Source organism: Panicum hallii, chromosome 6, assembly GCF_002211085.1.
Source record: "Panicum hallii strain FIL2 chromosome 6, PHallii_v3.1, whole genome shotgun sequence".
Lineage (NCBI taxonomy): Eukaryota > Viridiplantae > Streptophyta > Magnoliopsida > Poales > Poaceae > Panicum > Panicum hallii.
The window spans coordinates 37153408-37224718 of NC_038047.1; the positions used below are offsets into that span (position 1 = coordinate 37153408).

General features: G+C 44.7%; 4 protein-coding genes and 2 pseudogenes across 4 annotated transcripts; 2 read left to right on the forward strand and 4 right to left on the reverse strand.

Moving 5' to 3' along the window:
• Positions 1-762: 762 nt before the first annotated feature.
• LOC112896297 lies at positions 763-2551 on the reverse strand. The gene is made up of 4 exons (XM_025964226.1): positions 2266-2551; positions 1855-1947; positions 1180-1469; positions 763-1095 (listed from the first exon to the last, which is right to left on the reverse strand). Exons 1-4 carry the CDS (start codon positions 2525-2527, stop codon positions 778-780), a joined length of 963 nt encoding a protein of 320 aa, XP_025820011.1. The 5' UTR covers positions 2528-2551; the 3' UTR covers positions 763-777.
• Positions 2552-3208: 657 nt separating this feature from the next.
• On the forward strand, positions 3209-5650 carry LOC112898270. Its single transcript, XM_025966625.1, has 2 exons — positions 3209-4454; positions 5207-5650. Exons 1-2 carry the CDS (start codon positions 3209-3211, stop codon positions 5344-5346), a joined length of 1386 nt encoding a protein of 461 aa, XP_025822410.1. The 3' UTR covers positions 5347-5650.
• Positions 5651-10784: 5134 nt separating this feature from the next.
• LOC112896191 lies at positions 10785-12236 on the reverse strand (annotated as a pseudogene).
• A 5276-nt stretch (positions 12237-17512) lies between these two features.
• Positions 17513-18403, reverse strand: LOC112898271 (probable mediator of RNA polymerase II transcription subunit 26c). Its single transcript, XM_025966626.1, has 2 exons — positions 17783-18403; positions 17513-17725 (listed from the first exon to the last, which is right to left on the reverse strand). The coding sequence occupies exons 1-2, from the start codon at positions 18401-18403 to the stop codon at positions 17513-17515; spliced, it is 834 nt and encodes a 277-aa protein (XP_025822411.1).
• A 4014-nt stretch (positions 18404-22417) lies between these two features.
• On the reverse strand, positions 22418-23607 carry LOC112896186 (annotated as a pseudogene).
• Positions 23608-68423: 44816 nt separating this feature from the next.
• LOC112898506 lies at positions 68424-71081 on the forward strand. The gene is made up of 3 exons (XM_025966843.1): positions 68424-68905; positions 69493-69770; positions 70699-71081. Exons 1-2 carry the CDS (start codon positions 68558-68560, stop codon positions 69736-69738), a joined length of 594 nt encoding a protein of 197 aa, XP_025822628.1. The 5' UTR covers positions 68424-68557; the 3' UTR covers positions 69739-69770; positions 70699-71081.
• Positions 71082-71311: the final 230 nt, after the last annotated feature.

A 71311-nucleotide genomic window follows, 5' to 3' on the forward strand; every position in this document is an offset into this window, starting at 1 on the left:
TCATGCAACTTGTAGAATAACCGTGGCATCATTCTGAAAATGTCATAACATTCCTCTGGATCATTCAGAGCATCCATCACCCAAGCCAACCCAGAATATGTTGGAGTTTTACGCTCTTTTTTGTCAATATAAGATGCATAGTACCAAGATAAAAATGATGCAGCAACATGGATAGTGTTTTGGTTCTCTCTTATTGCCTCCACGACTCTCAAATCATAATCTTCCGAGTCACTTGAGTCTCTTTCACTCTCAGGAGAAGACATCTGTACATTAGATACACAAAAGAAATAAGATAATCATGATTTTACTACAACATGAATAACCATTAATGAAACAAAAGTACACCAGGAAATTGGTAGAAAACAAGTCATGTGTTCATATGAAAATGGTACAATCACACCAGGAAATTGGTAGAAAACAAGTCATGTGTTCATGTGAAAATGGTACAACCACACCGGAAAATTGGCAAAGGTGCAGAGGAATATGCAAAGTGCATGCTCTCACACTACATGGATGAATCATTCCTAGTCATCCACATATGCTTCATGGAAAGCCATTGGAATCGTTCTTCCGGCGTCTCCAATGTCAGAAACATCTCCCTTTCAGCCCGCTTGACAAACACTTGAGAAGCTATGAAATGTTCTTTGGTCCCAGGAACAGCTCCACACTCCCTCACCAAAGCCATAACATCTTTGATTGAACAACCAGAACTTTCATCCTTCTTTGCCAAGGACTCACATGATGCAGTGCTCCTCGCACTCAAAGAAACAAGCTTGCTCAATTCTTTTTGTACCCAATGCCCTCCTGAAGTCTTTGGTTTTTACCCTTATCTTTCCGGTTAGCAGGAGCAGGACGCTTTCCCCTTGAAGGTTCAGGGGAGTACTCATCACAGTCATCACTTGCTTCATTATCATCACAATCTTCATCCCTATCATCCGCTTCATCAGGTTCAGCATCCTGTTGACTAGCCGGTGCAGCACCACTTGATGGAGCCCAATGGTCGTCTCCCGAGTTCCGAATATCTTCAAACATAATAGTCTTCAATTCTTCGAACTGAAGAGGTCCATCTTTGAACTTGTTAATTCCTGGGTAATCCTGCAAATATATAGAAACAAGTTTTAAAAATTTAGGATGCTTGAGAGATATGCAAAAAAGAAACAATGAACTCATAAAGACTACCTTATTCAGCTGCTTCCACCTACTGTCTGGTGCTGTGTAGGTTTTTTTCTCATTGTCCCATCCTAATCCGGTTTCCTTAACCAATCTTTTCCAATTAGCATACTCTCTCCTCATCTTGTCCCACTTATTTTTGAACTGCCGTCTAGAATAATCCAACCCGGTTTTGTCCTTAAATTTTTCCATCACATTCTTGTAGCCACTCTTGTTAAGATGAGTGCCACTGCGATTGTGTGCCGTCACTTGTTCAGCAAATAATTCACACACAAGTCTAGTGTTCTCGTCATTCCAATCTGCGTTGTCAGACATCTTGCTGTCCACAAAATAGTCCACAGAGCATACATGATATACATACATTGTTGTGAAACGTAGAAGTAACAAGCAGTGATCACACATTTTGTACAGACCAACTAAAATTTTTTTACAGAGTGAGGAGGACAACAATTTTTACACGTATTGACTACTAGCATGTTGTGAACAGGAGCAGTCCAAAAAATTGAAGAACAAATGCACATAGGACAACAATTTTTACACGTACTGACTACTAGCATATTGTGAACAGGAGCAGTCCAAAAAATTGAAGAACAAATGCACATAGGACAACAATTTTTACATGTACTAACTAGTAGCACGTTGTGAACAGGAGCAGTCCAAAAAATTGAAGAGTGTGACACAAACCTTGTTCAGTCCGGCAAATGGTGGTGCAGAAATAACCAAGCACAAGCCTTCTGAATGCTAGGCAGCACGTAGCAAGCAGGGAGGCCGTTCCACCTACAGATGTCAAAATCACCACATGTCAGAGTGAGGAGGACGTACGTGGCTGGGATCTGGAGGCAGAGCGCACGGGAGGAAGCAGAACTAGCCGGCGCGGACTACACGGCCAAGCAGCGCGGCCTCAACTTGAGGATAAAGGGGCGGCCAGGGAAGACCACAATCTCCACGGATATAGCACAAGAACTCGATTCACTGAACAGGCGACCGATTGACGACCCAAGGAAGCGATTTGGCAGCAAAAAGAGGCGTCTTGAGCAAGGGGCGCCTCTGCTCGGCTCTCCATGGCGGGCGAACAGCAGGGGGGCGGGGGCGTACCTGGAGGCAGCAAAACGGGGGCGCAGGGATGTCGCCGGCGACGGAGAACTGCAGCCTGGACGACCGGACGGCGGACGGCGGACGTGGGGGCGGGCTGCAGAGCTAACCCTAGGCCGGGAGCTCCATGTCTTGCGCGTGAGAGCTCGATGGGTTCTGTGTCGAGCCTGGGAGGGTGTCCGTGAGGGGAGAGAAGGGGGGGCACGGGAGTTTTGTCCAGTGGCATTTGCGGGTAAATTCGCCCGAACTTGGTGGGGAGGTCCATCCTTGGTTGGTTGAGAATCTGTTTAGGCCGCGCGAGGAGCCAATTTTTTTGGATTCTCCGATCCTTTCGTAAAATGAGGAATCCGAATCGGTGATCCTGGCCAGAATCCATTCCGGAAAACACCTGTTTGGTAGGGCTCCTCGGATTCTCGTGGAGAATCCGGAGCTGGGAGCCCTACCAAAGGGGCCCTTAATTAGCACTAGCTAGGATAAAGTAGCATTGCAATTCTATCTGCTAGTGCCCGAAGGTACACCATCACCAGCACCGTGTTGATTCCACTTGCCGGTCGCGGAAGATTCGCCGCGGCACTCGTGCATCTGGACAGGACAGGATCAACGGCTGATCAGATCGAGCACACGGCACGCGCCGCGCCACCATGGAGCCTTCCATTTCGCGGGCCGGCTCACGTGGGCCCCAGCGGCACGGACAGCTGGAGCCCGGTCACGTCCAGCGGGCCCCCTCCTCCGTGCTTTGCAAGCCAAGCAGTCGAACGGCACACACCACACGCCGCCCCGCCCGCCGCCGCCGTGCTCTGCTCCGCTGCCCGCCAGCCGGCCTACAAATATCCCCTCCCCCTTCTTCCCTTTTCCCCCTGCAGCCACACGATTCAAATTGGAGTTCGAGCCAACCCAACCACCTCGCCACCGTCCTCCCAAGTCCCAGCCCAACCCCCAACCAGACATGGCGTCCGAGGCGGCGGAGCCGTCGCGCGCCCGCGAGGAAGCGGCGGAGCGGGAGGCGTCCGAGGCGGTGGCGCGCCAGCCGCAGCGCTCGTGGGTGGCGCTCGCGTCCATCCCCGTCGTCGTCTACGGCGCCAACGACGCGCGGGCCGAGGCGATCGCCCCCGGCGCCGCCGACCTCCTGCTCGAGCTCCACGACCCGCCGCGCGCCTCCTACCTGGTCCTGCCCGAGCGCCTCGTCCCCGACCCGCGGTGGCGCGAGCCCAATAACTTCGCCTACATCATCGCCGCCGCCCGCGACCGCCTCCTCTTCATGGCCAGCCAGAGAGCCACCCAGGGCCGGGGCGTCCTCGACCCCGACTACTTCCTCTGCAACGTCAGCGACGGCACCGCGGCCCGCCTCCCCGCCGTGCCCGCCGACTTCCGCATCATGCTCTTCCCCCGCCGCACCATGGGCCTCATCGCCGACCCGCGCTGCCCCGGCCACTACATGATCGCGCAGCTCCACCCCGACGACGAGGCCGCCATGAAGCGCCACGACGCCCTCCTCTGCTACTCCACCGCCACCGGCCAGTGGTCCGTCAAGCAGCTCGCCTCCGCCCCCGACCACGAGCCCTGGGGCGCGCACGGCGTCATCGCCCACGGCGGCCTACTCTGGTGGGTCGACATCGCCTACGGCATGCTCTTCTGCGACCCGTTCGACGACCACCCGCGCCTGCGCCTCGTCCCGCTCCCGACCGGCTGCGAGATGCACGGCCTCGGCAACAACGTCCGCCCCACCATTCTCATGGACCAGCGCCGCCTCATCAGGCCAAGCCAGGGCATGCTGCGCTACGTCGAGATCCAGGGCCTCTCCTACGACCACGCCGACGTCGACGACCCGATCAGCCCCGCCGTCACGATGTGGACGCTCGTCGATCCGGAGGGCCCGCATCCCTGGAGGTTCGAGTGCGAGGCGTCCTTCGACGATATCTGGGCCCACGACAGCTACGTCGCCGCCGGTCTGCCTCAGGGGAAGGTGCCCAAGCTCGCCCTCGTCGACCCCAACAACCACGACGTCGTCTACTTCTTCCAGGACACGGCGCTCTTCGCCTTGGACGTGCGCGCGAGGCGGGTCCTTGCCTGCGAGGAATGCTTCGTGGACCGTGTTTTCCAGGATCCCCTATTCCAGTACTCCCGCTTCATCGATGCCTGGGAGCGGGAGCTGCCACCCACGGTTCGCGGCGACGGTCGTGCTTCATCAGACGGTATGTGTGCATCAGTTGTTCTAATTAACCGATCAATGCAACTTGCCTTGCCTCTGGTTTGTCAATCGATCGATTGCTGTTATAGCGTGCATGGCTCTGAGCCTCTGAATCTGAAAAACTGATGATGTCTGTGGCATGCCCATGTGATTCATTCATCTGCACTAATCTGAATCCTTCCCACTGTTGATCAGTCCACCCGTCATATTGTTATGATCGTACATGCATGCTCTGCTTTCCTCTGTGTGTGTGTGTGTGTGGTAATTGGCTTCATTGCTCACTGACCCGATCACAAAAGGGATCCTCAAGTCCTCATGCAATGTGTGTGCTGTTTCGGTTCATTGCCTTTGGCTTAGCATTTTTGATAAAATTTTCAGTAAGTGGTAGATGTTAATTGGAAGCTGCAGATTTAAATCCCGAGCCAAATCATCATCCTGCGATAGTATCACTCTGTTATTAGATAGACTAATTGTAATTGCAGTATTGCATAGAGCTAGAGCCAGTCTGAAGATGACAAGTCAACAGCTAGCATATTGCAAGAACGTCTGAAGTTGCATTGCTGCTGCTTTGCCATTGGTGTTTCTCCATTTTGCCCAAATTCGATTAATACCTCTGATTTTAACATTGGGTCGGATTTTGAACATATTGCCCAGCATTATTGCCTTTTGTTTTCAGATGATGGAGTAGTAGAAACATTGCTAATTGCTTGCTGTCCTACCAGTTAGTTGATACTGTTGCTGGTTCTCTGAATGCAGGTGGAAGTGGGACGAAAGGGCCTGGACACGAGGAAGAATCGGACGCGGGGACAGGATCCGATGAGGAAATGGCATCTTTGCTGAGCCAATTGGAGGTCATCAGGTCAAGAGCCACCCGACCAGAAGCATTCGTTGACTGAGCTGCTGACCATGCTTGGGAAGGACATGGCACCACCAGCGGAACCATCTCTCGAGGCTGAGGCGGGTGACCAAGCTGATGAACCATAGATGCATAGCTTCCATAGGTAAGAGGCAATGCGGAGGGCTTTCAGATCTCGTATAGTTACGCGTTTCAGATGTGTAGAGTCTGCAGCTGACATCTCGTCTGAGTTGAGTAGTACATGAAAGTTGGGGAACCACCAGATCGATGGTACGAACAAGCTTGTGTAGCTCCATTACTGCTTTCTCCGTCCGGCATGCGTTTTTGTCTGAGAGAACATTTTATCTTCTGCTGCTACTAATACAAATGGAGTCCAATTCTGGTTTTCTTTTGGTGAATCCTTGAGACGGTCCTATCTTGTCCTGCTGCTATATGGTTGTTACATTTACTGACTAACCTCGTAGTACTGCAGTTTGGAAAGCAGTTATTCACTTATTCTTGAAGAAATAATGATTTTCTGTTTCTTCTATTATCAAGACCATCTTTTGTCATAGATAAAATTAATTAAAATAGTGAGCACCACAGCTTTGTCTTGGTCGGCACAAATCATAGTTGCAAGAGAATGTGTTTGGTGCTCTCTTGTGCAAAAAGGAGAGGAAAAACAGAGGCCTTACAAAAGAAAGAAGCGGACTCGGACTTTGAAGGCGGTGTAACATGTAGAGCAGCTCGTATTGTGCCTGTTGTATATATGAGTATATGACCAAACAATTCATCAACAGGTTCAGTTCGGTTGCCATTTCATGTGGCTTTTACAGTATCTACAGCCAGGAGCATCAATTAGTTAGAATCTGCTGCCAGGTGCTTTGTTTCTGGTAGAGCAAATCAGCAGTGTGTACGAGCAGCTTCAGCTTGTGCAATTGACGTGCCACACGGGCGGCGTCGCCTACGCTACCTACAATTAATGAAGTGTCGCCCACCCCCACGCCGCATCAACTGTTCACTTCAACCGTTCCCCATCCCCATCTCGTGCCGCGCTCGCTTTGACGCCGAGAATCTGAATTTACATTCGCTCGCTACCTATCTTCACGGTGATCGATCCAACTAGCTGCCCTCCACAGCTTCTGTGCTGGAGCCCTACTAATATTCATTTTCGTTTTCCTTTCCGTATAGCTCCGCTCACGCGCTTGGCCCACAAGGACGACGACACCGAGAGGCAGCCCGAGCCAGAGGCGAAGCTAGAAATTACGACCACCGGGGTCCTCATTATTTTTGGACGGGATCATCAACACTAAAAACAAAACAGTAATGAATAGTAGCTTTATATAGTAATCGTATCGTGCTATTGCAAAAACTTGGTCTTACATTTTATCTAAAAGATTCATTCCAACATATAATGATATGTCAGAAATCAAAGCATTTGAAATCGTAGGGTCTGATTGGTTAGGTGTCAAAATGTGGCCTACCAAGATATAGGCAAGATTATAAATTTTGGTATTCGTTTGGTTGATTTTAAAAAATTGGCATGACTCAAATTAGCAACGTTCAGCACGCCCATATTTTAGCTATTTATGCCAACCCTCTATTCTTGTACTTGTATTTTGGCATCGAACTAACTGATGGTCAAAATTTTGGCTATCATATCTTGGCACCCAGCCAATTACTATTCTTGCCCACGTTTTGGCAAATAAATTTAGCATGCCTATGATTTGGTAGAGAAAATTTAGAACCTAACCAATCAGGTTCGTAATGACAAATAATTATCTGAACTATGATTGTCGAATTGAATTTCGGGACGCAACATGATTTTATATTCTGGCGGTCAAACAAGTAATCCTTATTAGGTAGTGAGCAGACTATGGAGTAAAACTCGAATTCGAAGAGCATCACAAAGTGCACAAATTAACTCCCATTTCCATAAAACGGGATTAGCAATCCAATAGATGCATCTTGCCAGCATATTGGACATCATATTTATTGTAGTTTGTATATGTGATATTTATAGACATTAATTAACTAGAGATACCATTGGAGATAGATGATCGCGGTAGACCAACCCACTCTGTTTCCTTTGCTAAGCAAGTTGAACTTATTTTCGCAAAGAAAAAAAAGAAGGTTGAACTTCTTCTTTTTTTGGCGAACAAGCAAGCTGTCTTCCTCAAACTAAACTCTCCAACGTGTGCGAGCTCTTAGCCTTCGTACCACCGTACGGAGTACCTTCCGGTAACAACCTTAGCCATCCAATCAGCATGCATGTTCGTCCATTCATAGGCCAGTGATGATGTCATCCGTAACGATGGCACAGGTACTTGGTAGTCAAAAGGAACTTGGACGAATCCACGTACTCGTCTTCAGATGATCAAATCTTTGAACTAGATGAAATCTAAAGGACTCTCGGCATGTTTGGTTACCTGCCTCGGACGCCACGCCACGCCACACATCTCGCGCCGCAGGTGTGGCGGCCGAATCGGCCGCCGCCCCTTAGGCGCGGTGTGGCGCCGTCGGCAGGCAACCAAACAGAACCTCTGTTCCGAGTCTTTTGTTGTCAGCTTTGGGCCAACGAAAAGCTCCTTTAAGGAAGGATCCTTCAAAATTGATGTTGTTATTTATTCATTTATTTCCTATACAATTCCAATTTTATCTGCTGTACAAAAAATATCCAGTTCATTTCTCATTTTAAAAATTTTGTGTGGATTTTTTATATACACACCGCACTATTCAAAACCGGTGTAGTTACGTGCCACCCCATCTTGCTCTCCTTCCTCTCGACATCGAGATAATTTTGTGGTTTCCGAACCATGCCTACTCCTTGGGTGCGGAGAACCTGTAACGAGCTCATTAGGACAAATGCAGCTTGAGCAAAAGTGTTTACTCGCTCCGTACTAAATATAAAGCATCATCGAAGGATTCAAAATTTATACCAATTATAAGGTATCCTAAAGCTATAAAATTAGAAAAAGGACAACCAAACAAGGTACATGCGTCATTTTCTTATTTTATTAATCTGTTATAAACTATTAATTATAAAAATGTTAAGGTACCTATATTACAGGATAAAAGGAGTCAGTGGTGAGGCAGCATAGAGCGACGACCGCATCTATGGGGCCTAGGGGCAGTGATGGTAGGGATGGATCATTATTCAAAACTGTCCTAAGGTTTCTCCTCCAAATTGTAATACGGAATTGTCTCCAAAGATTTCAGTCAGAGCTGGCATATACCAAATTTGAAATAACATCTCTTAGTATAAGTTTGTATATGTAAGGTCAATGTCAGTGCACAGTTTTATGGTACAGTTATCAAGATTGAGAATTAGATAACTATGCCAGCTGAGTTTTATGGGGATGAAACTCTTCTCTCATTCTATAAAACTCCATCTATGAAACTCTCTCTTTATCTCTTCTTCTTGCTATGTTAGCAAAATTGATGATATGGTATAAAATTTAATGTTATGAAATTCTCTATAAAACCTCGTTGAATTGACATATTGAGGAGAAAGGTAGAGATAGAAAACAAAAGTGGAGCTAAGCCTGTCGATACATTTTTTACTCCACTAGCAAGTAATTAAGCCACTTGTTTTGACACAACTCAAGTAATGGTGTGTGGGACCCAGGAGCAGTGCATTCGAGCTATGAGATTGTTGCCACCAAAATTTGATAATTTTATGACCAATGTAATATATAGATAGAAGCTGGTGATTTGATATCAATAAAGACAGAATCGGTCAACAAAGCTTTATTAGTAAGGGCTCTATAAAAAGAAAATTAGAATTTGTGTATCTTAGTGTTTCATTTTATTTAGATATTTCTTATTAGGCAAGTTTTGTTTATATTAGGCAAGCTTTGTTTAGATATTTCTTGTTAGGCAAATTTTGTGTCAGTCTAGGGTATAAATATAAATCCTGGCCATTATAAAAGATATCTCTCGATCAATACAACACAATTTTCAGCACATCGTTACCCTCTTTTCCGAGGTTTTCATCATCGGTGGAACTTGGCACCTAACACGGGGTTACATCGTTTTAATCTCCGGCGACACGGTAAGTCCTAAGTTCTACCGGCCCTGACAATTATATCGGCCATATTAGCGTTGTTCAAGGCTACATCGTTTTGATCTTTTGATATAATCACAGTTATCTTGATCTTGTTTAGATCTATCGGCTTATATCTTTTGAATATGTTCCTTAGCTGCTAGTAGAAGACTAGTTTCTTTATTGTAAGCATTGGCTGATAGTTTCTTATCTTGGTCTTATTTGAGCATTTATTGCACGTGTATCTTGTCACAGCTAGATCCACCAGTTTATAGCCTTTAATTTATCGTCTTGCTGCCAATGTTGTCTCGGTTAGGTCCGATCCGATTGGTGGTGATGGTAGATTAATTGCTATCGGTTTGGTGGTTCTTTTTGTGATAAGATGGATGTTCAGTAATCGCTCTATCCTCATCGGACTGCTAGCCAAATAACTTTTATCGGGGAACTAGTTGATATTATTTTTACATCGGATTCACAGCCGATGTATGCTGTAATAATCGAGCTAGGATTTAATATTTGTATCAGTATTGGCAGTTGGTTCATATCATTATTTATCAGAACCTATATCAGATATATAGCCGATTATTTAAAATTCTATCGACAATGGTTGATTTACAACGGCTTGTCGACCGATCGACTCTTTTTATCTATCTTGTCAGTTACAGAACCAAACTAACTAACTGACACGTCTCGACATCAAGATTCAGAACCTGCATTGGAGTTAAGCGGATCTGCCAAGCCAGAGTGTTGCGCGCAAGGAATCATCATTGACCGACTGATTTTTTGCGGCAACAGATATGGAAAAGGTCCCGAGTGCTGCAAAGTGTTACCTTATACTAACTAGTAAAATTATTTGGAAAAAGTTTAATTCACTCCCTTCAAATATAGCTAAAGTCTGAATAACCCTCTAAGTATAACTTGATTCAATTTACCCCTAAACTATACCATTTAGTTCATATTATCCTATAATACAATTTATCTTTTTTTCTCCATACACAAGTTAAATTTTAATTTCAAATTTTGCAGGGTAGCAGTGGACATCACAATGCATATTAAAAAATTGTTATAATTTTTTCATCGTTATTTTTCATATAATTTTGAACTCCAATCATTAATTTATTATTAAATATCCTAACCTATCAAAATAATGATAAAAAATTATGATGCACTTTTTCTGACATGTGCTATGATATGTACTATCATCTTGTAAAATTTTATCTTAAAACTGCACCTATATATGGAGAAATAAAAAAGACAAATTGTATTAGGGGTGATTTGAACAAAGGGCATAGTTTGGAGGTAAAATGAACTAAACGAGAGTTACAGTTAGGGGAATAATTTAGACTTTTCCAAATTGTTTGGCAGTCTTCACTGGACTTTACCAACTTCCATCTACATTAATTAATTGGAGAGAGACCGACTAGAGAGTGGAGTCGAGCAGCCGCTCAATCAGCTCAGCTCTGCGCGTGCACCCCCGCGATGGCATCGGCGAAGCACTTGCGGAACCGCCCCATGCCATCCGGCGGCAGAGGGACGTTTAACGCCCACCTCCATCCCGCCGGCGCTGCGCAGGCTCTCCGCCACCGCCAGAGCACAGGTCCTCAACACGGACACGATGTCCACCTTGGCCGGCCGGCCGAACCCCAGGTCCAGCTCGTAGACCCGGAACCTCGGCGAGCGGGCCACGGACAGCATGCTCATCGCGCCGGCGACCTCCCTGACTCGGCCCGTCCACGCGTCCATGCTGCCCGCCCCGACGCCGCTCACCGCCTCGTCGATGCCTACCGCGACCGCGGCGCACGCGCTGAGCAGGCCGCCCGCGCCCGCGGGCCGCGAGCGCGTCCTTGGGACCCAGGGCGAGCGCGGGGCTAACGCAGCCGAGGTACATGTCGGGGAGCGGAGGGTTCATCCGGGGGCGGTGGTCGACGGGGAAGAGCAGGCAGGTCCGATCGTCGCCCGTCGTCGGTGCCGGTGCTCGCCGTGGGTGTGGACGTCGTCGCAGCCACTCTGGCTCGCTGGTAGCACGACCAGACGAAGCCCAAGGTGGCGACCAGCGAGGTGCACGTGCACCGCGGCGGCGCGTCGCCGCGACGCGCGGCCTCGGCGGCCACGGCGTCCTTGACGCGCTGGACGTCATACCTGGACAGAGCGAAGGTGGCGAGGAGCTGGTCGGCGGGCATCTCGACGAGCTCCATCTTATTGCTGGTCGACATGGCCCGGATGAAGGTGTCGTAAAGGCCCCTCGGGTCGGGGACGAGGCTCCGGTCTATGACAGGCGGCGGCGGCGCTTCGACGCGTGTGCACGCGGCGGCGCCCCAGATGTGAAGGAAGTGGGTGGAGGCGGAGCCGTCGACGGCGGCGTGGTGCACGGCGACGCCGATGGCGAGGCCACAGGGCGCGGGCAGGAGGAGCGTGGCCTGCAGCGCGAGCACGGCGCCGCCCGCCGGAAGCGCCGGCACGAGCGGGGCGATCCTGGCGACCTCCCGCGGGTCGTCGGTGGCGATGCCGTCGATACCGTCCGCGCCGCCGTCGTACTCGGCGACGGTGAAGGCGACGCCGTCGCCGGGGCGGTAGTGGAGCTCGTAGCGGTCGGGCGTGCCGGGGGTGAGCCGGAGGCGGTCGGCGAGCGGGTAGAAGGCGTGGACGGCCAGGGACAGTGATTCCTTGAGGTTGGAGAGGATGGCGGGGACGTCGGCGTCCGGGGCGAGGCGGTAGAGGAAGAGGCGCTCCACGGGAGGGAAGGGGAGCCAGAGGATGTCGAAGAAGGTGAGCGGCAGGGAGCACTCCGGCGGAGATGGTGGTAACGGAGACGGAGGCACGAGGGCGGTGTCGCGGAACCGGAGGCGAGGAGGTGGCGAGGTGGAGGCTCCTGCACGCCGCTCCTCCTGCGCGACGGCCATCGCCATGGCCGCCGCCAAGATGGACGGGCTTGCTTGAAACAACTTGTCTCGCCCGCCCACTCGATCACCTTAGCAGCTTCCTCTTGTCATGGCGTCCACCTTCTCGATGGATAGCTTGGCACCTTTGCTTGCGTCAGCAACCGAAACAACCTGCTTGATCCGGCACTGACTAGCGAGAAAAAGGAGCACACACCGTACGGTTGCTTCCGCGTTTGTTGATCGAGATGGAACTGATTTCTCCTGTCCACGTCTTAGCATTAAATTATCCGAAAAACAAAATAGTAAGATCCGTGCAGAATAAACACCACAGTTTCACAACAGTACTACTTTGGACTAAATGGGATCTGGATGAGTCTTCTGCATATCTGCACGGCAGTTGCAAGCCGAACCAAGCCGATAGGGACGAGGACAGATCAAGCAAGGGGACAGAGATAACAGCTCGTGGTAACATCTCATCTGCAGCGGCCAAGCGGAATCTCCTGTGGTGAGAATAAGTAGTTGTCAGTGGAATTTCATAATTGGCTATCAAAAGTTCCAGATCGACCACACATTTCTACAACATAACGTCAAGTGGTAAGGTAACAAGGATCAAAACCATGATTACACCCTCGAATGCAAAATGGTTGAAAGTTGGAACAATAGGCAAACCGCAAACAGAATCGGCTATGCAGGAGTTGCAAACCGCAAACAGTTGCGAGAGTGGCACATAAATACTTCTTCAGCGAATAATCTACTGGTTTGACAGGTCCTCCTGTATCAATAATGAGACAGCAAACAATCTAACCGTTCACCATGCTAGAGATGTCTAGTGATCGAAACAGAACATCCTTGCCGAAGAATTCAGTTATGCATTTCGTTACCATTTAGCGCATTTCTTGTCGACTTGTCGTAGTTAACGACTTCAAGTTTAGATGTCTATAACCAAAGTAGATAGTGATGAAGGAAAACAAGAAATGTGAAAAGTATTTACACTGGCTCCGCTCAAGGTCATGACGGAAACCATTTGCCACAGAAACAGCTCTTTTCAACGTAGTGAAAGTGAGTCACCTTGTTCATTGAATCTGTCTTATTATTAAGATTAAAAGTAGAAAGAAACATCTACGGGAGTATGGGACAGAGGAACCAACGTATATAGCCTTTGTAATGGTAACACAAGGACAGAAAATGCACGTTTGCAGTGATTCGTCATTTATTAGAGGACAAATAACCAAACCAAATTGAACTTGAATTTGACTAGGGTAACTAATTACAACAGAGAATTTCACACAAATTACTGATAAGTAAAGTGTTTATATCAAATACTAGTTCCATCTTAAGAAAAACAGTAGGAAAAGAAAGCAGTTCATTTATTGTTGTAACACCCAGTTTAAAGTGAGAGCATAACATAAACAACCACTAACCAATCAGTTGAATAACATTTTACTGGGACTACAAAGTGTGCGAAAATAACAACTGCTTACCAACTACCTAGCTAGTCACATTCAGTCTTACAAAACAATTGCAGAAATTGGACTAGATATAGGAAGATGTCATTCCATCAAAGTCAGCTGACTCTCATTTTAGTTTATTCGCCACAGGAAAGTGAGCCTTGGTCAACGAAACATCAAACTACTATGTTGCTATGTGATATAAACCAGACTTAGTGCATGTAAATCCAACTATGCTATTATGGAGAAATACATTAAGAGGTCGCAAGTGAAACCCACATGCATGATGATTGTTAACCAAATTACTGATAAGTGATAACTAGCAGAGCGACGTGGGCAAATATCCCAAATAGATCCAAGTCACAGCGATGTTTTATTTTAAACAGAACATTCTATATCTGACAGCCAATATGTGAGTGGGGCACATATATTTTCTGTTATTTAGAAGAAAAACTTAAAGAACAAGCCAATAACAAACACGACTGGAAATAAACTTTTGTTTACTGTTACAAAGGTACTTTAAGAACATCAGTTCATGGATTCAAGGTCTAGTAGATCATATCTAAAGCCAAACCACGCTATTAAACTTTCACATCAGAAGTCTAGACTAAATCCAAATAAGAGGTTGGTCGAGTATTTTCATTTTATGTATGTCAGTCGTTGGGAAAACCGGTGTTAGCTATACGTTCAGCCATTCCCAGGATCTCTGTTATTGGAAGGTAGTGAGAATGTTAGATAGCAACAGAGGCTTGTGCTGCTGGTCTGTAAACTGTTTTGCAAGCAAAACTTGGTCGGAAACTCTGCTCTCACTAATTTTTTTCATTGAACTCGCTGTGAAGTCCAGATTCATATGTATGGTTTACTTAGTAACAAGTTCATGTTGGGTCATTGTACCCTGTTCTGTTTATCGTACATCAACTGGCTGCTTTTATGTTCAGTACAAGAAACAAAAACTCAAGTTACACCATGTCTAAACAATTACACATTAACTTTGTCCTTTAGCTCTTTGCTACTTGTTTACCTGCATGTGGTGATATGACACAACCACAAAGCTTTTTGATCCAAGGCCTGAAGTTCCATGTAGAGTATATTCTGCCTAGTCAAAATGACGTGGTAGCATGTCAAATTAATTTCAATATTTGACCTTGTGAATTTATCCTGCAAAAATTGCTATTTCCACTCCAATTTGTTTAAAGTTGTCTTCACGTTGATATTATTAAGTTCTTAAAAAATAACATTAATTAAGATAGGATGAGAGTAGTCTATTCCGGTTGCTCCTTTTCCCCGGCCCCCTGGAGCATTTTCATGCGTATCCTGACAAATATTTGAAATACATGATGGCCTTAATACTTCGTGCAGATCCTTGAAAAGTTGCCCAAATGCTGCTTCAAATATAATGGTGATATTTTTGCAGAAACATGTAGATTTTTGTAGATCTTGTCACCCAATATGGTGAAATTTGAGCTAAGGTTTCTCCTCCACTTGGAAGAAAACAGATATTCGACTTGCGTTGACAGTTTATGAAGCACGATCTATGATACTAAAATACTTGTTTTGCTGTTACAACTGATATCTTTATGATAAGAATGATGCCTATTGGCCAGCAACTCCTGGATGTAATACTGACATTCTTTTGAATTTCAGCTTCTGCGATGCATGGCTTACTGGTGTGAAGGGATCAAATTTGGTTGTCGCAAGCACTACGGGAAACGGCTACTTTGCCGAGTGTCAAAAACACTCGGCAAAGCTCCAAAAACACTCGGCAAAGGCTTTACCGAGTGTTGCACTCGGCAAAGGACACACGGAAGAGAAAATGTCGGCAAAGGGGACTTTGCCGAGTGCATTTCGTCGGGATGTAATGATATCACATGGGGAAGCTGTGATAAAAATCTGACGAGATTTCGTGAAAGTTAAAACATACGATGCTTACAAATTGAAAGTTGTCCAAAGAGATGTATGATTTTATATGAAACCCGATTAGGTGTTAAGCATCGTAGATGTCAAACTTTCATAAAATCTTATACAAATTTTATCACAGTGTCCTCACATGATAACATGACCTCTCGACAAGTTTCATAATTTTCCGACCAAATTTGCCTTTTATACAATTTAAACACGACTTGAACACAATTTAGTCGCCATGTTTCGTGAATAGTAGGTTTGAAATTTGTGGTCTTTTCTTCGATAAGGCCTCAAAGCATGCTCATTAACATGAATAACAATTTTTCATTCGTTTTTTCCACTATTTGACCACGCAGTTCAAATTTGAGTTATTCAAGAAATTCAATAAAATGAAATAAATTGTTAAAATATAGCAAACACTTCGATAAATGAACCTATAAATGAACCTAAATTATATATCTTGTTGAGGAGAATGTAGGATGGCAATAGAAAAAATTTTAGACAAAATAAAGAAAAAAAATATGTATATTTTGCCGAGTGTCTTGCCTAGACACTCGGCAAAACGACTCTTTGCCGAGTGTCTTGGACTAGGCACTCGGCAAAGACTCATGCCGTTAACTACCGTCACGTCCTGGTATGCTTTTGCCGAGTGTCATCCTTTGCCGATTGCTCAACACTCGGCAAAAAATTCTTTGCCGAGTGTTTTATTGTGCCGAGTGGGCAAAGGATGAATTTACTGTGTGTTTTCCTTTGCCGAGAGCCTGATGTTTTGCGCTTGGCAAATCTCTGGACACTCGGCAAAGTCCTCGTTTCCGGTAGTGAAGGGTCAGGAGAAGCACAATGACAAAGCCAAGACAAATAAAAAACGTCTACTGATGACAAGCCCAACAGAATAGCAAATAAATACTGGAGCTTAAGATGAACCCATAATCTATGCTTATTTTGCTGCTTCTGCAGGGATTCTTCCTACTAGGTCTTTATTTTTAAATATGAACATCTATCAGTATCTTGGGTCTTACGTTATGACACCCTGCAGGCCTTTAGTGCCCTGTCTTGGTTTTCCCTTAATATTGGATCTCTCTTCATGATTTCTCCAGTGATGCTTTGCAAAACCTGCCTGTTTGAGCTAAGATTTCTCCTTCACTTTGAACAAACTAATGGACTTGGCCTTAACAGAGCACGATCTATGATAATCAACTAATTGTTTTGCTGTTACAATTGATATTTGCTGATAAGAATGGTGCCTAGTAAAATTTGAGCACCATCAAAACTAATGTTCCTGCATGTTTATCTTCTAATGGGTTTCATTTTGATCTGTATCTGGCATCTGGTCCCTTTCCAGTAGTGTCCCTTTACTGCATGTTGTGCACGTGGATAGAAATATTTCACCCTCAAAAGTACTGTTCCTTGTTTTGTTTCTACAATTGAGTGGGCAAGCAGAAATAAAAGAGATGTCATGCATGTTCTGTCATCTCAGGAATGCAGAATCTGAACTTGGAAGTTGGAACAGAGGCATCGACTCAGAGAAAACGTGGAATGCGGTGAGATCTAAAATTGCAGGATCTAATTGTGATATTGTCTTCGTTCAGGAAACCAGAAGAGAAGCTTTTGACATGAGTTACATGAGGAAGTTCTGGTTGCTTCAGTTTGATTCTTTTGTGCATTTCCATTCAATGCAGATTCTGGTATTACAGGTTTGAAAAACTCATGCTTTGCAGGACAGCAGATAGTGTTTCAGAATGCGTATGCGTAATCCATGGAATTTCAGAGCGCATGCAGGAGTATCCATTCACTTTACATTTACAGGACAAGCTGGGACTGGTCGCGATAGTAACTCCCAAGTCACTGACGACGATCACATTCACATCCGGAGAACTCAGCTTAGCTTACACAACATTAGCAGATGCAACTCTAAAGTAATGGTCAGAATCGTTAAATGCAGAACAACCCTGACTAAACCCTCATCCCAAGAGTGCTAGACTTCACGAAGCACCTCTCCGCCGCGCAGCGTGCCGGGTGCGCGTTCCGCTGCATTTGGCCCTTGTTCATCCCCGGCGGCGGCCGTGGTGGCTCGATCACCTGTATCGTGCGCCGCCGCTTCGCGTCCTCGGCCTCCTGGTACCGCTCGTGGAGCTTGCGCTTCGTGGCCTCCATCTTCTCCTCCTCCTCGGCGGCGCTGCTGACGACGGCGGGCGGCGTCTTCTTCGGCTGCGCCGGGACAACGGCTGGAGCTCCCATGTTCGCTGATGGCTTCGCGTTGCTTGTGCCGACGATCGGGGCCCCCTTCTTGGACTCCGCCGTGCTGATACGGCGGCAGCTGCTGGAGACGGTTGACTTCCTTGGACGAGGCGGCTCTTCCGGGATCTTCTTCGCGGTTGTGTTGGAGTCAGCCATGGGCGCTGTCTCGTCCCTGAGAGGCGGCGGCGGAGTAGATGAGAGTCCGTCCAGCACGTCCATGGCTGCCTTGGCCCTGGCAAGCTCGGCCTTGACGCCCGCCCTCCACCCGCGCACGACGTCGCGCGCGAGCTCACGGACCCGCTCCGACGGGTGGTCCTTCATCAGCGCGCCGACGGCGCCGACCAGATCGCCGGACGCCAGCTCGATCTTCTCGGGGGACACGGCCCGCAGCGTGGCGAGCGACCCCGCCATGGCCTCGTCCAGCAGCTCGCAGAAGCCCTCCACCTTCTCATCGTCGTCCGCGGCGTCGCAGAGCAGCTCGACGATCCGGGCCCTGGCGCTCCGGAACTCGTCGCGGGAGAGGACGCCGCCAGCGCCGGCGCCCTCGATGGCGGCGTCGATGAGCGGGAACGCCGCCAGGAAGGGCTTCGAGCGGCGGAGCGCCATGCCGCCGGCTAACGCGAGATCGAGTTGCTGTCTGGATGGATCTGATGGAAGAGACGGCAAGAAGGGAGCGAGATGGCGAGAAGGTGTCAGGGCGCTCCGATCCTCGCTGGATTTATGATGGCCGGCAGCTGTTGGAGCGCCGAGACCGAGACGCAGTCGAGGCGCGTAAGCTTGACGCTCGCGCCAGCTTTTTCTCCCGGCAAATTTCGTGTCGGTGAGGTGAATTTTTCTTTTTAGTCAGACGGGGAACCGTGCCATGTGGAATTGGAGTTTTAGAGAAAAAAATTTCTCAAGTAGAACTAGAGGAAATTCGGATTGGCAGAACCCCATCCCGTGTTCGTCGCCAATCCCACCCACTCCCCATTCCCCCCAGCTCAAGCACTTCCGCCTCCCCTGTTGTTTCACAGAGAGAGCTGAAGCAGAGAAGCTTCGAGAACCTAGGGTTTACCTGCTCGATCCCATATGGCCGTCGCCGACTCGGCCCCCCCCCCCCCCCCCCCCCGTCGCCGCGGCGTCGCTGGACCGCCGCCGCCGTCATGTGCCTGTGGCTCGCGGCCGCGGCCGCCACGGAAATTGGGCAATTCGCCTGCGGCGCCGGCGCTTGCTGCCCCGTGGTCGCCGCGGCGTCCAAGCTCAACGCTGCCGCCTTGCTCGCCTTCGTGTTCGTCAGCGGTCAGCCCTGCTGCTCATGATTCGCACGGGCGGCTCCTGCAACAGAAAGAGAAGAAGGTACACCCAAGATCAGTGCCTTTTGGATCCAATTTTACACGTGCGGCGCTGCAATTTATTTATTTTCAGTTTCTACTGGTATGTACAAATGCGCTGCTCTGCGTGATTCCAGTTCGTGATGAGCATGCCGTTTGCAATTGACCAATTGAACATGCTGGTGCTCATTGCGTTCAGGCCAGGCGCCTGCTCTGGCCGTCCTCCCGTCGAGTTCGGGTGGTCTGGGCCGTGCTGGCCCCCGTATCCGCAACCGCCGCCGGCGTCTTCTTTCTTTTCCCTTTCCCCGGGTCGTCGTCTCGTGGACTCGCACCGCACACCAGCCCTAACCCTAGCCGCATCCGCAACCGCCGCGTCCGTGGAGATGAAGGCCCTCACCGGCTTCTTGGAGTTGTCCCCCCCTCCGCCACCAGCAAAGCAGTCGTTGCTCTCGCGCCTCGCGCGGCTGTGGCGCCGGTGCTTCGTCCGGTTCGATCCCTACTCCATCCCCTTCGATCAGCCGCTGAGTAGGGAACAGATGGAGCTGCTTGCACGGTAACCCCTCGCTCCATCCGTTTTTCTTTTTCCTGTTTTCGATTCCGATTTCGATTGCGCATATTACAATTCAATGCCGTTCTATTCTATTTATTCAGACATAGACGGCCGGGCTACTTCAAGCGATTAGCTATGGATCGCGAGCTTACCATGGATTGCCTGCACCACTACAACCTTTAACCATCCGGTTCGTGATCTATCCTACCATAGATCCTACCCCGCATGTGCATAAAATGGATGAATGTGTGACAAACTGCAATTCTGAATCTGGTTTTATACCATAATAAAGTAGCAATATAGCAATAGAAAATAAAATGAATCTCTCTCTCTCTCTCTCTCTCTCACACACACACACACACAAAAAAAAAACTAATCCATTTGTTAATTTCTTCAGTATTCCATATTTGACACAAGTAGTGGCAGATTATCCTAAAAATAAAAATAATAGATACCAACATTTCAACGGCTACGCACGCGAAGTGTCAAATAATTTTTTGCCTAAACAGTGGGCCTTTCATTTTGGAAAATAGGAAAATGAGTCTACTATGTGCCTATGTCTCCTCTCCAGGTATATTGTGGTTAGTTAATTAGCTCCAGGCATGATTCGTGGTATGCATCCACGCACAACACAGGTTCCATTTACCCCTACACTGGGTAGGGCGGTCGATGCATCCATACCAATTAGAGGTCTGCAGCCTGTCTCCTGATTAAGGTTGCAGCAGATATACTGATTATGGTAGCACTGTGTATTGATTATGGGCGCAGCTTGTGCACTGATTAGGTGCCAAAGCATCTAAATTGATCAAGGCCCTAACTTGTGTTAGGATCACAAGTATAATGATTAACTTGTGTACTGATTAGGATCACAAGTATAATGATTAACCTGTGTACTGATTAGGATCACACGTATACCGATTAGGGTTCAACACCAATTTTGATTAGTGGTCGATGCAACCCATTAATCTAGTGTTTGGTACTGTTTTTGCCCTGCTACACTTGCCAATTTCCTTACCTCGTGAATGATTGGATTGGTCCGAGTCAGGGCAATGAGCCTGCTCCAGGCAAGGTGTACCGGAATCCCCATTTTCACAATGGCAGTTGCTGGAATCATGGGAACTTCGTGGCTCCTAAGAAGCGCTCTGGTTGGTTCTCATTCCTTCCTGCTCCAAGGACTCTCTTCTTCTTCGAGCTTGCTGATACAAATGATTTCGATGGCGTCGTCACATGCACCCCCCTAGGTATGCTCTACTTCTTTCTTGATGCATCTTCTCTCTTGTTTCTCTTATATACAACACACCTATCTCAGTATGTACTCGTTGGAAGAAGAACGTTACAATTGTGATCTGATCTGTTTACACTTTTTATATTATTATATAAACAAACCTCATTAGTACCTTTGCGGTTACATTCTAATGCTTTCTGTATAAATTAATTTTTGCTTGGCTTCCTTTTGCAAGACTTGCTACAGTCGCTTTGATGTTCCACATCCTGGCATACAGAAGATATTTGCGTGTGGACATAAGCATGTGAAGGAAGTCTGTGAAATGTGCTATCTTCATGTGGAAATGTGCTACAGTCGCTTGGTTACATTCTAATGATCCGGTTTCCATGTACTGAGTTAATTTGAAGCTATAAATTATCCAAGTTGCTATGTAACTTGGAAAACTGTTATGCTTTTGCTGGAGACGTGGAAAAATTTCAAACTTTTCTATGCCTGCACTTTTGTTTTGTGTGATACTAGGAAATATGCCCGAGAGGATTCTCCATTTTGTTAAGCCACTCCTGACCATGTCCTAAGATCATGAAATCTATACGACATGAATTGTGTCATGAAAATTTGATTGCTATCTATCCGCCTTCGTGTGATTGAGATGAGATTTTTTGTCGCGTCACCGCAGCGCAGGCGCAGGATCGCTTTCTCGACGGTTTTGGTTGGGCGGGCCGCAGGCGCAGGACGGTCAAGCGTGTGGCGCGAGCTTGGCAGGAACGGCGGTAGGCGCAGCGGCAGCACAGCCGTGCGCCGTGGGTGCCACAGGTGATGCTCTCTCTCGCCACATCTTGTGTAGCTTGTGGCTGCGAGTTTTTCTAGCGGATAACACGTGTGGTGGGACAGGCCTAGACAAGCCGTGCGTGCGCTAGGTGTTCCGGAAACCTGTTTCGTGAACGTTACCCGGATCTTAGATGGTCACAGGTCTGGTTCCGGTCGTGTTTGGCTCCCTTTTCTCAAATTTTCAACAACTCGTGCCTTCTGAATTCTAACATGATCGTGCTGACCAGTAAAATCCCAACAGAGCAAGGAAAACCCAGCTGAAACCAGTGGATGTCAAGGCAGGAAGTAGGTTGTTACCACTGGGGGTCTGAAAACCATTCGTAAAACGAAAAGGGAGTCACAGTTGCAGAAGATTTTTCCTTTGGTCCTTGGTAACTTACAGTGATACTGATACGCGACAGGTTTTACTAGAATTCAAGAAAGGTAGAAGAACAATGTCACTGTTGCAGAAGATTGGTTTGGTCAGTTTATTCGCTGGTGATAGCCTGACAGGACAAGTCGAAATGGATGAACAAAATAGCGGCCGCAAATTGCTCGGTAGCCTACAAAAAGTACATCAACATCTGCTTACACGGACAAATACAACTAAAGCACTAGGTATGAAGTCACTGACAGGACAGCTCTGGCTACAAAAGTACATGCATCCCGATGCAGTTTGAATCAACCAGATTATTCAGCAACTAACAGCTACATGAAACTACTCCCCTTCATTTCTTCCTGAGCTTCGTCTTCATCCTCTCAACCGCGGCCCTCAGCGTATCTTCATCCTTGCAGAAGGTGAACCTCACCAGCTTCTTCCCCTCCGGGTTGAGATAAAACACGCTTGATGGTATGACAACAACGCCGACTTCACGAATCAAATACTCACACAACTCTGTCATTGTCGAAACCGAATGGTGTGTGATCGACCATGATGAACCCAGCAGGTTCCGCTTGATGGGTAAACGATAAACCCAGCAACCTTTAGTCCTTCCAATAGTATAGCTTTCTTTGCGTTATAGTCCCTCCTCAGCTCCTCATAATAGCTATCTGGTGCTCTCAGAGCTGCCGCTGCCGCTGCTTGCATTGGTGTGCAGGTGGCAAATGTTAGGAATGAATGTGCTTGCCTTAGACCCCATGTCAGATGTGGTGATGTGATTGCCCAACCGATCTTCCATCCTGTTAGAGAGAATGTCTTCCCCAGAGAGTTCATGGTCACTGTTCTTTCATACATGCCGTGAATAGAAGCCGTCGATATGTGATCAGCCTCAAATGCCAACTTGTCATAGACCTCATCAGAAAACAGTAGTACATCATTTTTCTTGCAGAGGGTGGCAATAAATTCTAGTTCCTCACTTTTCAACATTTTTCTAGTAGGATTATGTGGTGTGTTTATCATTATTGCTCTGGTGTTCTTGGAGACCGCGGCCTTTAGCTCTTCAAGTGGTACTGCCAAATCCGGAGCACGGAGGGTAATGGCCTTTACATTGGCACCAGCCATTGATAGTGTAGCCTCATATGAATCGTCGAATGGAGCAAACAATATCACCTCATCACCGGGGTTGATCAGACCCAATATTGTTGCAGCTATAGCTTCTGTGAACCCTGATGTAACAGTAACTTGTTTCTCAGGATCGACTTGCAATCCACTGTCCTTTAAAAACCTTTCAGCAATAGCCAAGTTCAGTTCAGGCACACCATATCCTCTGGCATACTGATTCTTCCCAGCATTGATAGCTTGAATAGCAGCCTCTTTCACAAAGTCTGGGCCATCAAAATTTGGAAAGCCCTGGCCAAGGTTTATCGCTCCGTGCTTGATGGCAAGCATGCTCATTTGTGTGGAGATCGTTGTTTTGAACTTCTCCAACCTCTTTGAGACCTACAAGGGAGAAACCAAAATGGTTTTATTTTGCAAGCTCAAGGTTCTCTGGATGCAATAAAATTATGCATTATGGATAAAGTTCCAAAAGGACAACTAGGTCATGTCAGCTCTCAGCTGGATTTTGACATATTGGATAACTGATAAGAGATAAAGGTTCTGTCATTGTTTGCTGTTTGTTTGGATAACTCAATGGAAAATGTTATTATGTTGCACACTCCTAAAAGATCAAATTTGATTTGTTTGGAGCTCCAGATACTGGTTCATTATTAACACAGGAGCAAATCCATACTACTAGATTCCTCCAGGCACAAGAAGGACAAGAGTATACATACTTTATACCTTATCGATATGAACGAATCATGGTTCAAGATTAAGTTGCACTAGTTCAAGATGAAGTTGCACTAAGTCAAACATATAAATCTTAGTCAGACGAGCCAAAATACTATAGTGCACTTTAACCCCCAACTAAAATAAACATACTCCCTCCGTATAGATTTTACATGACGTTTAGGATATGATTGTGCATACCAAGGAGTGATTAATTAGGGTGTAGTTTTTCCTGTTTGCCCTTATTAAATAGGGCTGCGGGTGTTCTGTGGACATGAAAAGAATTCAGCGCGATTGGTTGTTGCAGCGTTTCCTGAGTCCAGCTGAGACTGAGAGTTCTCAGGTTCGAGTCCTCGCGAGTGCATTTTTTTTTGCTGCGTTCCCAATTTTGCATGGCGCGTTGGAGGCTTGCATGGCCCTGTAGCGGACGTGCACGCGAGGTTGGCGCGTTGGCGCCCAAGTTTTCCCGGTCGTGGTAGTTTACCACCGCGTTGGTGCTCGGTTTTTCTGGTGCCGCGCTTGCATGCGTCCCTCGCGGTAGTGAGCCGCTCTTTTTTTTTTTTTTTGCTCGCGCGCAGGCTGGCCGCCAAATTTTGCTAGGCACGCACGCTGGCCGCGTCTTTTTTTGCCACGCGCGCAAGCTGGCCGCGTTTCTTTTTTTGCCAGGCATGTGACGCTTGAGTTCCTATTTAAAGCTCCCGTGCAGCTTCTACTACCGGTGCAAACTACAAACAACCAGCGTCACGGACTCACACACACACATGGCCATTCCATTTGATCTAAACGAGCTTCCGTGCAGCTTCTACTACCGGTGCAAACTACAAACAGCCAGCGTCACGGATTCACACACACACATGGCCATTCCATTTGATCTAAACGAGCTTCCGTGCAGCTTCTACTACCGGTGCAAACTACAAACAGCCAGCGTCACATACTCACACACACACTTGATCATTCCATTTGATCTAAACGAGCTTCCGGTTGAAGAAGAAGACAGCCAGCGGGTGGAGGATGCCGACGAGCTCGACGATAACTTCCAGCGGGTGGAGGATGCCGACGAGCTCGACGACGACGATTTGCCGGTGGAGGATACCGACGAGCTCGATGTCGACATCGACGATTTGCCGGTGGACGATGAGCTCGACGAAAACGATTTGCCAGTGAAAAATGGCAACAGTAACTTGCCATTTCTTTCCTGTTTGTTGTGCCATTACTAATGTTTGGTTGTATTCATACTCCATTGTTCCTTTTGATAGGATTTGATTTGAACTTGCTATTAGACGAGTTTGGCGCGGTTGATTTTGATTTCGTACAAAATCTTGCTGGTAAGATTGAGTGCTTCCTTGCTTTTAGTACTTCACACATCTTGTATTGTTGGATTGAGTATGTTTGTTTTTTTAACAAGTAGAACATGCTGTGGAGGCTCCCGTTGAAGAACAAGTTGAAGAACCTGACCGAAGGAAGAAGAAACAAACGTATGAAGGGCTCCGAAAACAAGTTTATCAAGCTTTGTTGGCTAGAAGCAAGAATGGGAGACTAGGCAAGAAGGATACTAAAATTGTTGCTGATCAAGTTGGTGTTCACATACGGGGAGTTCAGCGTTTATGGAAGCGAGGTAAAACGCAACTTGCAAACTCTGTTCCGGTTGTGTTTTGTAGTCTAAAGAAGGGTAGAGTTGGCCGTAAGGTAATCCCTGTTGATTTGGAAGTATTGTGCAACATTCCTCTAAAGGAAAGAATGACCATAGAGGATATATGTGCCAAACTTAACATAAGCAAGTGGAAGATTCAAAAGTATTTGAAAAAAAAGGTTTGCTTAGGCACCACTCTAGTAGCATCAAACCATACCTCACTGAAGCTAACAAGAACTCTAGATTAAAGTGGTGTGTTGACATGATTAAGAGGGATTTGCTTGCTGATCCAAGGTTTAAGGATTTATTTGACTTTATGTTCATTGATGAAAAATGGTTCTACCTCTCTCAAAAATCTGAAAAATATTATTTGCTACCCGAAGAAGATGATCCCCATCGGACTTGTAAGAACAATAATTACATCCCTGGACTCATGTTCTTGTGTGTTTGTGCTCGGCTAAGGTTTAGAGATGGGAATTGTATTTTTGATGGTCGGGTTGGTTGTTTTCCACTTGTTACTTATGAACCGGCTATTAGAGGTAATCAGAGAAACGGCTGTGTCCGTGGAGATATGGTTATGAAGCCCATAACTTCGATCACAAGAGACGTGATTAGAGATTTCGTGATCAACAAAGTTTGTCTGCCATTCGAGCTAAATGGCCAAGAGAAGATGTGGGCAAACCAATATTCATTCAACAAGATAATGTACCTTCCCATTTGAAATTGGATGATCCAGTTTTTTATGAGGCTGCTAAGCAAGAAGGATTCGATATTCGCCTAATTTGTCAACCACCCAATTCTCCGGATTTCAACATTCTTGACTTGGGTTTTTTTTCCAGCTATCCAAGCAATTCAATACAAGAAGAATATAAGAACAATATAAGCTCTAGTTCCAGCAGTGCAAGAGGTAATTTGATTAAATTGTTCACACATGTTTTATTGTTTCATTTTTTCTTGAACAACAAATTTGCTCATTGATTCATTTGTTGCACATTTGTTTTGTAGGCATTCATGGAGTATTCAGTACACAAAGAAAACCGAATGTTTCTAACATTACAAAGTGTTTTGATGGAAGCTATGAAGGTGAAAGAATGCAGCAAGTTCAAAATCCCTCACATGCAAAAAGAAATATTAGAAAGAGAAGATCGGCTGCCAACTTCTATCCCTTGTGATCCATCTTTGCTAGATGAAGCCGAGGCTACTCTTGCTGCAGCAAACAATTAGAATTATCCTAGTTAGCTTAATCAGTAGATGAGCATGGTTGTAACAATTAGAACTAAAGCTATTTATCTTACCGGTGCTTTGGTATGGTCCTTCCCGGCAGCTAGCTCACGCTCGCACTTCTCGTTGAGCATCTTGAGCACGTGTGCAGGTAACATGAGAGTATTGCCGTGCATCACGATATTGTTGAGGTCGGGAATGAGAAGCTCGCAATCGAACTCGTTGAGGCCGTAAATCATGGCGCCGAGTCTGTATTCCGCGTGGACGAGACCGCAGCGAGAGCATGGCCATCTCCGTGAGTGCGCACGATTCCATGCTTGGCGGTCCTCATGGATGAGATGACAGCGAGCATATAAAAAAAAGCCTGGCGGCAAGGAATCCAGCACCATTGTCTCCGAGTCCGGCAACTCCGGCGTGATGGAGTCCGACGCCATCTGCAAGTCAGGCACCGCCTCCATCTCCGAGTCCGGCGTGAGCTCCTGCAACTCCGGCGTGACAACCTCCTCCGGCTCCTGCGAATCTGGTGCGAGGAGCTCTTGCAACTCCGACGTGATGACCTCCTCCGGCTGCTGCGAGTCCGGCGTGGCGAGCTCCAAGGTTGGGAGCGGCGGGAGTGGAAGGTGAGTTGAGCAAGAAGGCAAGCTAGCCAGGAAGGTGGAGATCGATTAAAGAGGCGCGGCATGTGAGCTAGGAAGGTGGAGCTAGCCAGGAAGGTGTGCGAGCGTTTCATTAACTCATCCCGAACCACGAAGCGTTTCATGCCGTTGTGGGAGGGCAAAAAAGGAAAAAACAACAGGTGGAAGAGAACTACGACATCCTTTGCCAAAAACGCTTCGTTCGCCAGGACGTCATGTAAAAGCTATACGGAGGGAGTAAGAGATCATTTTCAAGGTTAGAGACAAGGAGAATCACAGCCCACAACCTAAGGACAGATCACTTGATATTTTTTGCATTAGTAAATTACTTTAAATTAGCTCAGGACACTTCGGCAGAGGATCGGACACAAAGGTCAGTGCCTGATCAAACACAGCCACACTTAAGCTATCTCATTTCAACCTGTTCTTCTTTCTTGTTGAGTGATTGTTTCAGTACAAACTACGCAGGATTTCAAGCAAGTCAAAGATTTTTCAAGATGAGGTGAACAACGGTGATACATGTTGTCAAAAGACAATGTGCCAAAAAAGCTCCACAGTGAAGCTGAAAATATTCAGCATGACTTAACTAGTCAGGTTATATTCAGACAGATGGCAGCATTAGTGTAAAAATCTCCAAACAGTCAGATAGTAGGTTTTTAGTCAAGGACCTTAGACAAAAGATCAACCGGGGTTAAAGTCTGAATGTCTATGATTTGCATAATCCTGCCATTTCACACCCAGCATGTAGTCATATAGAGATAAGCTGGTTTTTTTTAACATGATGAAACAGGAAAGTAACATCCACTGCTCAAGACGGCAACATTCTTTTTTACATTTATTGGCATACATAACTGAATTACACAACAGGGGAGTGTTGATAAAGGAATAATATACCGAAAGAAACAGAACTACTACGAAATTCTACCACCAGATGGGCCGTACATAGTGAATGGGCATAACATTACACAACTGGGCATATCAAGTAAGAAAAGGCCAGCTCTTGATGTTCCACCCCGCTGGAACTCAACGTACTTGATGCTTTTGTCTGCTGTGGAGTATAGGATAGCTTTTGAGGCTTTGGACTCGCAGGATCTCAGCTACATGGACTTACCTTCTCCAGATGAATGGAAATGGCAGATCTTCTTTGCGAAATATTCAAGCCTTTCTATGATGCCACAAATGTGGTTTTAGGTTCACTCTACCCAACCAGCCACCAATATTTTCATGTTCTTTGGACGGTAAAAGAAAGGATAGAGAATGAGGCTTCAAATGACGATCAATCCATCGTAGCAATGGCCGTTAAAATGAAGGAAAAGTTTCAGACATATTGGGACTTACCATATCTGCAAATTTGTGTGCCTGTTGTTCTAGATCCTAGATTTAAGTTCAACTTCGTGGCCTTTCGCTTGGATGCTGGTTTTGGCAACAAAGGTCCCTCATACACTGCAAAAGTGAAGTCAACGGTGAATGATCTATTTTCTGCATATTCATCTCAGACACCTAATTCCAACAGCAACTGTCAGCCACAATCCAGTGCCGAGACTATTGATGAAGATAACCCCTGGGCAGACTGGGAACAACACCTTATGGCACAGAGGAGGAGTGCAGTAAAAAATGAGCTAGAAGTATATTTGCAAGATGATCTCTTTCCCCAGCAAAAGAATTTTGATATCCTGCAGTGGTGTATGTTGCATTCCACTAAATATCCTACACTTTCACGTTTGGCAAGGGATGTATTCGCAGCACCTGCAACAACTGTTGCTTCTGAGTCCACATTCTCTACTGGTGGGAGAGTGATTAGCGAGTATAGAAGTCGGCTGACGAGCAAGAATGTAGAAGCATTAATATGCCTGCAGGACTGGTTGAGAGCGGAAGGTACACATTTATGTTAATTGTACTTAATGATATGCTTGTTCAAGTAATTGTGTCATGCTAAAAGATGTTCATCGGTTCCTCTTATTTCAGGCTGTACCAACTTCAAGATGCAGAAGATATTGACAATGACGAGGATCAGTATTATAAAGGCACTGCATGAAGTAAAACTCTTTTCATGGTGAGCTGTGACTACTCTTGCGTTGAACGCCTTGCTATATATATATCTGCATTATTTTCCAGCAGCAACTCGGTGAGAATCACCTCTGAATATTAATCAGCTTCTTGTGAGAATCACCTCTGAATATCTGGTTTCACATATGCATATTTGCATTGCATTTTGCAATCAGAGTTTGCCACTTCATGCATTGCTGTTTTGAAACAGAGCTCTCAATTCAGAATAAATATGTTTTGCCAATTAACATGTTTGGATTAGTTTGGTTACTTTACTGTACATCTATTTGTTTAGTGTTTTCATGTTGATATGATCTCTACTCCATATTTGAAGAAAGGATGTGGTTGAAGGAAGGAGGAAGAACGGCTGTTGTGATTTCTGTATTGAGTTAGAATAAAGGATGTGCTCTCTACTCCAGATTTGAAGAAAGGATGTGCTTGAAGGAGGAGATTTGCAGTTCTACTCACAGTTTTTTTCTAATTAAAATTCCATGCGAGATAGTGAGTTGCTTAGAGAAGCTAATGATCATGTTCTTCACAAACAATGTAATATATCCTGAATTCATGTATGAATTAATTTGGAGAGAACTATACGAGGATTCTTAATGTTACTGTCCTTTTATCAATTGTTTTTCCAATATTTTATTTTTCCTTTTTTAGCAATACCAACTCTTTCTCCTGTCAAACAAAGGATCAATGAGCAGACTGCAAGCAGGCATTGGGTCAGCTGTGCTTTGCATGCGGGCCATGCGGGTCTCCCAGTCCTGCCACCACGCCCACGAAGTACATATCAGCGGCATAGCTTAGAGCCTTAGATTAGTGGACAGCCGCAGACCCGCAAAATAAATTTAACCTGCAATCCTAGTTGGGCAGGCCGCAGGCACAGGACGGTCAAGCGTGTGGCGCGAGCTTGACAGGAACTGCGGTAGGCGCAGCGAGAGCGCAGCCGTGCGCCGTGGGTGCCACAGGTGATGCTCTCTCTCGCCACATCTTGTGTGGCTTGCGGATAGCACGTGTGGTAGGACAGCCGTTTGGAACAGGATGCACGGGAATGAGAACCGGGCTTTTAGATCTAACGGTGCTCCAAACATAGCGCCGTTCTGCTGGGCGGTTGCTCCACATGAGCGTGCGTTGGTTCTACTCTTTTGCCAATCATAGGGCTCCTATGATAGGAGGGAGTAAGTGTGCTTTGATGCCGGGCGCCATCCCGGCCGATGTCGCCAAGAGGCAGAGCTGTCAGTGGGCGCTGCTGCTGTGGTGAAGCTCCAGGCCGCGTGCTCCATGCAGATGGCGCTGAGCTTCCGGAACTCTTGTTGCTTCAACGTACTGAGACGCAGTGTCGCCAACAATTCAAGCGCACGGCACTCGTGTCCAGTCAAGCGGTATGAATGAAGCAGCTGGTGTAGTTTGTGTCTGCCAGGCGTGCAGCTGGTTTCACACATAGCGACTCTGTTGGCAGCCACAGGGTGCTGACCCATGCAAGGCACGGTCGGTTGGGATGTAGGAATGATCTGACCAAGGTCGTGTAATGCGGTCTCTATTTCATCCGTTTCATTACATTGTGTATAGAGTCTTAATGCGGTTCTGACCTTAGCAATCTGATGCCAAGGTTCTATTTTAGGCTGGCCGCACCGCATCTTTACTCACTTCAGCTGTTCAGCATATAGCCCGGAACACAATGCTGTTCTATTTCTGTTATTTCCTCCAAGTCAAGTGCATCAATCAATTCCTCGCCTTGTGCAATTAGGAAAATTCTCATCTTTTTACAAGAAATTCCAAGAACATTTAACAAGTGCAAACGGCTGAAAGAACCAAGAACAATAACCACTCTCCTTAGCAACAGCAACAAGAGTTAACTGTAGTTGATGGAAACCAATAATGAACATAATAGCATAAGGATACTCATCCATATTTACTTTCTTTAGGCCATTAGCATCACCTTTCATGTTACCTACTCCATCATATCCTTGCCTAGGAACCATTGAAAAGCTCAAATTGTACATGATGGGTATTTTGTCAATTTGAGTGTCAAAGCAGAGGTAGTGTCTTCAACATGTGCAAGAGCCCAATAAATCTTACAACTGCCCTTCCTTTATTATCAACATAATGTACGCAAACAGCTATCTGTTCATTCTGGTAAACATCACTGGACTCATCAGCCAGTGTTGCAAAATAGTCACTATCAAGATCTTCAAGGACTAGTTTGTAGTCTTTGGCCAGAACATCTGATGAGCTCATGTTGTATACTTGTATGTGTCATCGATCTTAGATTACAGCTTGGTGGAGCATTAATTCTTTAGAACCACACTGACCTTTTCAAAATTTCCTGCAAGACAATTTAAAAGCTCAAGGAAATTTCGTTTATTTAGTGAGTCTTCACCTTCACCATGCCCTTTAAATGCCTACTTTTCCGAACCATGCGTGTCATGGGATCATGCATATGGCCCTTTGGCCTCTTGCATGTTCTATAGCAGGTAGCCAAGTAGCAACCACTCTTTTGTAAAAACTTAGATGGTGTTGCATTATTGGTAGCATTGACTTTATCATGATCTCTTGGTGGTTGGTTATTGTAGCTCGAGACTTTAAGTCTCATGAGGTGCTTCGCTCGTTCATAACTAGTCTGTAGTAGTTTTATCATGTGATAACTAGTACCAGCCATAAGAAATTGAAATCGGCAGTAGTCTGGCTACCTAGTGCATATATAAACCTAGGGAAAAGTCCATTTTACACCTTTAATCTATTGCAAAAGTCTAATTTTCAATCCACAATTACAAACAAGACACTAAAGGCCATCCAACTAACGAAATCGGACAAATTTGCTCATTTGGGTGGTTTTCCATTTTACGAAAATATAGAAAAATATTATTTAAACTTATAAATTCATAACTAATTCTTTTTAAATTAGAAAGCATGATTAAATTCTACTAAAAGTTAGTTTGCTTCGATGTTATTTCTGTATGTGCACGCCGGGTAAGTATATTTGCAGCTCATGCCATCGCTTTAGAGCTTATGATCACATCAAAACCTAGGACAAACTAGGTAGTTAAGTGCTGGGAAAACAAGAGGAGAAATTTTAAATTGATTCATTTTCAGTGTTACCACAATGTTTGACCCAACATGACAGTAGGCCATAACGATCATGATCTCAATTCTAGTCTTAGTTTATATTGCTATATCAGGAACATATTACCAAATGCCAAGAAATCGGCAATTTGGAATATTCAAGCACGATACTAACCTTTCCATTTCTCAACAGAGCAAGCGAGAGCAAATTTCCAATGGCCTGCATAATTCAAATGTAGTACATGTCAAAAGCTGTTGAACTACTATATAAGACATGAGTCCTGAAAGTAGTAGATGCTGTAGTTGTGGTGTGAAGAAAAAAAATACTTGAATCTCTCCAGGCATGTTTCGAGTAATAATATCTCTTGTCATCAACTGAAAGCTGAGTACATCAACTGTTTTATGTTGATGTAAGCAGTACTCAGCTTTCACCCAGTATGTGAGCATTTGCGTTTGTACTATATTTCTGAAAAAAAAAGATAATAACATTAATAACAGCAAGTCCTCCATGGATTAAATACATTTTCCCTAGTATCTTGATAGGAACAATGGAAATATCCTAACCCACATCCCTAAAACACTTCCACACAAAGGAAACGAACTGTCAACCCAAAAAACAGCTGTAAACCCAAGAATTGAACTTTCACTACGAGAATTTAAACTTTGCTCATATGTAAGAAACAAAGTTTCATCAAACTATACAATATTGTTTTTCTCACTCTTGGTCGTGGCAACGCGCGTGGCAGCTCTTCACGGACTTGGGGTGATGTGGAGGCGCTCAAGAAGAAGATGAAAGACGAATAGGCCACGGTAGCTTATTGATTGATGCTGGAAGGCCTAGTGGCCTGCCCTAGCTCCTGCTGACTGCAGCGGCAGGATATAGACTTCCTGATTGGTTTTGTTTAAAAAGCCATGGGCAATCGATTTCCTGTAAACGCAGAATCGGATGATTTTTTAGAGACCAGGGTTTTCAGTTTTTAGTTTGTTAGACCAAAAAACTGATTTTGGGAATCTATCCAGTTCCCCTGAGACCAGTGTGATTCCAGACACAAAGCTGAAAGAAAGCCCCATGCCGCAGGCGGCGCCGAGGAACATCGCGATGGCGTCGCGTGGCTGGCTCGCTCTGATCTGCGCGGGCTTCGTGTGGCTCCTGAACTCGTTGCTTTTCGCCGCGGGGGTCGCCGTCCTGGTCATAGCGCGCGCCGCCTGCGGCGCCAGGTGCCCCGGCGTCCTGGTCCTCGCGGCGATGTCGGTCGCCGTCGCTGCGCTCGCCCTCGCGCTCGCCAGCTCCGTCGCCATGCTGCTGCTGTGCCAGTGCGTGCTGGACCCCGGCGCCAGGGAGCACATGGTACGTCCAATCCTACTGCCTTTCGGATCGATCGCCGGCGCCAATCCGACAGGATCGTTCGCCGTTCGTGTTTTTTTTTAATTTTTTCTTTCCTCAAACTGTTTTACTTGGTCCATGCGTGCCAGGCGGCGGCAACTCGGGAAGCTCTGGATGTCGGCAGCACCGTCGTCCAACTTGGGGAGCTGGCTGCTGCGGCTTTCCTCTCCATTGGGATTCTTGCCTTGGCCGTGAAGGTGTACCCGCCTCTCAAGGGGTACGAAAGAATCTGCTCTGCAGCCCTGGACGCGGCGGCCTGCTTATCAGCCCTCTCAAAATGCTAACTAAAATATTCAATTGACTGCTCAAAAATGAAAGTAGAGACTGAGGATGGCAAATCAAGGTTGCAATAGTTTTTTAGAGGTTTGGAGCGTAACTATATGGACCTTTTAAAGGTCACTCTTATTTTGTTTATATGGGAAAAAGAAGAATACTTATTGAAATTTTTACAAATGAGCCCTTTGGGGAGCTCATCCATGACCATAAGAAACAATCGTTTTCGAAACAATGTATGCTAATGCATGTATGCAGTGAAGAATTTGTGGTATGCTGTATTAAATAGTGACATGCTTTTAAATTGCATAAATTAGGGATTTGTTCTAATTTAATTTGCATGAATTATGGAGATGTGATTTAATTTACTTTTCAAGAATTAAAGGATGTGCTTCATAGATTTTGCAATTACTATAGCTGTGATTTAATTTATTCTAACTACTGTTTTGTTAGTATAACTAATGAACAATTTTTTTAGAAAAATTAAAACACTCGCTGTTTGTTGGCAGATGCAACCGGGAGTGGAGCCTCTCTCTCCAGCAGTCCAGCACTCCAGCCTCCACTGCCTACCTTTCGCTTTCCGTGCCAGCTTACCAGTGCCCACTCCCGACCCTAACGCCATTTTCCGCCGCCCCCATCCATCGACGGAGCAGCTTCCATGCCGCGCCGCCGCTTCCTCGTCGATCCGCCCGCCGCCGCCGCCGCCCCTCGTTGACTAGAGGGTGCGGGTGCGGCCGCATCCTCGTCGGGCTCCCCCTCCCCTGCGAGCGGCGCGGCGACGTAACCCCACAGGCCCGGCCCGTCCATCTTGTCCTCGAGCCGCCCCTGGGACCTCGGCCCCGCCCCCGACCACCTCTTCCGGCAGGCCTCCTCGCCGACCTTCTCCTTCATGCGTCGCGGCTGGCCTCCTCGTCGACATCCTCCTCCTCCACCTCCACGCGGCGCCCCAACCTCGCCCGCTTGTACCTGCTCTGCTCGCGGGCCCTCACCGGCGAATCCCCACGCCTCTCCAAGAGCTTTCTCCGACCGTGAGGCGGTGAGGCCTCTTCCCGTCCTCCGTGACTGTCAGTGTGCGATTGTTCTTGTATGATGTGCCTGTGCTTGATTTGGTCGAACTCTTTTGATGTTCCCTGGGAGGTATTGTGCCTAATCAATTCAGTTCTGCTCGGTTTTATGATGTTTTGCTTTCGACATGTGCCCCTAGATTGTTATTGTTGCCCAATTTCGCCATTATTTTGTTATGTCTGAGCCGTGGGATCACGATATATGTATGGAGATGCTTCTTCCATTTGTTCTGACTTTATCCAAATTGATTATTGGCAAAGCTTCCTGTTTTGAAACTTTAAGCGCACAAGCCCACAGTTCTCTGGTTAGTTATAAGTTTGTAGCAAACTTAGTAACTCAAGAGAGCAAAGAACAAACAAATCCTAAATCCAGATAAGAGTAACATGTTTTAGAGAAAGGACTGAAGTTTCTGGCTTTGCTTGAAGGCATGCAGGACTAGAGATTGAACCCCGTCCAGCTGGCTCCCATATCTCAAACGCAATCACAAGGCCGGATGCCCTTTTGCAGAAATTAGTATATTGAATTGATATATATGAAAAATTGAAATTTCAGCATGACATGTTTATCTCTCACTAATCTCTAGAATGGGTATGCTGTTAAGAAAGACATTTTTATGTTGTGTGGTACAATGTAAAATGTTTAGCTAACTTAGTCTACATTTATGATTACTTTTCCCTTCTATATGTTTATAACTAATGAAAATTTAGTTTTAGGGAGAGCTGCCCATGTCTTTCTTACTGTGGGTTCTTCTTTGATTTGATATAGTTCCTTCAGATTGTATATATCGGAAGCTGGCAGCTAGTTCTGTTTTGAATTTCAAAATTGAGTTATTATCCAGTTTTATTATCCCTGCTGTGGTCCTGAAGTGTCTCCAACGAGGTGTTAGCATCGGGCCAAACATACTTATGAGCAACAAGGTTATTTGTTGCTATACCTCTATACAGCCATAAAGAAAAAAAAATCATGTAGCCATTTGTTGCATATACTCGTTCTCTTTTGTGCCCTTGAGTTACATCGCCAATGACGATAGTTTGCACCTGTTGAGGTAGCAGGTTTGCACTTGAAAGTGACAATATTTAGGTAATACGACGGAGTGCTTGCATTATCACCTCCAACTGCAAGCCTGTAGCATAACCTGGCTAAGCTGATTGACTTGAATATGCAAGTTCTGTATTTCAAATGGTTGATCATGTCTATATGTGCTTGTCTTTAAATTTGAAATTTAACTAGTATAATCTTGAATTCTGCAAACTTAACCATAAATATTATATCAAATTAACGGATGGCACCTCGTCGCTCAAGGGCCGAGCAGAATGAAGAAAGATTGCGTATAATGGAAGACCGCACAGGTCAACTACTAACCGTGAGCCAGATGCATCAAGTTCCAAGTAATCCTATGGTCACCAGCTCCTCCAGGCAGCAGAGTAGCTGCGCTTCCGTGAGTCCCCCAGAAATGGACTGGGCCCATCATCCTATGGACAACATCACGGCACAACAACCATGCCAGCTACATGTCCAAGTTTGTAACATCTCCATCAAGGTGGCTTTAGGCATGGCTTATCCTGTGGAGCCGAGGCAGCTCTTCCATGGCTGCAAGATACTGCCAGGCTACTCCAGGATCAGGTTGGATGAGGTATGTGCAGGACTTGATGACCTTGACCTGGTCTATCCCGGATATGAAGGGGTAGCGAAACTTGGAGAGGCTGTCCACAAAGTCATTCTGTGGCGCAAGCGCTACATAATCTTCGGCACAAACTGTAATGACAAGTCGTCCTCAACACCAAGAAACCTTCCTCACTCGGGTAGAAGCAGAATACCAAATGCACCGCGAGCCCCACATGAAGAAAACTTGCAGGTTAGAAGAGAAAGTATCATCTCTTTTTGCATTTTATGCATCACCCTGTCTCCCTGAGCTGCAGCATTTACTGTACTGAAGGCAAACACCTGATTATTGAATTGGAGTGGGGCTGTCAATAAATTTAAGCACATGGTTTTAGCAAAAGCCATATATTAAATGATTTAAGCCATTGACTGTCCTGACTTACTTTGTATGTGCACTGATCTGGCCTTTTATGCTCCATTCAGTTTGCACTTACATTTTGTTAAAAACGTTGAGATGTTGCCAACTTTTTGTTATGTCATTTACGAAAAATATATTTTGTGCAGTATATATGGCTCACTGTATCTAGTTTACATGATGAAGTTATAATATATATTGTCTTCTGTTTGTAATTACATCCAGTTATGCTCAGTATTGCATAATACTTCTAGTTCTGTCCTATTCTACTCACTTTATTAAGCTGGTGTGGGATTATAACCAAGCTGTAAACTGTTTAGCATGACGAATTATTCATAAACTGTTTAGCATGATAAAGCTGTAAACTGTTTAGCATGACGAATTATTCATAAACTGTTTAGCATGATGAGCAATACTTGACAATAGGTAGGATTTAGACTAAAAGGCTGAAATATTTATTCTAATGTGCATGTCTAGTATATGGTGATCTGGCTCTTAACAAAAAACGTGTCTCTCACTCTAATTCATTTGTCTTCCATATGCCAACACACCAGTGTATCATCACGTGCAAATTTATCTCTTATGTATTATATCAATTCTTGATGTAGAACCCAAGGTCTAAAGAACTTGTTGTTGCGGCTCATCATGACGCTCAGTGTGATGAAGATGATGCTTCTTCAGATAATCAAGATCATGATCACTTTGATAAGGATGAGAACGTGCTCGTCCATAGGCACACTGCAGCCCCATCAGTGCGTGCAATCAACATTACAACCACACAAAATGATGATGCCCCTCTCTCTGCACATGACACACTTATAATCTTCTCATGGTCCTGCAAAGTTTCTACTTGATTTAATTGCTGTTCCATGCACCCGACTCAATTCTCAAAAATATATCATCTACTTCAGGTTGGGAAGGATGTGATATTATATGCCATCTTGAGATTGGATCTACCTGTGGCTAAGGGAACAGTTGTTTCAACTAATCCAAGCACCATGATAGTTGTTGTGAATCTTGTGCTGAAAAGGGATGCATTTCTACCTCGCCCTTATGCTGAGATAGAGACTATGGCTGATGCATATATGATGTCGATTGCATGGCCTTACAAGAAAGTAACAAACTACACTTCACTTCGTTTCTTTTTTTTTAATCTGTGATGATTGGCCATAGTTTCTAATTATGATATTTGTGACAGCTCAAGATTAGCAGCACGGCGTCAAGATTGTCCGAGGGTACTGCAGGTATTTTATTCTGAATTTTATATTTATCAAACAGCCTACAATCAATGCTGCCATGCCATGTAATATATGCTTATTTGGTCCTTGTGTGCTACAGTGTTGCTTATTTTTGGGTCTAGCTGTTAAATTGTTCTGGAATGTGTGAAATATGGACTATAATAGAATACTAAAATTAGGCCTCATATCTTGACATACAAAACATGTTTTGGAATATATGGAAGTGTTATGGAATAGAACACTACTGTGCGGGGGAAAAAAGAAAAGAATCAGCGCAACCACATCTAGACATGTTTTCTGTTGGATCTTGGAGCATGGCTTCCACCTTGATGTGAACTGTCTCTAACCTTTCAATGTGGACATGTGTTTTGCTTACACTTGCCCCACTCTGTTCTATCATTGCATTGCTAGGCAATTGACGTTGTGCAAACTTGAAATTTTCATGCAATACTCATTTCTGGTTCAGGGCATATCTTTGTTTCTATGCATTTCAACTTTGATTTTCAGGAACTTCTAGGAGGCAGTAGGGAGAACTTGTTGACAGCAAGCTGATCAAAGTGCTGAATTGTTGATGGTTGCCAGTCTTTGGACTGTTTTGGACACAGTGGAGGATATCTTTTGTACATCAAACCTAATGGTTGTGCGTCCAAACAACATATGACTATCTTGGTTGCTGTAGACTTGTAGTGAGCTTGACCTTTTACTCGTAGTTTGTGGCTTCCGCCGACATCTATGTTCAGCTAGCTAGCTAGGATATGTATAATATATTATCCAGCGCTTTTCATGTTCAAGGTGACATTCTAGGCATGCCCCTACATGGATGACTCAATGTTGTGATGAATGCCCGTTATTAGATATCAGGTTAATATTGAATTTGAGGCCACAACAGGTAAATGAGATTTATTTTCTTTTATCCATTTAAATGTTTGGATCGACCATTTAGTTGGTCAAGCAGCATGTACCCTCAGAATGTTGATCAACCCTCGAAGAATGTTGGTCATGCAGTATGTACCCTCACGGACTAGCTGGTAAATTTGTGTTGGCCGGTAAATTTCTTAGAGCATCGAATGGTCGGTCCATAGAACTTTTTTTGATGCTATTTACACCGACTCTGAAGGTTCAGTCAGTGAACTTTTTATAGGCTGACAATAAGTCGCTAAAATGGCATTTACTGACCACCTACGAAGTTGTTATCTTGGGCCCACGGTGTCGTGAATCTAAAATACTTTTGGAGAAGCGAAATTTAAAAACTGGTTCATTAATGTTGATAAACAATAAACGTTATACATCCTAGGAAGTTCCTGTCTAGCTTTGGGCTGTGGTGCAGTGAATTCGAAATACTTTTGAGAGGTGAAATCTAAAACAGTGGTTGATTAATGTCGATAAACATCTATACATCCCTGCAGACTCCTGGAAGACAAGAAGAAGAGAAGAGATGAGCTGGACCAGGTATTCACCCTCTACCCTTTCTTTCCCTGTACTTATGTATATTATATTGAGTCAGTATATTTGTAGTCAAAGTGGTTTTGAAATTTCTTTTGGATAAGGGAAATTTTATTAATTTCAAGTACTGTTACATCAAGATGATACAACCATACTTAGAAAAATTTCCAGCCTATGCCGAAACGCACACAGCCTAAATCAATAGAAGACAAGCAAGCACACTCTAGTGACAATCAATCCGTAGACTAGACCGTCACCCATATGCCTGGGTAAAAAACACTTTGGCCATTAGCGCCAATTGTTGAGATGCCGCTGTAACTAAACCTTGAGTAGTAGGTTTCTGGAGGATAGCCCATGTACGAAGCCATCGTAAAATTGTGAAGATGACCTGCAAAAAAGAAGTTTGTTTGTTTTCAAATATCAAAGCATTACGACACATCCACAAAGACCAACATGTAGAAGTTGCGTCGAGTAGAATTAAAGGTTTAAGTTCGTTACTTAACCCCATTAGCCACTGTCCAAACATATTTGACACACTGCAAGGCTGCGGAATACCAGAAGCTGCATATGTGACTGCCCAAACCATATGGGCTAGACGACACTCGAAAAACAAATGTTGAATGGTCTCATCTTTGTGACAGAAGACACATTGCCTACTACCTTGCCAATTTCGCATGATTAAGTTATCCTTCGTTAAGATTACTCCTCGTTGAAGGTACCATAAGAAGATTTTAACTCTTAAGGGAGCTTTTAATTTCCAAAGACATCTGTTAATATTTGGAACTTCATTATGAATCATGGCCAGATAGTGAGACTTCACCGAGAACACTCCGTTCTGATGTAAGTTCCAGTGGAATTCATCATCAATCTAGCTTAGTACAATATTAGTAATTTATGTGAGTAAGTTATTCCACGACACCAAATTATTACCAATAAGATCCCTATGCCAAGAGATATTTGGTGGGTTGGAGCTTAGAACTTCTGCCACGATATCATGTTTTCATCGGGCTATATTATATAGTCCAAAATACTGGTCACGAAGAGTTCTATTTCCTAACCACCTATCTTCCCAGAATCTTATTTGTGATCCGTTTTGAATAATAAATATCCCATACTGGAAAAACTCTTGTCTAACCTTCATAAGGCTAGCCCAAAAATCAGAATCCCCACTTTTCCACTGAGCATGTGCTAGTGGTTTTGTTCCTAGATATTTATTCCGTAGAATTTGTTGCCATGTTCCATCTGTTGTCAATAGATGGTACAACCATTTGTTAAGTAAGACTCTATTTTTAATATCTAGATTGTGGATCTCTAGTCCCCTTTGTTCTTTGGGTTGACAAAGGATATCCCATTTGGCCAAACGGTATTTTCTTTTGTGGTCATCACATTGCCGAACAAATCAGGATTTAAAGTAATCTAGTTTCTTGAGCACTCCCTTAGGAACTGCGAAGAAAGACATCATGTACAAGGGTAGGCTACTAAGTATTGAGTTAATCAAAGTCAGTCATCCACCCGTTGATAGATTTTTGCCCTTCCAACTACTCAGGCGCTTTTCAATTCGTTCTTCAACCTTTAACCAATCAGTATTTGACAGTTTCCTGAAATGGATCGGAATACCCAAATACCTCATCGGAAAGGTGCCTGAATTACAACCAAAAAGCTCCTTATAGTGATCCTCGAATTCCTTGGCCTCTCCAAAGCAGAAGATTTCACTCTTATGAGAATTATTTTTTAGTCCTGACAAATACTCAAAGGCACAAAGCAATAGTTTCATGATATGAGCCTTCTCTAGGTCATGTTCCATAAAAAGAATAGTATCATCAGCATATTGTAGAATGGATAAGCCGCCATCTACTAAGTGAGGTACCACTCCACCTATCTAACCTTCTGCCTTAGCTCTATTGATTAGAATTGCCGGCATATCCGCAACAATGTTAAAGAGAACCGGTGATAAAGGATCACCTTGACGAAGTCCTTTTTGGGTTTGGAAGAAAGGACCTATTTTTCCATTAACATCTATTGCTACACTTCAACCTGATATGAAGGAAAACACCCAAGATATCCATTTAGTTGAAAAACCTTTCATCCTAAGTGTTTGTGATAAAAATGACCATCGTACTTTGTCGTAGGCTTTTTCAAAGTCAATCTTAAAAATGACCCCACTTAGATTTTTGCGATGTAACTCATGAATGGTTTCATGCAAGATGACTACTCCCTCAAGGATGTTTCGGCCTTTCATGAAGGCAGTTTGGGTTGGGCTAATGATATTGTCTGCCACTGAATTCATCTGAATAGTTGCAACCTTAGTAAAAATTTTGAAGCTCACATTGAGCAAACAAATTGGTTTGTATTGCTGTATTCAGTTTGCATCTTGGACTTTTGGTATGAGTGTAATAACTCCAAAATTGAGGCTAAAAAGAGGGACATCACCTTTGTTTAGGTCATAGAACATCTCCATTAAGTCCCCTTTGATAATATCCCAAAATTTTTTATAAAATTCTGCAGGGAAACCATCCGGACCTGGTGCCTTATTATGCTCCATCTGAAAAAATACCTCCCGAATCTCCTATTCTATGAACGGAGCCGTAAGAAGTTCGTTCTCAATTGGACCTACGTGAGGTATATCGTTTAATCTGTGTTCATCCAGTGAGAAGTAGTTGTCTTCTGACGGACCGAATAATTCTTTGTAGAATTGGGTGATATAGCTTTTAAGATTGGCTTGTCCCTCAATTTTCGCTTCTTCCTGGTCGAGGGAGAAGATACGTTTCTTCCTATGTCTGGCATTGGCAATCATTTGAAAGTATCTAGTATTACTATCCCCCAATAGGATATTTGTAACTTTGGCACGTTGGTAGTATTTAATTTCCTCTTTCTGTAAAAGTTTGGCCAAGTTGTCACGTGCTTGTTCCAACTGTTCATGCTCAATATCCGTGAGCAAGCGTGTTTCTGCTGTTATCTAAGGCTATGATAGTCGACTGAAGGGAATTTTTTTTGTTCTTTATAGGTACCATGGGAGTGAGCAGCCATCCTCGTAGATGTCTACGTAATGCCCCCAATTTCCTATTCCATCTTTGAACTGAATTCTGTCCAGATACTGGTTTGTTCCAGATTTCTATGACACGGTCTCTAAAGTCCTCATGATCGAACCAGCTAAGTTCCATTTTGAACTGCTTAATGATTCCCGTGTAGGATGGTGTGCCAGTATCCAATAGAAGCAGCGTGTGGTCCGAGACACCTTTTTGTCTAAGGCCTGCACCGTCGCTAGTGGATATTTGAACTCCCACTCCGTCGACATTAACACCCTGTCAAGTTTCTCATAGGTAGGTTGAGCTAGCGAATTATCCCAAGTGAATTGTCAGCCTGTTAATTTGATTTCCCTAAGATCGAAGCTATCAATAACAGCATTGAACGGAAAGGCCATTTATTGTTGAATCTGGTATTATTTTTCTCCTTGCTATTTCGCATAATATTAAAATCTCCCCCTATGAGCGTAGGATGAGGATTATGTTGACAAGCACGAACAAGTTCAGCTAGAAAAGGAGATTTAAAGTCCTACGCTGGACCGTATACCGCCGTGACAATCCACTTAAAGTTATCACTTTTGTTGCAGATATGAAATTTTATATAAAATTTCCCTTCCACAATTAGAGATACATCCAAAACTAAAGCGTTTACATCGAGCAGAATACCGCCGGACCTTCCCCTTGGAGGGAGACAATGCCAAGTAAAATCTGCACCTCCTGAGAGACGATTGAGATTTGATCTAGACATGTCTTGTTTTCCGATTTCCATGACCGCAACAAAATTGAAGTGGTTATCTTTTATAGCGTCTAAAATATAACGATACTTAGCCAAGTCTGAAAGACCTCTGCTATTCCAAAAGAAGCCTTTCATGAAATAACATGTTTTTTAATAGGTTAACCCTTTTTCGTTCTTTAGCTCTTTTAGAAGATGACTCCGACTTCCGACTGGATTCCCTAAGGTCACAAATTCTTGTGGCCAGGTCCGAGCTATCGAGGTCTACCTCTGTTATCTCTCGAACTAAGTGGGTAAGAAGAGAGCTGTCATCATCAGTTCCTTCACCTTCACTCAATATAAAAGGGTTGATATCTATATCATTGTCTACATGTTTCTTCTCTTGGACTTTTGGAGTAACTACTATCTTGTCTACTTCCATCTTTTTTAGGGCATTGAAAGACACATTTATTGTTTCACCACAATTACCCATAGAAAAACCTATACTGGTCAAGTTTGAGAAGCACTTTTCTTTGGACATTGAGCAAATAGTAAACGGTGAGGGCGATGAAGTATCTGGTGTCGAGGTGTAGGGGTATCTTCCTCTTTGCCTTTCCTGATCCCTGAATGTCCAAGTTTTGCACTGCTGCCCGCTTCATCGCCTTGTCCATTACCTCCTCATCCGCTGCAGCTATACCATCAGCTAGCTGAGGAGGTGAAATTAGATCGAACACTATGATGCTTGCCTTCCAAAAAAAATTGAGCCAGTACAGGACATACCTATATGAGAGCTTGGTGTTGCAACCAAGGTGTCCTTCCTGCATGGACTACTCGTTGGTGACAATGACGGGGTCCTCGTCCTGCTCCCATCCTTCACCAGATCTGGTCCAGCAATGGGAGTGACAGGAGGAGAGGAGGTTAATGTCGTCCTTGTCATGACCGATTGTTTGATCGACGATGATATGCACAAGTGCTCACATATGGATCCCTCCTTGTCCCGCATGACTGGGTTGGTCCATGTCTCTGCCTGGTCTGTCTTCCTCCCTTTGATCCACCAAATGTTTACCTGAAAGGCCAGAGTCAGTAAGAGTTGAAGAAAATTCAGAACATGCAGATTTAATCAACTTACTGTTCTTGCTTCCAGGATTTGAAACTGGACTACATTGTCTTGGTTTGGTAACACAAATCGGAGGCAAGCTGGCCGATGCACTCATCATCACAAGTGGCTTCATCGGCGGGCATGGACGGTTGGATCCTAAAGGTGTCACCGCAATGCAAGTCTGCATAGGTGTCGGCCCAGAAACCTCCCTTCCATCTGCAGGACCTTGATTAGTAATGCTTGCAGCCGGCCCACTTTTCAATTTTTTTGCTGCTGATTCTGTGTCTTTCTCAGTAGATCCCCCCTTGCCATTACCATTATCATCCCGATCCGTTGGGTCATGATCTACAGGAGGGGGGTGTCGCTGGTGTAAAAGATGATTCCTCCAAAGTGAAGGTGATGTTATAGCCCTCTATGCCAAACACCAGATCAGTTGTGAGTGGAAGTCGACGCTTGTCAAGCATTCCAACCCGCACTCGGATGACTCCTTTTTTCCTGTAAGTAAGCATGTCCACCTCCAAGGTTACACCAATTACAGTGCCTAGCTCCCAAAAAGCCAAATAATGTCAACAGGCGTGAGGCACTCCAGAAATATGTACCCACACCTCCTCCAGCTGATAAGTAGGTGTCACATCATTTGCACTCTGCCACGCCGTAATAGTGAGGGTTACTCCATGATTTTTCAGGTGGTAGCCAATGTCTGACATCCATTGCAGCTCCTCCTCTGATGGAAAGGCAACTAGAAAGGAATCCTCACCATGAGGTAGTTCTTTCCACTTCCAGTCCAAGCGAGTAAGTCTGGCCAACTCCGCTTGAATCACATCAGAGGAGAGTGTTCCACCTGTAACCTTAATCAAAGCGGCGGGTGCAGGGTCAGGAGTCTCAAGCTTGTAGTCAATATCTGAAATCCGAATAAAACCGAAGTCCTGTTTACCCGAACCAAGGAAAGTGGCTGTTGGTTTCTGCATCTTGAGGATGGGGCATTTAGAAGACAAATGAGAGTTCTTCTTATTGCAAACGATGCAATTAAGATCTGCCTTGCACTCTTCATTGGTGTGGCCACTGGTTTTGCATCTGAAGCAATGAGGCCTTTTTTTCTTGGCACCTGCTTGCTCTGGTTGAATTTGCTCAAGGCCAAGAGCTGCGCCCCGAAGTCCGGCTTCCGCTGCACTGCGTGCCCCATTGTTCACAGGTTGATATCTCTGCTGCTGAGAATGCCCACCACGTTGATCAGTACCTGTACCACCAATCCGGCCATAACCATGCCCTTCAGTTCTCCCTTGCACTTGATCAGTGCCTCTGCCCCTTGGGTGGTAGTCCCGTCCTTGCATGTGGCCGTCACCATGAGCCGGCCCATGAGGCGGCCCCGGCCACCTCCAGGACCATCACCGCGGCCGCGACCTGGATGACGACCACGGCCACGTTCCCGTCCAGGCGGCAGCGCCCGGGGGTGTGGCGGCATTGGTCGCGGATGCGCTGGCCTCGACGCCACGGTCGCAAACGATGGTCCACTGGACTTCCACGGTATGGCTTGTCCGACGATGACAGTGTCAGCGACAGCGACGGCGTGGACTAGCGAATCTGCGGTGTCGGCGGCGTGGACTGGCGCGATATCGTGTACTGGCGATTCCGCAGCGGCGGCGGCGGCAGCGGCAGCGGCGGCGGCGTGGACGTTCGAGTGCTGGGTACGATCCCTAGCAAAGACCCTGGGTCCAGTCGGCAGAAGGGCCCACCAGGATCGCCCATACCCCCTGGCACGTTGGATCAGCTGGCTTCTGTTGAGTCGATCAGTAATCAATTCCGGCCGCTGCTCGAGTCGATTAGTGTTAATCACAATATTGTTTGAACTAGCTGTTCGTAGCATGGCACACGTCCGTCTGTTGCAAGGCTTTGTTCAAAATTTGAACTGGCCCAGGAGACGTTGGTTTGATCCAAGAGTCTCGGATCGCTTTGGGGAAAAAGGCTTCCAGCGTGATCACCGACGGTGGCCGGCGAGGGATCGGACCCTTCCATGGCCGGACGGCGATTCCACTTTGGAGCAGCGTTCTGCCCCGTGGCCGCGATTTGGATTGTTCTTTGTTCACAACATCCGGTTCTGGTGTTTTAATTTCTTTCGCCTGATCGGATGTACTGTTCCTGATCCGGCAAGGAAACGTACTGGTTCCATCCGGCACCGGCTCACAGTCTTCCCACCATCGCATGCTTTTCGGAAAGCCAATTTCACGCCAAAAAGATTCAGCAATTTCTTCCTCTGAACCCGATTTGATCGCCTTCGATAACAGGTCAGCTCTTGCCGATCTCTGTCCCCCAGCGATTTCGAGGGCCTCAACTGATGAGAAGCCGGCCATGAAAGCTTCATGGTAGGCCTCATCAGAAAGTTCATCAACGTTCAGATTGAGCGTCGGATCAGCAAAACTGGTGTTTACCTTGACATGAAGTTCTTTCGAGGGGTCGTCTCTTCCAGTTTCTGGACGTGATCCAATTGATGCCTCCGTTCCTGACTCTGACTCGGCCGATCCAGCCACCGGCGTTGCATCTGCAGGCTCCCCTTCAGTACATGCTGAAACTGAACCTGCAGGTAGATCACATACCTGTGCGCTGGCCACGCCTGCGATTCTGTGGATTACTCTTGCGTCAGGGGCGAGGGTGAGCCGTCGGCGGCGAAGATGGCCGTCACGTCGCCCTGCGGGGCTCCTTTCTCCAACGGTCATTTTCCCATCGAGTGCTCTATATTGAGTCTTTAGCAATTGACATTATATTGCAAGACAAATCAAGGGTAAAAATCTACTTTGGAAGACTTTTCCTCTGTTGAAATATATCTTAAATTTTGAAACAGAGGGAGTACATCACAAACTGAATTGTTAAACAAAAAGATAGCGCAAGGTCTCCCAACACTACTGACAAGAAAGTACATGTATACTAGTTCGGGCTGGCATACATAAATTTTAGATTTTTTTTCTTTTCTGAGGCATAAATATGAGATTTCTTTTTCTTTTTTGAGGCTGTAAATCTAAAGTGTTGGTCGATTAATGTCTATAAGTATCTCACTACACGAGTTAAAGGTACTACTGAGAGGTTGTTGTGAAGGGGCTGACGGTGACATAGCCCTTATATCATCTGTTGTTAGGAAATGTTGGTCAGTGATATAGCTGGTGCGAAAATCATCATTACACACGGTAAATAGAAGTGCTACCCAAAACACCATTAGCCATTGGAACAGAAAAATAATAAAGAAAGCTACCCGTCTCTATAACTACATTTTATGCAGTAAGCTAATTAACATTTGTGCTACTTTTAGCAGACAGAGCTTACAGATTAGGGGAAAGCTAGTGATGCGAAGATGGGCAAGGGGCTACAAGCACCGACTCTTTTCTTATGATTATGGCTGATCCCAGCAGATCACAATCTATGGAAGGAAAAACAACACCGTCTTGACACAGTTGCTGCTCCAAAATTATATTTGTCCGCTAACTTTAATTCGTCGTTAACTCATTACGAATCTCCTGCTAGTATTAAATATTCCCATACATATGCTACGAATTCTGGTAAACTTTTATGGTTCCTCTCTATGCTTTTGTAATAAGCCTGGAAGTCTGGAACACTAACCTTAGCTGAAATAGTCACTGTTGATTTAGATGAAATAGCAAAGACTAAATTGAGCGTATGTGCTGAATTAATGACTAAGTTCATATGTATTGAAATGGCAGCAGGCCAGCAGCTATCATAGTACATATGCTATGAAGCTTAACACTTCAGAATTTGGACTAGAGGTTATTGTATTGGACCAAGATGGCCCTGGCATTTCAGGAGGGCACCAGCGATCATCGGATCTTCCGGTTGTATTATCTGGCGCCAGGTTATTTTAATATATAGTCTCTTAATATACAATTTTTTGGTTGCCACAGAACTAATTTTTTCGTAATTTAAAATAGCACAGAACGTGTGCGCTGGGATCTGGATAGATGTACGAAGGAACATCTTCCTCGAAGGCTTCGTCGCGAATCTTTTTTTCCCAATATATCCTGTTTCTTTATTGTGCAATGTAAACATGTTGTGTACAATCTGTCAGGTGCTGGTAGCAAATCGTTTTGCAATCATTGGGCAAACCAGCTGGTCACAGTCTCACGGTCTGACCGCACTTGACCAGAGTCGCTGCTCTTGTTCCTTCTTCTTTCTTCCTTGTCGCCCCACGCCAGAAAGTCAGCATCCCCCACCAACTCCGCCTCCGCCCAGACTCGGAGCCTCGAGGGCTGAGAACCGACCTAGGGTTTCGCTTTCGCCCGCCCGCCCCCATGGCCGACGCCAACGCTGCGGTCCCGGCCATGCCGCCGCCGCCGCCGCCGCGGCCCGGGTGGCGGAGCATCGCGGCGGCGGTGGTGCGGAGCCGCCGCGCGGTGGCCGCCGTCGTCTACCTGGTCCTGGGGATGGTGTGGTGCCTCTTTGCGAGCCTGGGCCTCCGCCGCCTCGCGCGCGCCGCCTGCGGCGAGGGCTGCGCCCTGGTCGCCGGGGCGGACGAGGTCTCGCGCTTCGCCACGGGCTCCCTCGTGGTCCTCGCCATCGTCACCCTCGTCGTCGCGGTCGCCTCAATCTGCGTGGTGGCCTGCGACCCCGAGGCCGAGAAGGTAATACACAGAAGAACACCAATAGCTGGTGTCTGTCGTCTGTGGAATCTGGGAGTGTTAATTTGCTGCATCTGAAATTCTGAATATACATCGTCGATCCCCTCCATTCTTGCTCGCCGTAATAAGCTGTTTTCCTTTATTTGGCTGTGCACCACCAGGTCCCTGGTCTGGACGTTCTTGCACCAGCAGACCGGAAAGTGCTGGGTGTTTTCTTGCTTGGAATGTTCGGCTTCTTGTCTTCCTTCTTCCTCGCACTTGTAGGTTTTATGCTGAAAGCGTACTCGCCCGCCAAGGGATCTCGTCTGGAGAGAAGTGGCTCAGTTATCATTGATGTTGTGGTGTCGAGCCTTTTGGCGCTGAATTGCTTCGTCGTCCTTCCCTCTCTGGCACTGTTTGTGTGGGGGAGGATGTTGGTGCTATGGCAGCACATCTGACAATTTGAGGTATGTATCCACCGTTTGCTGCGCGACCCTCCCCCTTTGCTTATGCACTGCTGCAGTTGATCTTTTGTACTTTTGTGCATTCTTAGACCATTGGTAGAAATGCTGGTTAAACAAGTCCTATGTGTTCAGGCTTCAGTCATTTTTGTGACATGGTCTATGTTGAATGATTAGTCATCCAGTTCAGAGTTGCCACCAAATTTTTGAGATGTGGAGCAAGTGGCCATTGAATTCAGATGCTTTAATGCTTATCTAACCAAATGGTCATTAATAAGTGCTCAAACACCTGTAGTTCAAAACTGGAACTCTGTGCTTGCACAGTTGGACTTTGCTCCCCTTCATCTTTGTGGCTAGGTGCAGCTACCGAGGCTGTAGTAAGACAATGAATTGGTAGTAGAAAATTGTTCATTAACACCTTCATCCTCTGAAAATTCTACTTCTGTTGGGAATATCTCCACTGAACCTTGGGATCCTAAATTTGGAAATGCTCTTTGTACCTTGTACCTGCGTTGATGAACAAATGGAGATAAATTCAAATAGATGCTTAATTAAATTAACATTGTGCTCAAGCAATACTTACTTTTAGTACTGTAGCTAGCTAGTTATCCACTTGAATGCTGTTCCATTGCATTTTGTTGGAAGTTCATTTGAGCACATGTGTTGTAGTCTGAGATCCCTTTTCACGTTTTCTCCATCATTCATATTTCCTTCAATAACTTGCTGCACTTATAACCATCAAAAGTGAGTGGAACATGGCTTAAATGAGCCTTCGCATCACTGTAATACGATATTCCAGAAGACGATGCATCTCTAGCTTGACACAATATCGTGCTCGAGATGTTATGATCTTGCCAACACAAAATCATAATTATAGGGAGCTTTTGCCTCATTCATGCTAGCTTGTAGGATGGTTTTCAACATATATTTGCTTTCTTAAATATTATGTGTCCTTAAATGTTCTTTGATACTGTGCAATATTCGTGTTAGATCATGTCCAAGTTGATTGTGCAGTCGTGCTCAACTAGTTGGGAAATCAGTTTCCACATGAAGTAGAGAACCTGTACAGACAACTCCTAGCTACTTTCGCGTCCAATTGAAATAAAAGGAGCTTCTATTTGAATACCAAATCTTGACTTTGGCAAGACGCAGATCAACGTAATCATACATCAGCTATGTTGCATCTAAGGTGCTCATTTTGGCCACCGATCATCCAGAGTTTATAACAAATAAAATTGCTGATTTCTTAATATACAATAGCAAACTTTTCCAACACATTTAGTAGACTACTACTAGAATTTAGATTCCATGTCCCTGCCATTAGCTGAACGCTTGATCGGCTCAAGACTACTAGAATCTACATTCCGTGTGCCCACTACGCGAATCCTAATTTTGGCCAAGAGTTTTCATAAGTTACCGATAGCCCGTCGGTAAGGTTACGAGTGCCCGACCGGTTTTATATAGCCGATAGTTTAGCTAAAGACCTTCGGGTATTAACTAAATGGCCGACTGTTATTGCAGTACATGACTGTTTTCCTTAAAACCGTGGGCAACATTTGGATGTGGCCGACCATTCTAGATAATACCGACGGTGCAATATGTACCATGGGGATTAGATGTGGTTTGTATTTCTTAACTGCCGTTGCTGGTAGTTCCTGATATGTTGGCCACACGCCCACACGTTGTGGATAAAGAATCCAAGGTCGTCATATCACTTTAATCAGATCACCATCCTCCCAAGGTCTTCACTTCTTTTTTCTCAACCGAAGACCCACATGGTCGTCCGAGCCGCCGTGCGATGTTGCAACGAGCCAAGGACGATCCAAGGCACACGGATTCAGAGAAGCCATCACCATCGGCGAACGGCAGCTGCATCGTGCGCCAGCTAGCCCTCGTGCTCCGTCGATCCAGTGATAAGGTACCGGAACAGCTTCACTTGTTTGACCTAATCTGTCTTGAAAACTCATCACCTTGAATGTCTGTTATTATTTCTCAATGTATGTTTCCTTCCTCGGCAAATCCATTTAATCCCACGTTGATCCCTATCATTTTATTGCTTCGTTTGGATGCATTCAGCACCCTCGTGGGTTTACTAAATTTGCAGTTTTTCTGATTCAGATTGCTCGTCGAGTACTAAACAATGATCAAGCTTTGGATGTGCAAGGACGACACTGGCTAGCGGCTGAAGACTAGTAGGCAACAACAGATTGATAGCTTTTCTACCTTTTCTTGGATTGAATATGTAGTGCGATCTCTTTTTACGTAATTATTATTTTTTAATCAATGTATCAGTCTACCTGTGAAATATAAAGAAGTGTTATGATCGGCATCTTCTGTTTGTTCCTTTTTTATGTCACGCATAATAATATAATTTGGGATATTTGTGCATTGCAGGAAAGTGGTCAAAATTGAATTCAAATTAAATAATAACTGAAAGGAATAAGAACAGTTCAGATCTGAAAATGTAATAAATGGAAAACTAAAAAATATATTTAGAAAAAATAAAATGGCCGACAGGAGTCACGCTGGTCGGTAATTGTATGGCTGTCCATTTGTTTTGTACGCTATAGTCAAGAACAGGCCGAGAGTGAACCGTCAGGCGCTCACCCTTGATAATCCTATGGCCGACGGACCATCGGGGATTGGTCAAATGCCCGACCAACAATGCTCGAGGGGAGCTGGCCGACGGTTTACTGTTGGGTATTGTTATTTCTGAGTGTGCTAGGCAATGACCAACAGTTTAAGAACGCTCGGCTAATGTTACGATTCTAGTAGTGGCCTATGATTAGCTGAAATGGTCTGCAGCTGATCGCACTCACTAGTACAGAATACGTCAGTAGTCCCGGTTGGAAAACCCCCGTAGTTCCGGTTTCCCAATTGGGACCGCGAATCCGGAACTAAAGAGCCTGGCTTTTAGTTCCGAGTTCGCCAACCAGGACTAAAGCCATCCGGGTTCAGTGCTGAAACTGTTTTTCTAGCCGAAATTGCACTTAAACTGTTGTCCTCATGAGGTTTCTAGAGCGGCAGTAGGGTGCATGCTGTGTGGCACACTACTGTGATCTGGTGATGACCAAGAGGCTGTTACCTGTGAAGGACTCTCAGAGGCTTATGATTGGCCGCATGATCATGGATATGGGCTCCATGGCAATTGCTTGCTTCATCATCTTACCTAGTATGGCTATGAAGCTGACGATGAAGCCAGGCCGCAGAATTATCTTATCTTACCTAGTATGGCTACGAAGCTGTAGACGATGAAGCCAGGCCGCATAGATATGCTGCGGTTGGCAGCATCATATATGTGAGGATTCCATGCATCCATTCCATATCCTGAGTGTACTTGTGTTTTGTGTGCCATATAATATTTTCTGTTGGGAGCATTATGTTTAATTTTGAACGTTGTAATGTAATCATTGTTCCCAACTGAAAGATATGCTGTTTTTGGCACGTAGTAAAGTAATTGTTGTTCCCAAAACATGCTCGCAGCTGTTAGACATTAGCTTTCATGTGATCACTCGAGCAAATCTATGTGTTAAATGGCAATTGGTCCAAGAGATCATCAAATCAAATCATCTCTACTAAGAAACATATTTAACATTTGTGTTACCATGCTGGCTGAAAATTAAAATTTTAGTAATACCTCTGTTAAAGATCTGTTGCCATTGAGAATTTCTCTGTTGACCCCAATGTGAATTGCCAAGCCTCAAATTTTCGAAGGGCTGGCATTTGAGTGCTCTTTACATAGCCGCATCTGCATGTGGTGGTGCTATATGCCCGTACACCTCTGTATTTTGGTAGAAGTAACTTTCAGAACAGATTGTTTTACAGAGATTTCTCCCTCCTGCTCTTATTTCTCTCGACAATTGCTTATTGCAATAATAGAAAATAGTAAATAACCATGATCTTACAATTTCTTATTTCTCCCTCCGTAGTTTCATGACATGTTTCTTATATAAACGGCATGTGGTTAGTTGTAAACTCCAATATTACATGTTCATTTCGTTAGCTGTAAGTTCTAATTAAAATTACTTGGAGAAGCTATACTTTCAAAACGATAGAAAGTTCAGTTCCGTACGGCGCAGTATAACTAGCTTATTACTGAATATGGGTGCCGTACTGATTTAGTTAGGTCTTCCCAGATTGTTTTATATTGGGTGCATGTGTTGAAGACAAATTACTACTTGATGCTGCTGATCTAACCAAAACTTAGTCTGTTTCATTCATTAACAGATAAAAACAAGAAGTGAAGGTATGATCACGATGAGAGCTACAATACCTGGACCTGAATGTTGCTGAAGTCTGTGGGTGAAATTCATGGTGATTAAAGTCAGTTTTATCACTTTCCTCTTGTTTCACGTATTTATGTTAACTGACGTGCTACTAGCTTATTTGACAGTTGGTTCTGCAGCAGCATAGTAGTTATTATGTGGGATCATGTGGAACCTTTATTTTCTATGTTGTATAGATTGGGGTGAGCTTGGACTACTGATCATGTGCTTCAAGTTTTCTTACCACTTTCCTTTGATAATTCTCATTGTTGATCCAATCGTTTATTGGTATGCAATGGTTTTCCCCTCAATATATTAGCTTTGTGTCTGGGTGCCTATCTTTGCTGCTGAAAGCCTGGAACATGGACCTCAGCAAAATGACTGAGGAGCATAAATTTTGTGCTCCCTTTATTGCTGTATGCTAATAGGAGACCATCTAAAAAGTACTGATAGGAGACAATGCTTCATTGGATGTTAATTATATCGTACTGAAATTTTCTGATCTTTGCCTTCAGTTAACATGTACTACTACCTTGTGTGTACTTCACAACTGGCAACTTTGTAGTTTTCTTGCTTCATTCATTCTGAAGGATGTTCGGATATTCTGCATTCGGCCATTACAGGACCAAAACAAAGCTTACCAGCTTGCTCCCATTCCTGTTGGTGATTACTGATAGCAGTTCTCAGCCAAAGTCATAGCCGTTTGGATTAAAATACAGTCCTTATCGGTTCTTCTGTGTTATACGCGTAACCACTGCAGTTGCTTTTAGTGAAATGCATGGCCCACATGTCCTGGGCACCGTGTGGCGCGTCCGGGCAGCCGGTGTTTGAGACCTTTTCTCGATCAGGCTAGAAAGAGTTTCTTCAATTCTTAGTGCAAAGGTGTACGGGTGGTCTTTCCCACGGATCGAGTTTTTGTTTCTTCTCGGTCATCCGCCACTACACCAGAAAAAGTTTATGCATAAAAAATGAGAGATATGTGAACTTTGATATTCCAGAAGATATATCTCCCTTGCTCAATATAGATGGCACTACGAGTGTTAAGATTTGTTATACGGAGCATATCCATAGGAAAAAAACATCTATGTTTTTTAAGTCATACACGTGTCTTGTTTAGATAGAGGAAAATCCTCTCCAATCCATATGCATTAAGAGGGGATTGGTGGATAAATTAGTTTCTTTTCCACTTTAATCATAAATATTGGAAGAGGTCGAGTTATCTGAACAAGCGCTCGAAGAAAAAGTGTTCTTTTTTAAAATTTGCACTTCAACATAATCATAGCAGTATCTTGTATAACGTTAAATTTCATATTGTTAGCAACTCAAAGGACAAAAAATGGTCAATATATACCTCATCTGGACATTTACATCCAATAATTGGTCAATATGTACCTCATCTTGATCTCTCTCTCACACACACGCTCACCCTCTCCTTGTAGAACCAAGTTAGTAACCATGACCATCTCTCACATACCTCTCCTTCTAGAACCAAGCTAGTAACCATGGCATGCTCGCCTCTACCTTGCTCAATCTCCTACCTTCTCTAACTAACACGTCTCCGTCAAATGTCAGCTCTCCTCCATGGAGCGACCTCTGCCACATCAGCTGGCGGCGCCCACATCGCGCCCCCTTTAAATCTTGATAACCCTAACCCGTAAAACCAAAATTCCTACCCCTAATAACTCGAAAAATCCTCAAATCCCCAAATACTCGCTTCAAAAACTCAATCTTACCAAGGTGGAGCAGAGGCCAGTAGATCTGGTCGGAACTAGAGATGAGGGTGATCGGTGAGGGGGAGAGAGAAAAAAACAGGAGTGTCATTAATTAATAAAGTGTTAAATACAAGCAACTCCTGTGGACGGACAACTGGACATCTTCCATATACCTGCTTTGCTTGTGTATTCGGCGCATTCTTTGTCGCGAAGGAGCATCGAGGGTGCCCGTTGTGCTGTCTGCCGCGTGCTCTATCGCAAGTCATCAGGTGGCCGCGGCTCTACCAAAAGTCTTCTGAAACTGATCCGGCGTCCACTGTTCTGGCCCGCAATCCGAGCACCTGGCCCTATGACTGCTCGTCGTGTTCGTCGCTAGTCCCCATTCCGTTCGCGGTGGTCCACAGCTGCCATAGCCCCAAGCGCTCCGCCACCACTTGGAGACGACGACGCTGCCTGAAGCTTGGGTCCCGTGCCCCATGGACGCCGCCGCCGTCATCGCCGCAGCGACGGCGCCGCCGCCGTCGCCGCCCTGGCGCCCCGACCTCGCCGCGGCGAAGGCGCTCATGCTCCTGTGCCTGGCCAGCCTGTGGGTCGGGTTCGCTGCCGCGGGCGCGGCCGCCGTGACCGTCGCGGCCTCCGGCCACGGCGAGGCGTCCCCGGTGTTCCGCGTGCTGGCCGAGACCACCGTCAGAGCCACGGTCTTGGCCCTGCTGCTAGCTCCGGTTTCCATGGTTCTGGTCCTGCGCGCCGCTGTCTGCGACGCGGGCTTCAGGGAGGAGCTCATCAGGCACGGGCAGGTATGCCTCGCCGCCGGAGAGAATTAAGCTTAGTTTCATTAATTCGCGAATCAATTCCTTGTTCGAGCAGATCATTGTTCTAGGCTGCTAGCAGCTAGATAGATTTCTCACAGGAAAAGGATTAGTTGGACTATTGTGCTACAGAGATTTGCCTTGGAATAGCCTGTACCAGTACTAAACCCACACTTATATGTCTTTATCCTCTTGTATGCTGACCCCATCAGCCTTTTTTTTTCCGGAAAGAAGAGTTCCATGCTTCCACTTCTGCATCCCCAATAGTCCTTGAAAAACCAATTTGTAAGAAACATTCATCACCAGACGCCTTAGGGTATGCAATAATGCTAGAGAAACATCAAAGTTTCAAACATCTGTCAGAGAGGTACTAAAGTATGTTGCCCAGACATACATCACTACCAAAGCAATGCTCATTTCCACTGATCACTTGATGAATACTCTCCACTTCTGATACCAGTTTCTTACTAACATTATTCCTCCAAAACAGATAACTAGCGCTGTATTAGTTTTCATTCCTTCTTCCAAAATCCACCCCCTCAGCTTCATTCACAGTGAATGGCGTAGTGAGCCAATATATAATCATTGTCTTCATCATATACTTAACCAACTTGCTGTCAGATCTCATCATCCAGAAGAATCCCTGGCTGTTTTCAGAACAAAATAATTTCTGTATTAGCCACTTATATGTTCCTTAATCTCTTTGAAGTTAGTTAGAGTATATGTGTGCGAGCTTCTCATCTAAGCTGCATCCGCAGTAAACCCCTTTTTTGTTTCAGCTTCTCATCTAAGAGAGATGCCTTTCGCATCTGCACATACGCCACATCAAGTTTTTTATTTCGAAGCCATTCTCAGCTGTAGAAGTCCCCAGATTTCTATTTTGAAGCCATCACTAGGATCTAAAACTAAGGGATTATGCTGGATATATAGGTTATTAGAATCCGTAATCTATGTGCTTGTGTTCACTGAAACCTTTTTTGTGCTCATCAGGCTTCCAGAGCGTCAGCGCGGAGTATGCTGCGTGAAGCTATTGTTGGAGCGTTTATCGCGGCTCTTGCTTTTGCCCTGCTCAGGGTCATTGGTTCTCTGGTGCTGATGGGGCTATCACCTGCAAAAGGATCTCGGACGGGCAGGGTTTGTGAAATGCTCGTTGTTGTGGGGCAAGTGGGTTCCACATCAAGTACTTGCTTTATCATCTTACCCTTAATGGCACTGAAGCTTTGGAGGATGAAGCCGGGTGCCATAGCTGGCAGCAATGTTTAAGGTCTTCATCCTTTTCTTTGCCTGTACTTGTGTTTACGTAGTATATAATTTACTTTTCTACTGTGAGCTTGCTGTTTAACTTTGTGATAATTCATGTCTACTAAGAAACAAATTGACCACTTATTAGCTTACAATTGCCATGATTTTGTGACTGGGCAGCTACTACAACATAGTTGTACTGTTTGTTGCAGGCTGAAAACTGTGAGTACCCCTGTAACCCTGTTCTGAAAATTGCTCTCATAGGGAATATCTCCATTGACCCTAATGGGAAGCCCAAAACTCTAAGGGCTGGGCGGCTGGCAATTGGGTGTTCTCTGCACCGCCACATCTCCTCCTTTGCCATTGTATCCCCGTTTTTATGTATATTGTATATCAACTTAATTGATGCCCTTTTGTTTTGTTAATAAATAAATATGGCAGTAAAACAGGACCAACTTCAGCCCATAGCTAGTTGTCAACTGTATGTGGTTGTGCCATGCCAGTATATCGTTGCATTTTGGTAGAAGTAGCGTCGGAGACTGCCCCATCATTCTCAGATTTTTCACCCTTGTTTATTTTATTCTCAGTGGTAACTTACTATAAAGTCTGCAACCAGAGATTAGTAGATAAACTTGTCAGTAGTTTCATATCATTGTTTCTTGTAAAAAGGTATGGCATGTGGTTTTTGGTTAACTCTCGAGTCACAGGTTCATCTCCTTATCGCTAAGTTCCTGTAAATTATTTAGAAAATCTACATTTGGAATGTTAAGAAGACGAGTTATGTGATACACACGAGCTGTTTTTATAGCTAATAAATATGGCTGGCACACAAGCGCAATCTGGTTCAGATTTGCCAAAGTATCTTTCATATTGAGGGCTTAAAATTGATACTAAAGCACTACTATATGCTGCTGATCTAACCAAAACTTAGTATGTTTCGTTGTCAGACAATGACAAGAAGAGAGGGCATTGAACTTGAAGATCACAAGAAGCTACACCACCTTGCCCTGACTTTGAATGTTGCTGAAGTTGGCGCCTAAATACAAGAGATTAAAGTCAATCTCACTGCTTTGTACATACTAGATTCTAGTTCCTCAGCTAGGAATAATACTTGACTTCCCTATGCTACTTGGTCTCAGAGTCTGATGGTATGCTGTCAAAAAAAGGCAGATAAGCACTGCCAATACAATAAAGGTTGAAGAATATATTACATAAGTTTCCTAGTACAGAAAGAGCTGCTTCATGGGTATGCTGTACATATGCGATGCTAGCATTCGGGTCCTGGGAATGGTGTGACGTGATGCGGCCAGAAGGCCACCGTGTGGAATTTACCCAATCAAAAACAAAAGCCATCCCATAAATATTTGCCAGCTGGTTTTGCGGCAGAGAAGTTGTTATCTTTGCCATTGTGGGGTTATGTTGCATCTTCATTCTCTCTGTTATCTCGGTTTGAGTGAGCTAGCTTGGACTGATTATGTGCGTTAGTGTATTTTTCCTTAGATAATTCTCAAAGCCCAATTGTTCAGTATTATGCACTATTTTTTTTCCCTATATACATTACAGTGTTTTGAAGGATGATACAGTAGTAATCGCAAATTTGATGCTTCCTAGCTGCTCCATTTTCCTTATGTCATGCATTATGGATTTCTTGATCTACTTCTATTATAAAATGTTCCCCTATTTAATCTAGGAATTTTGTCAGGAGACAATTCTTCCATGCAAGTTATATCATACTTAACGTTCTGATCTCGCTTTCGATTTACACCTGGTAAATTATCATGTGTGCACTTCTCCTTTGGTAACTCTTAACGTTGCTCTTGCCTCATTCATGCTTTAGGGTTTCAAATGTTTCTGGTCTCTTGTCCGTTACAGGTCTTCAAATATTCTAAGTTGATTGGGTGGTGAATTAGCACCATCCAGTATATATCTCGTATTCTCTTGTGGTATAAGGAATATGGCCAATTCAATGTTAGCTACTCCGGGAGGCCATAGTTAAGTACCATGCCTCTATACAATGGAAGGAATATTATTCATGGAATACAAATACAAGAGTGAATACGATCACATGGTCTCATCACAAAATCCTGCATTGATGTGGCTCCAAATCCTGGCGGTTACAAAATCCGTAATTGCTAAAAACCTTTACTTGATGGTAGCTCGTCAGCAAAAGAATTCAGGGAGAGAATGAGAATAAAATCTGGTTTGGCAAATAGCTAATTGTCAAAAAAAAAATCATGACGGTCTCACTGATCTAGTGACAATTTTGATCATCACCTCCACTACCGGATTCAGTCCCTTTGCCGAGTGTCTAGGACACTCGGCAAAGCCCCGATTACACTCGGCAAAGGCTTTGCCGAGTGTGACTCAGCAAAGGCACTCGGCAGCGATTTTATCGGCAAAGACGTCTTTGCCGAGTGCCCGACAAAAGGCACTCGGCAAAGAGAAGCACTCGGCAAAATGTAAATCGAAAAAATCCAAAAAAAGAAACATGAAAAAAATATATTGGGGGAGGCATGCACAGCCAGCTAATGACCCATCTAATGGGTTGCACATTTTTTTCAGCAATTTTCCATGATGATAGGTTTCGAACTCATAACCTCCTGCACACAAACAACTCCCTCTACCACTGCACCATTGGACCAAGTGTGTCAACATTACGTTTTTATTCTCCACATATTATAATTAACTGAGTGTAAATTATTTGTTTGAGATAGTAAATAAATTCAAATGAAAAAGTTATTAACTACAAAGTGGCATAACTTTTTGAGATCTACAACTTTTATTTTAGTAGTTTCTTCATCCGAGATCGTTTACAAAATTTGAATTTCAAATTTGAAAACTTCAAGCGTATTTTAATATGACACAATGATTTCAAATCAAAAGTTTTTCAACTACAAACTTTCATAACTTTTTGAGATCTACAACTTTAATTTTGATGGTTTTTCCATTCGAGGTCATTTGCAAAATTCGAATTTTAAATTTTCTATATTCAGATGTAGTTTTTGTTGACAAGATGACTTCAAATTAAAATTTGCCAACTATAAAATCTTATAACTTCTCAAGATCTACAAAGCTTATTTTGGTTGTTTTATCATTTCTTCATCTCATGATAATTCTAATATTGTTCACAAATCTTATATATCTCTCTTATAGTTTCATAAATACGAGAGATATATATTTTGTGAACAAATTTATATTTATTTTATTAAATGAAGAAATATTCAAAACAAAAATTGTGCATCTTGATGAGTTATACAACTTTGTAGTTGAAAATATTTTTATTTGAATTAATTTACTACTTTAAAATATGATTTGAAAATTATCTTTACCTAGTGTTCTAAAAAAACACTCGGCAAAGAGACTCTTTGCCGAGTGTCAAAAAAAGGCACTCGTCAAAGAGCTTCTTTGCCGAGTGTCTAAAAAAGGCACTCGGCAAAGACGTCTTTGCCGAGTGCCGAAAACGACACTCGGCAAAGACGCTCTTTGCCGAGTGCCCGAAAAAAAACACTCGGCAAAACACTTGACACTCGGCAAAGATTTTTTTCCCGGTAGCGTCTCTACCAGTCAATGATCAATCCCTAGCACTACAAGATCTAGAATCGTAAGTATTACCGAGAGTTTTCATCTTGTGGCTGAGGGGGATCGCTTTGTTTCTTATATTCTGGTGCAGTTGCCGACGGTGATCTTGTGTAGCCGAATGATTACCAAGAGTGAAAGTGATTCCTAGAGTAACAGTTCCCGATCAACAAAATCTGACGACATAGAATAAAAGTACTTGGTCCCGTCGGCCACTTTGATCACTACTCTCGGCATTGGTTTTAAATCTAATTGTGAGATACCGCTATCCTTATCGACAACTAGCTAGCGTTGAGGCAAGATTTTGCCTCTTCGTGTTGCTATGCCATCCTCTATGCATTGCTCCCTAAATTAATCAGGAAATTGATTCCTTATAGTTTTGCCGAATCTCAGAAAATGATAAGTCCATTCAGATAAGTTGAAAGTTTGGCCAAAACCATGAAAAAAGAATTCAGGACCTTCTCGTATATTTTGTTTATTAGAGTATGCCTGGCACATCAAAATCCATTCAACATTTAATGTTTGTAGGATAAATTTAAGTGATTCAAATCTCTTCTTCTTTACAAAATACCTCCATCTACCAACAGTTTTAGCTCTAAAAATTTCTTGAGCTAGAGATAAGGAGCTCCAGGAATTCTTAAAATTGGAGGTCCGTGCAGCAAGGCATGAATTATAAACTAATGTATGTCCGATCATAAATTGAGAAAATAAAAAGAATAGAAAGGTATCATACTGAAATCCACAAGTGGGCTACTTTTAATGGTGTCTCGATGTTTTCATAATCTGCTTGGAATCCAGTAGTCACCAACCAACATATTAAATGGCAATTTTGTATCAGATTTTAATGCTAATTGTCTGAGAAGCAAGAAACTGTACTAATGTTACATTTAATTATTTGTTACTTATATATATATACACAACGTGTTATACCTTTGTCTTTTTGAAAAGCCATACACTAGCATGTTTTATTTGAAATATTACATTAAAGTGGCTTTATAATACGATAATTCTTTATGCCAAAGACCACTGGTCCGCTTTTATTGAAATCATAAGCTTCTGTTGTGGATTTGAGCTTACAATAACCAACACAGAGCATTCAACTATGTAACAGAATGCCAAAACCACCACTCCCCTAAACTTGCTAGAACTCCAAAGAACCAAATTCCTGCCTCATCCACGTCTTTTCGTCTCTAGCAGCTCTTGTATCAGATCCACTAGCATATTTTACTCCACTAGGGCTTGTACGTCGTCATCGTATGGCCCGTGGAAGGGCCTCTTCATCGACCATCCTCCGCCACCTCGACTGGTGATGCCCTATTAACCAATCCAACAACCGTCTCAACTTGTGAGGTTGCAACTAACCTTCCTCTCCTGGCCCTACCTTTAAATCTTGATCTAAAAACCAAGCACCAAACCTACCTCAAAACCCCCAAATCCATCCTAAAATACTCGTAGAAAAACCTGATCTACCTAAAGATGTAGTAGAGGGTGGTGAATCTTGTCAGAACCAAGAACTAATAGGTGAGGGATGTTATATATTAATTAAAAAGTTTGATCATAAGTAGCTGTTGTGGACAAAATCCATTAGCATATCTTCCACGTTACTATTTTCCTTGTGTATAGTGTCCATTTTCTGCCGTAGAGGAGAACCGAGACCAAGAGTACCCATTGTGCTGTGTGCAAACCATTGGGTGGCTCTATCAGAATTCTTCCGAAACAGATCCGGGCACCTGCCCTTTTGCCCCTTTAATCCACCAATTTTAGCCCGTAATCCGAACACCTGGCCAATTTGGTCCTTCCCATTCCGTTTCCTACCTGCACCGCCGCCGCCAAAGCCCCAGCCCCCAAGCGCTTCGCCTCCGCTTCGAGACGGCGCTTCCAGAAGCTTGGGCTCCGTCCCCCGCGCCCCCATGGCGGATGCCGCCGCCGCCGCAGCAGCAGCGACGGCCGCGCAGCCGGCGCCCTGGCGCCCCGACCTCGCCGCGGCGAAGGCGCTCGGGCTCCTGTGCCTGGCCAGCCTGTCGGTCGGATTCGCTGCCGTGGGCACGTCTTCCGTGGCAATCGCGGCCTGCGACTACGACGAGGCCTGCGCGGTGCGCCAGGTGCTGGACGCGACCGCCGTCAGAGCCTTGGTCTTCGCCGCGCTGCTAGCTCCCATCGCCCCGCTGCTGGTCGTGCGCGCCGCCGTGTGCGACGCGGGTTTCAGAGAGGAGCTCATCATCAGCGTCATCAGGCACCTGCAGGTATGTCGCGCCGCTAGAGGAATTAAGCTTTAGGCTCCTTCGAGAATTCCTGGTTTGAGTGGATTATTGTGCTAGATAGGTTCCTTAGGAGAAGAATTAGTATACGAGCTCTAGCACCACATTATTCGAGAGATGAGAACAGTGCTGTGTCCGTGTCCATATACACTTCCGTATCTTCCCAGTTCCGTTTTGCGGATGAACCGATGTTTAATTGTGGTCCTCAAAGAGTTGGCACATAACTACCTTGAATTTTCATTGCAAGCATAGAACTCCAGATCTCTTTCATCTTAGGGATTAATTAATTGCAATCATCAAACATACCATTTGTTTGAGAGTATTCCATGCTTGCACTTCTTCCTAACCAGAAGGCGTTGTAAAACTAACGTGAAGTGCACTTTGTAAGAAACATCCATCAACAGTGCCCTTAGGATCTGCATTAATGGTAAACAGCAGGAGAATAACTGTCCTGAAAGGTGTGTTGCCCAGCCATACATCACACTAAAACTATGTTTATTCTCCACTGTCACTTGATGAATACTCCCCTTTTGATACCAGTTTCTTACTAACATTATTCCTCCGAAACTGAGAACAAGCACCACATTAGTTTTTCATTCCCCCCCCCCCCCAACCACCATGGATTTCATCCACGGTGAATGGAGTATTCTTCGAATACTTAATCAACTTGCTGCAAGATCTCATCATCCAGAAGAATTCCCCTACATTCTTCAGAACTAAATAATTTCTTATAGTTGTCACTTTTATGTTGCTGGATCTCTTTCAGGTTAGTTAGAGTATATGTGTTCGAGCTTCTCTTTCAATATGTATCTGTGTTTCCATTCATCTACAGGTAAACCCCTTTTTTGTCGCAATAAGTTGTCCAGATTCTCAATTTCATTGAAGAGAGATGCCATGCCCTTCACTTGTTCACATCCGTGATAAAGTTTTTCCCCCAGCGAAGAGGGAAATGCCTGCCTTCCTAATATTAGCTTGCCAATTGAAAATTCTCAGCTGTAGAAGTCCCTGGATTTCTGTTTTGGAGCCATCACTCTTTTAATCATCTCATCAAAGTTGGGATCAGATAACCTAGCTTGTTCAGACCAAAAGATTGAGGATCTAATTTGTTTATCTTGACTTGAGCCTAAAACTAAATGACTACGATGGATAGATAGGCTATTAGAATCTGCAATCTATGTGCTCATGTTCACTGAAACTTGTCCTCATCATCAGGCTCCCAGAGTGCCAGTTAGGAGTTTTCTGCGTCAAGATGTTGTGCGGGCGTTTCTTGCGGCTCTTGCTTTCACCCTGCCCAGCATCATTGGTTGCACGGTGCTGCTGGTGCTGTCACCTGCAAAAGGATCTTGGACAGGGAGGATTGGTGCAATACTCGCTATTGTGGGAGAAGTGGGTTCCACGGCAATTTCTTGCTTTATCATCTTCCCCCTTATGGCGCTGAAGCTTTGGAGGATGAAATTGGGTGGTGCAGCGTTAGCTGACAGCAATGTTTGAGGTCTTCATCCTTTACTTCGCCTATACTTGTGTTTATGTAGCATGTGATCTTTTTTCTACTGTGACCTTGCTGTTTAACTTGTGATCATTCATATCCACTAGGAGATAAATTGACCATTTAGCTTACAATGACCATGATCTTTGTAACTGGGCAGCTGCTACAGCATAGCTATTTTCTGCAGAAGCTGAAAATTGAGCAAGTACCACTGTTTAAAAATTAGCTGTCACGGAGAATATTTCCATTGAACCTTAATGGGCAGCCCCAGGTTTTAAAAGGGCTGGGTGGCTGGCCATTGGGTGTTCCTGCACAGCCACATGTCCTTGTTGCCCCTGTATCCCCTGTTTTTCTATATATTGTAAATCAACTTAATTTATGACTTTATTTTGTTAATAAACAACATGGCAGTAAAACAGTCCCAACTTTAGCCCGTATCTAGTTGCCTACTTGTCTGTGGTGGTGCTATGCCAGCATATCATCGCATTTTGGTAGAAGTGGTTGTCAGATCATAATTTGTTAGCAGTAGGAGATTGTCTCATCTTTCACAGATTTTTACCTGTTTCTTTTATTTGTCTCACGGCAACTTTCAAGTATAAAACAATATAAATTAGTAGATGAACTTGAGAAATTAGTAGATAAACTTGTCGATAGTTTCATAACATTATTTGTTGTAAAAAGATACGTCATGTGGTTCGTGGTTAACTCTGGCGTTATAGGTTCATGTTCTTGTCCCCAAGTTCCTGTAAATTATTTAGAAAACGTTAAGAAGTTGAGTTGTGATATATATACACGTTGTAAGTATAGCTAACTATTGGTGGCACACAAGCACAGTCTGATTCAAATTTGCGTGCTTAACGTTGATGCCAAATTAAAGCACTATTATATGCTGCTGATCTAACCCAAAGCTTAATCTGTTTTATTATCAGATAATGACAAGAAGAAAGGGCATTGAATTTGAAGATCGCAAGCAGTTACACCACCTGTCCCTCAATGCTGCTGAAGTTGGCGGCTAAACACAACTGACTAAAGTCAGTCCTACTGCTTTGTACAGCTTCTAGATTCTGATTCCTCAGCTATGAACCTCACTACAATGTTGTGGGTATAGAATGATACTCAATACTTGACTACTTCCTCTCACAGTTTGATGGTATACTGCTGTTTTTGTCTTTAGAAAAGGAGAAATAAAATAATAGGTTGCATAAGTTTCCTGGTACTGGAAGTGCTAGCTGCTTCAAGGGTATGCTGTACGTATGATGCTGGAATTCGTATCCTCGGAATGGTGTGATGTGATGAAGCCACGGTGTGGATTTTACCCAATCGAAACAAAAGCTGTCCCATATTATCTCATGAATGATATGGACCCTCCTGGCGCTACCCATGCCCAACACACACAACCCCACAAAAGCAGCTGGTAGCCGAGGTGCATTACTGATCACGAATTTTTTAGCTCCCCCTTTCCTGATCTGAGTATCACGGACACCAAATTATTTTCCTCTTTCCTGATCTGTATTTGCTTGTACGCCACTGGTTGTGCTGCAGTCCACGTTCTTGGGTGCATTTTCTGATCTGTGGTTTATAAATCAGAATTCTGAGTCGTTGTGGACAGTTAGTTATGTTTTATCTCGTCAATGCTTGTTACTGAGAACGGAAGTTTCTGAGTTGTCGGGAAGAAACTACTGCCAGTGACAATTAGATCAACCTGCTTCCCTTTCTCCCTCAGATCATGTCAGAGTATCGGGGTTTTCGATGAACCACGTACGACCACCAAGCTCTTGTGTTGCCTAGCTTTTTGCTTGATCCTTTCTTCCTGTGCTAGATCTGGAGATGAATGGAACCCTACAAGTTAAGTTAACGATGCCCTTTCTGTTTGTTCTTCCCTTTTTTTAATTTTTACTGCTAGATGCAAAGAGTTATGCCTAGTCGCTTCACTCCTGCTTGTGAAATCAATGTTATCATGGGTGTTGGTACAGTTAATTTTGCATCTTAGTAACTTAGATTTGCTGGAGGATTTCTACAATCATGCATCTTGGTACTGCTTTTAAATTTATTACTTAACCTTCTTGTTTGCAGCATTACCTTATTAGGAATAATCATCATACACTAATTAGGAGTTAATCAGTTTGCTTGTTGCAGTGCTTTGCAGACAACCTCTCCCTGTTGAAATTTCAAAGAGACAGCTACAAGTGCCATGCCTGCAGGAACATTGAAGGCCGCAAGGTCTATGTGGAGGAGCATTTTGAGTTGGTCCTATTCATAACTTATCATAGATGTATTTTCACCTCTTAGGATAATCTTTTGAGCTAATTCTCTGTAACTCATGTTTTAATGTTGTTTGATAGTGTTGTTGCAACAACTAACGCTGCTTCTTGGCCTTGGTGCTAGGTGGAGTCTACGGTTGTCTGTATGAAGGTGCCCACGTGTGCACAAGGCTGCTGCCGCGGCTAGCTAGCCTAGGATGTGGATCGATCCATCCGATCCGTTGGAGCACCAGGTCAACCTCAATGGTAGCTTGGATAGATAGAGTTTGGCCATCCCAGTTCTTTTTGATGATTGTGGTCGGTCTAGGGTTTGCTGGCATTCTACCACTTTTGTATGCTTTGCTAATCACGAAACTTAACTAAATCTGCAATTCTGAATTGAGAAGGGTTGACACATTGCAAGGCGGGAAAGAACAGTTTGAATTTTGGGGGCAGCGAGTGGCCCATGGACAATTGCTGGCAGGTCGCGCGCGTACATGACTTTATATGGGCCTGTGTGTGGCTTGCGGGCATTATTATCGTGGGCTGAATTGGATAGATTGTATAGTCCAGCCCAACAAAGACAATCTTCCGTTGAGACTATTGCACTTGTGCGTCCGATACTAATTCTGAATTTCCCTTCACCTCACCTCACTGATTTCATGGAGTTAAACAATAATAGGTCATCTGAGTTTCCAAATTTGTAGTAAGAGCCGGTGGGCAAATAATTTGGAAAAAGGCTCACGTCCCAACCCTCATCTTTAGCCCATGTTCGTTTTCCAACTTCAACCCATAAACCATCTGGTTTGCATGATCCGCCACCTAAGAAACGGTTCATCACCCGGTCAGGTTTGATTATCCGTTTGGGATTGACCGTTCGATTGTGCACTTTTGCAGCATTGGCTATATAACACTCATTGGAAGGCGTGCAAAAAGGCAATTATTGGAAGTACAAATATATCATTTGAAGTGCTAGTGAAAACATTCATAAAATCATTGGAACGAACCCGAAAGCGACACGTGTGTTCGTCGCCATCCCATCCCACTTTCCCCTCGCCCCAGTTCCTCCCACTCCACAGCCCAGCCGCTCGCCGCCTCCACTGCGACCGAGAGGAGCATCGAGAGCCTAGGGTTCCCTCTCCTCCCCTCCTCCCCGCGCTCCGATGGCCGCCTCCGAGGTGGTGCTCGAGGTCCTCCCCCAGGCGCCGCCGCGGGAGCCGGCGGCCGCGCTGCTCCCGCACCTCGCCGTGCCCAAGGTGCTGCAGTACCTGTACCTCGCGAGCGCGTGGGTCGCCTGCGCGGGCGTGGCCGCCGGGACCGTCGCGCGCCGGGCCTTGGGCGACGGCTCCCCGGTGACCTACGCGTTCCTCAAGGTCTCGATCGGAGCCCTCGTCTTCCCCGCGCTGCTCGTCCTCGTCGTCACCCTGCGGTTCCTGCGCGCCATGTGCGCGGCGGGGTTCGGGCTGTCGCTCCGCACCGTCGCCAGGGAGGTTCAGATCCATTCCAGGAAGGTATCGTGAAAAAAGGCGGCGCTGTTCCTTTCCGCAGTTGATTCGAGCGGGTTTTACCACTAGTAGTCAGTCAGTAAACTGTAAACTGAAATTGACTGCCCCCTTTAAGCTGAAATGGCTAGCTAGGCTCTAATTCCCTCTGTTTTTGGAATCAAATATGGTATGCACAAGCGCCCTTTAAAATTAACCTGTGTTGTTTCCTCAAAGGAGAAAAGAATCAATTGTCTGAAAACGTGTTCAGTCCAATTGCATCCGTCCAATTTCAAAGTGAATCATAGTATCGCCCAGATCCACTAGATATGCTCGTGTGAACAGTGAACTGAAATTGACTGCGTTTGATTGAACTTACTCCCAATCATCCTCATTAGCTCTTTGAGGTGTCAGATGCAGGAGCTGCTTTGCCTTTAATTCCAGTTAAGCTGTATTAGTTTCTCCAAAGAAAATTTAATTTGCGCACTATATTTATGTGAGTGCATTTGCATCTTTCCATTTTCACGTTGAAACATACATATCATATCCATATGATTGTGTTCACTGGAGGATACTGACCGGGTCTGCTTGCTCTTGCTGTGGACCGTCCTTGTCAGATGTTTGGAGCATTAACTTGGAAGGTGCTGCTGGACCCTGCTGCGCTTGTGTTGCTCGTGTCTTTCCTATTCTTCCTGCTGCTCGGAGCAGGGGTTCTGGTGCTTGGGGGGCTGTTACCAGTGCAGGAATCTCAGAGGGAAAGGATTGGTTCTGCACTCTTTGATACTGGGGTGTTGGGTGCCATGGGAATGTCTTGCTTTGTCATCATACCCAGTTTTGCACTAAAGCTCTGGAGGAGCAAATAGGGTGGCGACACGGAAGCATTTCGATATCTGAGGTATCCCACAGTTGCCCTGGCTATCTTGTGTTTATGTGTCATATAACTTTATCTATAATGAGCATGCTGTTTTGTATGTATCTATGCCTTCTTCGCCTCTTTTTACTGTGAATCATGCTAGTAGGGTAGTTATTGAACGATAGATTTCATGTGAGCATTAGCACAAAACCTGCTACAGGCTAAAAATTGTTTGCAAGTACCTTTGCTGGAAAATATGTTATGCCATCGAGAATTTCTACATTAAACCCTGTGTGAGGCCCTGTTTAATTTACTTATCTGCAATTCTGCATTCATGTTCACATCGCCTTTGTGTTTCCCGTTCTGTCTATTGGATTAATGCTTCTATGTTTGGGTCGGTAAAAGGAATCAAACTTGGTTTCACTTTGTAAAATACATTAACAGCCGTACGTTTTTGGTATATCATGTTGATGGCTTCTGTGTTTCATTAAAAAAAATGAAAAACTGTTTGATTATGCCAGCACATAAAAATGGTAGTAAACCAGGACCATCTTTAGTCCTTGGCAAGTTTCCCACTGCATTTTTGTGGTGAGGGATCTCTTCAACATGCACACATTTTTTTTCCCCTGTCGCTCTTATTTCTCCTAAGATAAGTTGATAACTTACTGCACCAGTAGCTCTTATGCATAAGTAAACATGTTGAGAGTTCCTTACATTGATTGTTGTGAAAGGGAGAAATGAATGTGGTTCCTGGTAATCTGTTGCATTAGAGGTTCATGCCTTAATTTTAAGTGATACAGGAATACAGCTAGAATGAAGGATAACAAGATAACTAGATAAGGCTTTCTGTATTGCTGAATATGGGGGTGCCACACCTGCAGAATTGTAGAATACTGAGTGCTTAATATCGCTGGCAATGTACTGTTTTGTGCTACAAATCTAACCACAGGTTGGCCTGTTTTATTCACAGGCGAGGACAAGTAGAGAAGGCACTGAAGCTCGACAAGCAGTTACAGCACAGACCCTGAAGTCTGCTGACGTCTGCGGTTGAAGCTAGCTGACTTTTCTGCTTAGGTTCTAATCGTCTCAATATAACTTTATTAAGTCGTTCTTGGTGCTTCGTTGTATATATGAATGTTGCTGGAACTGGTAACCTGAGGCTGAAGCGTGTGCAATGGGTTCACCCTGTCTGAACATAAGTACTCCCTGTTTAGACATTTGTCTCGTGAAATGAATGTAACTGATTCACTGTTGTCGCGGTGCTTGCTTCGTGGCCACTGGCCGGATCTGTGGCTGCTATTTTGAATACTGATATCTGTGAATGTGATTATACATATTAAACACCGTTTTGGATATGCCATAGTTTGGGCGAGCCTTGGCTGAGTTTGATCGTTCAGAGTCTTTGTTTTACATTCCGTGTGATGGTTACTGTCAATGAACTGCTCACCAGTGGTTTCAGTGCTCTACTGATCAACTGATGTGCATTGCTTTTCTTGCCCTACCTATTAGGTTTGCATTGCATAACGGGAGGCCTCGGTTTGAAATTTTAGGGCAGCGCCTTGGTTTTGTTTTTTTGAGTCACT

Excerpts from the sequence above, each read along its gene's own strand:
- LOC112896297 (XM_025964226.1), bottom strand. The coding sequence starts at position 2,527 with ATGGACCTCCCCACCAAGTTCGGGCGAATTTACCCGCAAATGCCACTG. Across the intron at positions 1,948-2,265 it reads CCCCGTTTTGCTGCCTCCAG|GTGGAACGGCCTCCCTGCTT; the intron begins GTACGCCCCCGC and ends TGACATCTGTAG. Across the intron at positions 1,470-1,854 it reads CATTTGCCGGACTGAACAAG|ATTGGAATGACGAGAACACT; the intron begins GTTTGTGTCACA and ends CTGACAACGCAG.
- LOC112898270 (XM_025966625.1), top strand. The coding sequence starts at position 3,209 with ATGGCGTCCGAGGCGGCGGAGCCGTCGCGCGCCCGCGAGGAAGCGGCG. Across the intron at positions 4,455-5,206 it reads CGGTCGTGCTTCATCAGACG|GTGGAAGTGGGACGAAAGGG; the intron begins GTATGTGTGCAT and ends CTCTGAATGCAG.
- LOC112898271 (XM_025966626.1), bottom strand. The coding sequence starts at position 18,403 with ATGGCGCTCCGCCGCTCGAAGCCCTTCCTGGCGGCGTTCCCGCTCATC. Across the intron at positions 17,726-17,782 it reads CGAACATGGGAGCTCCAGCC|GAGGAGGAGAAGATGGAGGC; the intron begins GTTGTCCCGGCG and ends AGCGCCGCCGAG.
- LOC112898506 (XM_025966843.1), top strand. The coding sequence starts at position 68,558 with ATGGCCGCCTCCGAGGTGGTGCTCGAGGTCCTCCCCCAGGCGCCGCCG. Across the intron at positions 68,906-69,492 it reads TTCAGATCCATTCCAGGAAG|ATGTTTGGAGCATTAACTTG; the intron begins GTATCGTGAAAA and ends CGTCCTTGTCAG.